The 72,089-nt window shown below is 36.8% G+C and overlaps 2 protein-coding genes across 9 annotated transcripts in view; both read left to right on the top strand.

Annotated features, from left to right (window-relative positions):
• Nucleotides 1-952, top strand: part of LOC117232419 (glucose dehydrogenase [FAD, quinone]-like) — a 9,791-nt gene extending 8,839 nt beyond the window's left edge. For all 8 annotated transcript variants that reach the window (XM_033491772.1, XM_033491770.1, XM_033491771.1 and 5 more), the window contains one exon: nucleotides 1-952. This exon is cut by the window's left edge and continues 1,100 nt beyond it. In XM_033491772.1, the coding sequence (XP_033347663.1) occupies nucleotides 1-396 (396 nt within the window). In that variant the 3' untranslated portion in view covers nucleotides 397-952.
• A 47,627-nt stretch (nucleotides 953-48,579) lies between these two features.
• On the top strand, nucleotides 48,580-49,763 carry LOC117232427. Its single transcript, XM_033491781.1, has 2 exons — nucleotides 48,580-49,327; nucleotides 49,703-49,763. The coding sequence occupies exon 1, from the start codon at nucleotides 48,726-48,728 to the stop codon at nucleotides 49,203-49,205; it is 480 nt and encodes a 159-aa protein (XP_033347672.1). The 5' UTR covers nucleotides 48,580-48,725; the 3' UTR covers nucleotides 49,206-49,327; nucleotides 49,703-49,763.
• Nucleotides 49,764-72,089: the final 22,326 nt, after the last annotated feature.

The raw sequence follows: 72,089 nt of genomic DNA, 5'->3' as shown, positions 1-72,089 counted from the left end.
CCGGAAGATATGGCGACGCTGATCGAAGCACTCAAATTTGTGTTTGAAATGAGTAAAACTAGCGCGTTTCGACGTTATGGTAGCAAAATGAATCCTAAACCATTCCCTGCTTGCAAAAATATTTCCATGTATACCGACCCATACTGGGAATGCATGATTAGAGAGTACTCCATGACTATATATCATCCCACGGGTACCTGTAAAATGGGGCCCAATTGGGACCCAGAAGCTGTGGTGGATCCTCGGCTCCGAGTTTACGGAGTTGCTCGACTCCGAGTCATAGATGGCTCGATTATGCCAAATATAGTTAGTGGTAATACCAATGCGCCGATTATAATGATCGCAGAGAAAGGTTCAGATATGATAAAAGAGGAATGGCTGGAGAATGAGGTCTGATATCAATAGCTCTTTTCGTAAATTAATTTAAAGCGAGTGCTGGTAGTTCATTAAATACTAGAATCTTACAATCTTCAACACAACATAAGTTCTCGCTACTAATTTCTATTACGTAATACAATGCTTAACATACAAACCATAGGTGCAGTCTTTGAATCAGTGCAGATCTGTTGAAAAAAGTTAACCGCAACATTGATCTTGAGCGCGATTTCCAAGGAAAAATATTCTTACTGCATCTTGTAGTATTTATTACGAGGAATAAGCTTGGAAGGAAATATGGATCGCGAATGAACTCATGGTTTTTAACACTTAGCCAACCGCGCGCGCCACAACGAACTATACGTTTCCAACGCGCAATTTTCTAAGTATCGAGGATTAATATTTACTACTTAAAACACAAAGAAGTCTGAAAATTATTTATACAATTATCTTTATAAAATATAAGTCAATTATATTTTGCGGTAATGATTTTATTAAACGACTTCACATATTGTTTGTACAAAACATGAAATTAAAAGTATATATTAAAAGTATAAAAAAATATAGGTACAATTAAAAATTTATAATGCATTTTAATATTTTTTTACAGTGTGGTATCTATCTATAATAGATCTCTATCTCTTATCTATAATAAGTTATTATCTTATACTTATTATAAATATTTAGCCATGTCACTGCGCCACGCCAGAAAAAATTACTGAAAATTCTCAATGCGGGAATTGATTGTAAATATTAATAAATAAAAGAAAAAAAATAGTGTGATATCGTTCGATTATAACTTCATTTAGTCATAACTAATAATGTAACTTTTGAATTAATTTTAAAACCACTAAATTGATGTATTTTATTATATACTGTACTTATAAAAGCAGAAAAAGTGGCGCAATTGATTGGGAACAATTCCAGGTAAACAATAACTGAAAATAACAAAAAAAAAGAAAAGGCGTTGATAAAGTCAACAAGGGAGATCTCCCTATTCGGTCGGTTAAGTGTTAAGTATTTTTTTTGTACTCGTCCATGATCAAATATGGTCATGTTCGCCTTCTCAGGCACCCCCTTTTCCGGAAGAGCCACGGACGCGTCGCTGCGCCCGATGTCTTATGGGAATTTGCCATCCCTTTGCCCGTCAGCATTTTCACTTGTACTTTCACTATGTAGTTTGTACTTCGTACAAGTTCATCGTCAACCTACACGATTATTTCACGATACTACACTAATGACACAGTGACGTAATATCTTACGCTGCTAATGGCGTATCGTCATCAAGCATACAATTTCCATTACTAGAACTACTGTATAAATAAAACATCTTCTTGAGTGACAATTATACTAATGTAAGTGTAAAGACGATTAGAATGGAATTGAACTCTGCAGCTGTGCAACGGTATAAGAGATAAAGGAATTACGTTTCTAATGACATCGCATGTCAATATTGACTTCTTAGAAAACTTCTTTTCCACTCTTCGAATGCACAATATAATTACGTGTACTAATTATACGAAGAACGGAAAAGAAGTTTCCTAAGCAATCAATATTCACACGCGATATCATTAGAAACGTAATTCCTTCTTCTTTTAAATCGTTGCACAGCTGTAGAGTTAATTCCCATTCTATTATACTTATCTATAATAAGTATTAACTTATTATAAATAATTAGCCATGTTACTGCGCCACGCCAGAAAAATTACTGAAAATTCTCAACGCGAGAATTAATTGTAAATTTTAATAAACATAAAGAAAAAAAAAATTCCATTCTAATCGTTTTTTCGAATCATCCGCCGTGTTAGGATAAAATCGTGAAAGCGTACGCTTATTTGCGTTGGCATCACGGGCGCATCTACTGTTTTTAATTTATCAAATAAATCATTGAAAGTTTCAAAGAAAGTAACCGTGTGTTCAACTGTCGGTGAACAATGCAGACGACACTCTCTTACCTAAACCGTACTAGTGTTTGACAGTATGTGTCTTTCTGATGATTTATAAGCTGCTCGTGTATTTCTATTTTTTTCTAAATTTCACAGTGGGATCATATTTGACCAAGAAACCCAGGATCCATTAGTTAAGAAATAATTTTTTAATAAATTATTCCGCATACTCCTAAATAAATGTAAAAAATTGAAAAGAAAGTGAGGTGAATATGCCATAGTGCTGCTGCTGGTGTAGATGTCGCTGTACTGCTTTTTATTTCTTTTTTGCGTCCGAAGACTTGCACGGATTGAATTGGTCCCTTTTTTGTTTCTTCTGCATTTTGCAAAGCACGTGGTGGAAAGAGAAAATCGGACTACGGGTGCCGGGATTTGAATCTGGGTCCTGAACGTTCGCAACCAAAGGCGCTAACCACTTCGCTGCCGTCGTCCAGTCTTAGTTGCTGTCGAGTGCCGCTATGAAAGTATACTTTCCGGGGCTATTTCTTGTAAAAGAAAGTTTTTGAATAAAAGTTCGACATCAGCTATGCTTTGATTACTAATTCGATTACTGATCGTTAAGAAATCATTTTTTAATAAATTATTCCGTATATTCTTAAATAAATGTACAAAATTGAAAAGAAAGTATACTTCCCGGCCATTCCTTGTAAAAGAAAGTTTTTGAATAAAAGTTTGATATCAGCTATGCTCTGATTATTAATTTGATTCCTGATCGGAAACAATCACTTTTGAAACCAGTTTCATTCGATGCACCTAAAATTTTATCTAAAATTGTGGATAAATCGTTCCTTTTTATGCTAGATTTCGAAACAAAACAAGCCAATTTTCAATTAGTGAATAGCTGAAAAACAAGAACTTGACAACCCACAGCTGTGCTATGGCCCAAAACATCTAAATCTTAAAAATCTTTAATAATCTGTCTGGATAGGTGAAAATCTAAATATTTCTTGGTAGCCATTTCATCAAACGAAGGAACTCAATTTACAATCTATCGTATCTATACGATATTGATTCATATAATTTTTATCGCGTTAAATATATTTTGACAAATTCCAGGCCAAATATCTATTTAGCAAAACCCATATAAAAATAAGACTAAAAAGAAAACATCTGACTGACCTCACTAAAGAAATAAAATAGACAAAGTCGAAGATGGTATCCCGCTGGGGGTAATAAAGTTAGAAAAATTTACCAAATGTCCAGCTGGACAGATTGTAAAGTACAAATTAAATAAAAAAAACAACACGCATTGTATTGTAGGAAGTTGGCGAACTGTAATATATTGCCATACACAACTTACGTTCGTTCTATGTGAAAGTGTTTTTGGAAGTTTTACATAGCAACATCAGTATGAAAATTAAAGCAAAATCAGATACTCTTTTTGCGATTGCTTTCTTCGAACACGTATTATCGTATTATCGTATTATCGTATTACACGTATTATGCTCATAATTACAATCGAAGAATATTAGATGTATTCTTCTCCTGCTTTCATTGTTCTTTAATTTCCATTGACCCACTATCCTGCACATCGTGTTCTTTCGTTATCGAACTGCTTTGAACGTTACAATTTTCGTCGGTCATATCTGTACCTTGGCGTAGAAACATTTTCGGTACAGCATTTTTTCGCAATATACACGACGGATGAAAACTACTTTTTAAAAAATACCGACTAGATACGTATTCTTTTTTTTTCTTTTTTCAATTATGTGGTATTCATTTTCAACCTCCAGTTATCTAAAGCACAGTTAACCAGCAACGTTATGCATCTATCACTTATTATTTACAGGGAAACGGTGAAAATTGGTGGTGTTATTCGTATACACACACTTTTTATAATGACTTTTACGCGAAAACTTGTGACATCCCATTTTAAATGATTAAACAAAACTATATATAATTATGCATTACACGTTTCGCACAATACAGAATAACGAAATTGCATATGCGCAATATAAACATTTACATATAGCGTCGTCCCGTAGTTCGCGTAAAAACTAACAATATTCTCTCATTCGCTACTGTCATTGAGTCTGAATGGTTGATGTTAAATATATTAGGTTGTCCCAAAAGTTATTTTATTTAATTATGTATGATCCGTTTTGTTCCAAATCCGTTTTATAAGGAAATATCCTTATAAAACGAAAGAAACTTTTGGAACAACCTAAAAAATCGATCATTGACTTAATTATAATTCCTACCATACCAACAACGCTGGTATCTTATTCTATACTGAATCGATAATGTCGCTTCCGATACTAAAATGGTATGGGAGACTAAGTAGCTGTTGAACCGTGGGGCACCTTTCTCGCAGTGCATGTACGGTTTATTCTATTCTTAATCAATAATACGATATTTTGACCTATACCTCAGTTGTAATTTCATATTATAATTTAATTCTAATTCCGACCATTACGAACGCTGTAATCTTATTCTATGCTCAATCGATAACGTTTGGAATGACACTGCAATGGTAAGGGACTCTATATCCCCGTTATCCTAGAACATAAAAAGACATTGGATAATAAGTTTATCCTGTTCCTTGCCTGTGGTGATACAATAGATTTATCCTGTACATAACCAAGAAGTATATATAACTTATACCAAAGAGTATATGAGAATGCTCACGCCTGTATATTGCATTGGTCTCCCTAAAAGTGCTGCCTCTAGCGGCCAACTGTTGCTCTGGTTCAACTCTAGTATATACAAGTTATTTTCTGTATTTTTGCATTTTCTGTTATATTCTAAATCTTTTTTATTTAGTTTCAACGCAAGTGATTTGGGTATGTAGTGTGTATAGTGTGTATAGTGCGTGTTGTATTTATCGTGATTATTGTGTACTTTGAGAAAAAACAGAGGCTATATTGAACACTTACTGTAATATAAAACGATTGCTATTTTCGTTACGATTTTTCTGTTAACAGTCTGGACATTCGCGGACGAGACAGTCGCAGTGAGTGTATGAAATTTGTATAAACATTGTTTATATGTGCTATTATTTATTGATTATTTATGGAGGCAAAGGATTACAAGAAACATTAACCTTTTCACTTGGAAATTCTATGAAGTGGTTTTCGATATACTGTTATGGATTTTATCTAGTAGGCAGGTATAATGTTTAATCTGCGAATTTTCTTACAAAACGTCGTACGGGATGACTTACGTCTTCAAATGTCATAATCTCTCTGTCTCTACGACTTTTACGAGGTAAGCTGCTGCCCATGTACCGTTCGATTTCAGGATCCCTGAGCATACCGCTGCTTAGGCGGACCTACCTTCGTTCGTGTAAGGAGATTTGCTCGCGTACAGTGGTATTTTGGCTAAATTGAATTGTAAATAACTAAAAAACAAAGCCGAAAACGCAATATTTTGTTCTTTTTTTTTTTTTTTTTTTATTTGTTGAAATTACAATCAATTCTCGCGTTGAGAATTTTCAGTAATTTTTCTGGCGTGGCGCAGTGACATGGCTGTTTATTTACAATAAGTTAATACTTATTATAGATAGGTATAATTTATAAGTATTATAAGTAAGTGCATATGCTTAATTTGGATAATTAAATGAATCTAACGTTTAGGTCTAGCGGGTAGTGCCTCTTCAGCCTGCGAATCTGGTCCGTCGTATCGAGTAGTCCAGTGATTAGGGGGTTTCGGTGTTTGTTGATTCTTTTGCTATATCTGTCGCTATATTTTGCTATTTCCTCTTTGACGGCGGGTATCTTGAGGTCGCGGTGTATTGTTTCATTGGTTACATACCAAGGTGCGTCAATTAGGGATCTTAGCGTTTTCGATTGAAAGCGTTGGAGTATTTCAATGTTGGAGTTACTTGCTGTTCCCCATAGTTGGATTCCGTAGGTCCAGACAGGTTTTATTACGGTCTTGTAGAGGGCAATTTTATTCTGTATGTTTAGTTTGGAGCGTCGGCCCGTGAGCCAATAGAGTTTTTTTAGTTTGTCCTTTAGTTGCTTCGTTTTATCTGAGATGTGTGTCTTCCACGTTAGTCTCCTGTCCAGGGTCATGCCCAGGTATCGGACTGTGTCCCTGCTAGGAACTGTTGCATTGTTGATGGTGACCTGGGGGCAGGTTTGTTTTCGGAGCGTGAAGGTTACGTGTGAGGATTTCTTTTCGTTGACTTTGAAGCCCCATTTGCGAAACCACTTTTCCATGGAGTCGAGACTTCGCTGGAGAGTGGATGAGGCTATTACCGGGTCTGCGTGGGTAGCTAACAGCGCTGTGTCGTCTGCAAATGTCGCTATTGTTATATCGTTTGATATAGGTAGGTCGGCAGTGTAGATGGAGTACAGTAGGGGTCCGAGGACACTACCTTGGGGTATGCCGGTTTCTATTGGGAATGTTGCGGAAGTGGCGTCTAGGCATTTAATCATGAATTGTCTATTGGTTAGGTAAGATTTTAGGATGGAGTAGTAGGGGTGGCGTAGGATCTTTTTAAGCTTATATAGTAGCCCTTCATGCCATACTTTGTCGAATGCCTGTTGGATGTCTAGGAAAACCGCTGAGCAATATTTTTTCTTTTCGAGTGTTTGGCTGATCGTATGAGTTAAGCGGTGGATTTGCTCTACTGTAGAATGATGTTTTCGGAAGCCGAATTGGTAATCTGGGAGTGTTTTCAAGTTCTCTAGGATTGGAAGGAGTCGGTTCGTGAGCATCTTCTCGAATAGTTTGGACAGGGTAGGTAAAAGACTGATTGGGCGATAGGAGCAGGTTTCGTATATCGGTTTACCGGGTTTAGGGATGAGGGTTATCAATGAGATTTTCCAGGTCTTAGGATAGTGTTCCAGGCGAAGGATAGCATTAAAAATCGATGTGATGAGTGCTATCCCTTTTGTGGGAAGTTCCTTGATTGCTTTATTGCCTATTAGGTCGTGTCCTGCTGCTTTCTTGGGGTTTAGGCGACTGATTGTTTCTATAGTCTCTGCAGAGGAGAAGGGTTCGATAGGAGGGGACATTTGGAAGGGGGTGTGCAGGTATTCAGTAACGTCCGCGGCGGCATTGGGGGGAATGGGGTTTGAATACTTTTGACAAGTGCTTAGCAAACAGGTCGGCTTTTTCTATAGGGCTTCGCGCCCATCCACCTTGCGGGCGGCGGATAGGTGGGATTATTTGTGGGGGGGGGGGCGTGTGAGTTTCCTGGAGGCCTTCCATAGTGAGTAGTTGGCGTCGGCTGTGGGGGATAAGCTGGCGAGGTATTTATGGAAACAGTCGTTTTTATAGTTTCTTAAGGTTCTGGATAGCTTTCTAGTTGCGCTGTTAAGTTTGCGTTTGTCCTCCGGTGATCTATGAGTCTGCCATACTCTTCTTAGTCTACGTTTTTTTGCTATTTTTTTTTAGTATGTATTGGGGATATTCTTGTTTGCTGTTAGATGGCTTTGTCGGTGTGGAGAGGCGGATTGCGTTTATTATGCTCGTGTTTAAGTATTCCGTGGCTGCTTCGATATCTTCCTTTGTTTTTAGTGGGGTGAAGGCTGAGGTTGAGTGTGTAAAGACTTCTCTGAAGAGCTGCCAGTTGGTGTGTTGGTTGTGAATGGAGCCATTAGGTGTATTCTCGATGATTGTTGAACTGACTGTTGCTATCACGGGAGAATGATCAGAGGAGAGATCAGCCGAGGAGTTGATCTGGACGTGTCTTGATGGGATATTTTTAGTTATGAAGAAGTCGAGAAGGTCGGGTATTTTGTTGGTGTCAGTGGGCCAGTATGTGGGTTCGTATGTGGCGAGGTAGTTGAGGTTGTTGTTTATTATGCTGTTTAAGAGGTTTTTGCCTCTTGCTGTAACCAGTCTGCTGCCCCATTGGATGTGCTTGGCGTTATAGTCTCCTCCAACTATGAATCTGCTGCCCAGGGTGTCCAGGAAGTTATCAAAGTCTTCTTTGGCGATGGAGTGTCTGGGAGGGCAGTATACTGCTGAGGTGGTGATTGAGCCATGACAGTCTTCTATTGCTACGTTTGTTGCTTGGTGGTAGTCTTTCTGGAATGATGGAAGTTCGTAGTGCTTAATACTTGCTTTGATTATTATTCCGGTGCCACCGTGGGCCTTTCCGCTGGGGTGTTGAGTATGGTAGAATTTGTAACCATTTATTTTCAGGTAGCTCTTGTCGGTGAAGTGGGTTTCCGATACGAGCATTACGTCGATTTGCTGGTGTTTTAAGAAGAGTTCTAGTTCAAGTTTGTGTTGCGCTAGACCGTTGGCGTTCCAGAGTGCTATGCGCCTTGGTTTTATTTTGAGTCGGGGCGTGCTAATTTTTCCACGATGAGTGTTAGTAGCGATAGCAAGTGATTTATTTGCTCCGATTGTTTCTCTATTAGCTTTTCAAGCCTTGAGGAGTTGTCTGTGTTTGGTGGGTTGGGGTCACTGTTTTGGGGAAGGTTCCTTTGGCTGTTCGGGTTATTTTGGATGCCTTGTACTGCTTGGGCATAGGAGGTTGAGGTGGAGATGAATTTGGTAGGACTGTGCGTTTGGTTGGTTGAGGGGGTTGGGGTAGTCGTGAATTTCGGCGGGCTGGGTGTTTGGTTGGATACCTCTTTTGCTCTGAGCTGAGGGTACCTGTTCGTGTGTAGTGTTTTATATGCTGGGCAGCCTTTGTAGTTGGCAGGGTGGTCCCCTTGGCAGTGGATGCATTTCGCTGGGGTTTCCGGTGATTTGGCGCACTGGTCAGTGGAGTGAGAGCCTGCGCATTTAACGCAGCGGAAAGTATGGTTGCAGTATTTCTGCGTATGACCGTACCTTTGGCACCTTTTGCACTGCACTATTTCTTTTTTCACGAGCGGTGGTTCGATCTTTACTATCGCGTTCATTAGGCGACTGATGTTATATATTTCCTTATTGTTCGGTTTTTGTTTAATGTCTAGGAAGAATAAGGATAACGGGTCTTTCGAGACTCTAGGCCTTATATTACTTACGTTGACGACTTCGTGGCCGAGTTTTGAGAGTTCGTATTTTAGTTCGTCTATGTCTGCTGAGTGGTGTATGTTTCGTAGGACCACCCGGAAAGGCCTTTCCTGTTTAAGTTGGTAGGTGTGGAAGTTGGCGTTCAGGGTCCTGAGTGTCTTGGTGAGTTTTCTGTAAGCTTCTGGGTTCGTCGGTAGTATTTTCACCTTGTTGTTGCTTATCTTAAGCTTATATTCCTCCTTGCTGGTATCTCTCTCTAGGGACTTGGTCATTGTCTGTATGTCAATGACGTCGTCCACAAAAATTGGTGGGGGAGGGGGGATTCTCTGTGAGTGTTGGTTGGTTGGTGAGTGGCGGTTCTACGATTTCCATGGCGTCGTTTGAGGATTCCAATACGGCGAACCTGTTGTGTGTGTTTATTTGCGTTGCTGGTTCTATTTTCCTCTTCTTTGTAGTGTTAGCGTCGTTAGTGCGGAGAGTTCTGCTACACTTCTGCCACGGGGGGGGTAGCTCGGGGTAGCTGCGAGTCTGCTCCGGAGAGCCTGGTCGCGGTTGCTGGGCCATCATCGAGCTAGTTAATTCGGAATGAACAACTAGTCGTGAGGCTGTGAGGCTAGTATTCGTGTTGGGGTTAGGTGCGTGGGATTTTCTTCTCCCTAGGGGGTAAGGGGCACTTAGCTGTGTTCTCTTTCGACGGTTGGGCGACACGTGTTGTTTTCGAACTACGCTGGGCACTAGAGACACGTCTGCACGCTTCGGCACTCCACAGCGAACTTGGCCAGAGAGTTAGTCGAAAAGCAGAGAGTGTGAGTCGAAAAGCAGAGAGTGTGAGTCGAGGAGCCGAGTGCGAGTTGAGCGGAGACAGAGGTTGCGAGTGGCGTTGCCGAGAGAGTGTGGATTGTGCTGTTTTCTGTACGTTTGGCTGTGAATAGTTTAGGTTGAACAACAATCGTCTTCTTCTGTCTGATTAACATCTCTATTGTCCACTCTTTGTAAACACATTATATCACGATATTACACTTATATATTAAACAACCAATAGAAAAGATGGAAAAGTATTCAACTGAATATAGTATCACTTGCATATACAGGGTGATGCGATAATCGTAGTACAACCGAACAGAGGATGATCCTGTATGAAAAAACAAGTCGGAAATATAGAACACGATTTTTTCATATGATGTTCCGTTTCTGACAAATTCCAGTTTGAAAATTTGTCAAGTATACTTTCACTTGACTAAGTATCGATTTAACAGTCAGCAGGAGGTTATTGTATACATGCGAGAACAAGTTAAAAACGTAAAATAAAATTTTTCCGTTGTAAACTTCATTTTTAAGACAATAATGTTTAAACATGTTTAATTGACATCGAAATAGTGCAATGTGTTCGTGTGTGCGTACGATGCACTTCAAATTTATCTTCCTCGAAAATGAGGCATCTTTCTACAAATTTTATTCTAGATCTTTTACTTATCTTTAAACGTAGTTTAAACCCCTGCCGATTGTTTATTTTTGTCTAGTCCGAAATTAACTAAATTTGGAATATTTAAATATACGTGTCAAGTTTTCAAAGTCGATTTTCTTGAGAACGAAGCCGCAGATGAAAAAATGTTATACTAAATTCTTTTCTTATTTTTTAATATCAATTATAATTTCTAATTATCAATTCTGGGAGATATTTTGCTGTATCTTAATTGATTTTCTTGTTTCCTATGCTTCAACATATTGTGAGAGAAACTAGCAATTATTATACCACGAAAATTTCACACAGTAAGTGCTCACGATCGATTGCACGGAAAAATAGAACAGTAAGCGAAATGTATCGATTTTTTGCTCTATCGATGTTGATGTCAAGAGTAAAGAAATCGTCAATATATGAATATTGGTCAACCAACGAATTAATACGAACAGAAAGTTTTCCAAGAATTATGAAAAAGAGACAGATATATATTTATCTTACAAATGCTACACTTTCACGATAACAACGAGACAACAAATCAAGATGCGCTAATAAAGATACGGAGCATCATCATTTTACCCGTATCAGCATTTATGCATCGACGAAAGTTTGCTGCTTTTCAAAGGACGATGTTTTTTCAAGCAGTTTATTCCTTGAAAGCGAAGTAATTTTGGGATTAAGTCGTTTGTTATCTGTGACTGTCGTATTGTCTATTGTGGAGCACCTACGGATATAACTAGCAATAATCATTTAGCAGATATTGGCAAATCAGGGAATATTGTCATAACGTTGATGGAACCGTATCTGAATAAAGGTCATGTTTCATAAAATAAGACAAATGCATTTGGAACAGCAAGGAAAACCAGACATGGAGTGCCTAATATATCTGATAAATTGTGCAAAGGCGAAGTTGCGTTTCGGTCTACGGATAAACTGTTAGCACTAAAATGATTGGATAAAAGAGAAGTGCTAATGTTATCAAGCTATCATTCTGCCGAGTATGTAGAAACAAAGAAAAGTGACGTTAAAACGGGAGCACCAATACTGAAACCAAGTGTCATAGAAGACTGTAATCGCATTATGGGAGCAGCCGATAAAACTGATATGATTCCACTAACCCTAATACTGTTCGGAAAACTCTGAAATGCTATAAGAAATTCTTTCGATTTACAGTACTTACATACTCTACAAAATTAGGTCCAAAAAAAATATAACATTTGCAAAGTTCCGTTTATGCCTGATTCGAGAAATTCTACTAAAATATCCAAATGAAAATACATGTAGCAATAAGTCTGGAGGCCAAACTGCATCCAAAAATAATCTCTTACGACTGGTTTCAAGACACTTTCCATCAAAATACACCAATGCAGCAGAACTGTCGGCGGAAAAATATGGTTTGCAGCAAACACAAAATACAAGCCGAAACACGATTCCAATGTAAAGACAGTAACATTGGATTATGCATTCAACCCTGCTTTGAATTTGTGGCGGATCGGTATCAACAGGACGCCGACAGGTCGAGGCATCAACGCGGCGCAACACCTCCCGGGCGATCCGCTGGTACCAACCGCCAACACTAGAGGGCTACGACGACAACGAGTTTGTCTAACTCGCTAGCGGTCGAATATACGAGCGATTGATACAAATACCGCACCTAGCGAGACTCCCTCTAAGGCAGGGACTACCGGGCATAGCCTTACTGACGAGTCCACCGGTAGTCCCGGGACGAAACGCACGACTCTCTTTTCATCCGCCACAAATTATATCATATGAGAAGATATTATTAAGATTATTAAGGGTTATTAAAATTGTTATAATTATTAATATTATTGTTCGGTTGGCGTGCCCGCCAGCCGCCTCAAGGAAAAGCCCAGCAAAAGCCGGCTCCGCGCTTCGTGCTACGACTCGGGTGTCACACACTCAACAAGATCACGCGCTCAGAAGGAGTAATAGGATAAGCTGAACATCCTGCATGCCACAGCTATCTAAACAATAGCCAAATATTAACGGAATAGCCGCCTCTGATATACACCAGACGACAAACCCCTCCAGAGGGACTAAAACCTCAGTATAAACCCTTTAAATTGAAGCATTAGATTCAACTAGGATCAAACATACTATAAACTCTTATAATCCGAGTTATAGTACCACGCCAAAATAATTTACTTATAATTCTCTAAGAGAATTGATTGTAAATAGTCTACCAAATATATAAAAAAAAAATATGGCGTTCAATACCTTTTTCCGTTGTAACACTTTGAACCGTTACTCTGTTGGATTTTCATAATAAATTCTATTACTATATACAAAGTTTAATTTCTTCACCTTATTTGTGAAACGTTCGAAATGCAACGCGAGGAGATTGTCACGTAAAATTGATACTTGGGTTGTAAGAGAAAAGAAAGCTGAGTTGTAACCCAACTATTAATTTTCTTTTAACGAACTTTATTATAATTTTGGCACTTACAATAATAGAATAACGCTGAACCGTAAAAAGGGTGTTGTACGAGAACAGCAACTAGAACAAGAACTATCCGAACTGGGTGAAGTCTCGGTTTATATACTTTTCGGTCTGAGGATGTTGAGGGGCTCGGTGGGGGGTTGATGTCTTATCTCTGATGTAGGTTGAGAAGTGATTGATGTCACAATATCACCGGCGATTTATCATTTGCGTGATTTCTTGTGTCTGGTACGTGACACGGGCATCGTGCCATCCGTGCGACCGATTTCCCACTGTCACGTCGGCTGCCCACAGGGCAATTTTGAACGAAAGGGTTAAAGCTGTGAAGTCCAAAAATATACGTTAAAAATGAAAATTAGCGAACGAAATAGAAAAAAAGCTCACGATGTTTGTATGGGTTGGTCTGAGTCTGGTTGTTGCATGAGATTTTCAATTGGAAAAAAAAGTACAAAAGTAAATTAGAAAAGTATTACGTTGTAATTGCATTTTAGATGAGCATAGTCCAAGATATCATGTATATAAGTATATCGTGAACTGTTGCTATTGCCTTGGAGTCTAGAATCGATCCTGTAAGCAGTTCCCCCACTTCACACCCTGTATACTCACCATACAGTGTCCATTTTTATTGTAAAAATATTTAATTATTTTTACTACTGAATACAGCGAAAAATTTCATTAATTTGTTGCTGCAATTGATATACATATATCTTTCCTTCACGAAGAAGTATGTGTGCCAGCGAGATTGCTTGCCTTGTACGACCTCACTACGTCACGCTTGCATTTAATTTGCAAGGACCTGCGGTATAGTATAAATGACACACGGTTGGTATTTATCATAATACAAACTATTGATAAATGCTTACGTTACATGCCCAGCGAGGTTACATCAGGTGACAGGAAATAAGATAAGATCTGTAATGTCGGAGTTTGTAGTGCACTTGATTCGCAGTGAAAGGAAAAGTGCAGCTTCTGGAAAAATCGAAGAAGCTAGAAAATAAAGTTCAAAATTCTGTAGCAATGTTATCAGGATTTCAGAACGATTAGAAGTGTACGTTGTAACATGCATAGCTGTGTTGTAACCTACACCCTACATCGATGTTACGTATAGTATCCACCAAAAAATATAGGTTTAAACACTGGTTAATATTGATCACCTTATTTCGTTGTTTAATTATTTTTATTAAATCAAGCTATGATAGCTTCTTCTTGCGCCTTATTAACGCTATTTTATTGAAACTATGTAATATACTTTTTATATCTCTGAATTGTACTATTATTAATAATTTCTTTTTATTTTATCTAAACAATGCAATAAATTATACAGACACAATACATCAATTGTAATAAATAATATGAAAATATTGTGATATAAGAAAATAATAACATACTAGAGTAAATATTATACAAATAAACATTTTTAAAACATTTTTTATTAATATAGAGATGTCAATAAGAACATTGAGATATATCTTAACAAGTCTCTAATATTTATTGATGTCTCTATTAACTCCCTTTTCTTTGACTTTGACGTTTTAAAGTCCTTCTATGTATGTATGGCAGAAAATATTAACCTAAGAAAGATGAATTATTTTTTGCGAATGATAATGATACATAATTCAATACGTATTTGTTAATTTAGTTATAATATTTTATTTAAAATTATTAATATATCATACTTCAATCATTTCACAATTTTGTGTTATTTCACACAATGAATGTTATTTCACATTTGTTTATAGCAATTATGTTTTCGAGGAAATTATGTTACACCTAAGTATTATAGTAATTTTTTACACTAATGTTTGCGATTATACAAGCCATTTTTAATTATACTATACCATTTTTTATTAAGTAATTTCATTATTATGAAATACTGATTAAAAGACTACCTCTTTCTTATACAACCTTTTTACCAGAAATTATTTCATTAAGCGTTTATTTTAGGCCAATATCAAACTGATGAAGCTGAAGCACAAGAGAATATATAACAATTATAAATTGTAACACATATTAAAGGTATAAACTATAACGTATAATAAAATTAAGGGTGATATGTGGATATACCAACATATAATAATTTTGCTGATTTTTTAATATATTGTTGGACGAATCCCGAACAACTTCTTTCTTTCATATAATTCATGAACTTCCGAGATATTAGCAAAAAACCGTTAATACCACTGTTACGCCATGCGGCTTACCATAGGTCATATTCTTAACTGTCGATCGCGGCACTATAATGTCGCAGACGGATCGTCGCGGCTGTCCGGCAAACAAACATTGTAGTGGCAAGTGCATGGTTCATTAAGCAGGGCGACCTCCAGAAACGTCGACTCGTGGCCGTTATTTTACCTCGCGTAAAAGAATGTGGCGTGATCCGAACGTAGTGGGGGTCGCCTTCCAGAAAAAACGAAAAAAATCGAAAGGCGTTCAGAACTTTTCGAGAAGTCGAACCGTCAACACATCTCATATATCGCGCATTACTTATCAAGCAAACGCAGTTACATTTTTTTTTTGTTGTTGTTCTCTTTATATCTTCCTAGTTGATAAGTTGTTAAAATAAACGTTAATTTATTGGTGTTAATTCTGTGGAATTTCATTGAACTACCCTTATTATCATAATCGAAATAAGGGAATCGATGAGTTCGTGGCGTCGATTATTTAATCGTAACGGGAACTTACAACTCTCGTTGACGTGCTATCTCGCGATCGCGTCTCTCCGCGAATGGTCGAAACAACCACTATGGAGTGTGTCCGCGGCATCATGCGTGCAATATTAGTTACTGGGCGCCTTACGAGTACGGAGCAGCCGGATGCAAAACTTAACTCTTACTTTTTGTTTATAATATAACATGGGGTGTCCATTAACGATTGCTGAAGGATCGATGGCAGTTTAACGTAGTAGCCGAAAAATCGACAGTGTCCAGGTTTGCGTCACCAAGTCGTACGTTTCGTAGGGTAAGCAAACATTGTATCACTTACAAAGCAACTGCATTTCTTTTTCATCCCCTTGTGTTTCCAGACTGAAACGTTAGATATATAAGCCGCTTAATACAAAAGTAGTGTAAGTCAAAAAAGTTAATTACTTGATAATGGGGGATAAAGTAAAGATCTTATAAGGGATCGAGTGAACGATTGCCACTTATTCCGCTATTCACCAGGAAACTAATAAAGATATACTTACAGAGCTTCTGCACAAAACAGAATGAAGGTTACACTTTTGGTTACAATAAATGGTTCATGTAAACACATTGCAGCACGAGGATATAATACAATCATGCCCGTATGATTCTAACGCGTATGCTGTTATGGACACACAATTGTAGATAGAATTCACTGTGGTGGTATCGTCAGTCGTGGCAAATATCTTGAAAACTAGGACCACGCAAGGATTATATGTATGGCAAAGTTATTCTAAAAAATATTCAGAATCGTGGCTCTGACAGCGTATCAAGAAATTAAATTAGGCAAAATTAATCCTTTTCCAAAATAGTTGTAGACGAATTTTAATAAAAATCAATGACCACCATTCATTTGCTAGAGTTTAAATATCTTTTATTCGCACATTTGTATGTATTAATTTCATTTATTATCACAAAATATGTTTCTCTTTAAGTTGAGGTAACACGCTTTGTGTTGACGAGCTCGATAATGAGATAGTAGATGATTTATTTTGTTGTAGGCTCGTGATAATTATTTTTTCAAAATCCGACTTTTGTCGAAAAACTCAAACACGCCAGTGTCAGGAAAGCAGGTAGGTTAGGAGGTTTCGTTACAAGTAATACCGAAGGATACGTATTTTGATGAGTGTAGGTTTTCCGCACGGGAAAGCAACATCTTTCGGTCGAAAAGTTAACATCTCGGAAAGTAGAGAACAGAGTTCTATGTTCTTATGCTTTTCCTAACTTACAGTAACCTAGCGATGTAGAGAGCAAAGCTGCTTGCAAACGAGAAAATTCCTGCTATCGGAGCGGTGAATTTCCCTCACGATTAGGAGGCCATGTTCACAAGAGGAACCTTGCCTGTGGCATATTTTCTACGTAATGAGATTTTCTTTTAGTTTGATCCAGAAATTAATACTATGATTTAGCGTCTTTCAACTTGTTCTACATCTAATTGAAAATTCATACAAATGTGAATTGAAATATTCCTCTTTGCTTGAAATCATTTCTTCTTCTTATCAATCTCTACCTTTTCATTGAAGAACATATTAAAAAGTTATGCCACTGATTCGACATAAAGGAAATCTCTGCAATCTTCTTTCAATACACTATACATAACTAGAACCAAAGACAAATACATATATATATGTCGAAGATGAAAAGACATCGGAGCTTCCCTTTGGAACTTCGGGAAAATCCCTTAACACTGTAATCTAGATTCTATCATAGGCGTAATTAAACAATTGTCATTCGATCCGATTGTATTTGTTCGAGATTGTGATAATGAGCTTGGGCTCAAAGCGACAACCAGTCGCCGAACGTAGCCGCGGTCACGGGATGAACGCTTTGTCTAACAAAGGTATGGAGTAATTCTATAGCTCTCTTAAGAGAAATATTTGTAACGGCACGCAACAGTAAACATTCCTACGGTTTCTGTCCCGTGGCTCGCCACACGCAGGCCTTATTCTTCGGGTATCATGGTTACTAGATGCCGACACATCTCCACAGTACATGTTCAGCTAGCCTGAGGGCCGTTATAAATATTAAGATTTAGTTATCTAAAATCCTGTGAAGAGACAGTCTTTGTCCCAACTACGGGAAGGTAGGGGGATCTATTTTTTCAACGAACGACGCTTCCCGCTAACAACCTTCCCTCAAGGGCGGCTAGCACCCTTTTCTAACCACCAACATGGAAATTGACCAATTAACAGCAACGTCAGATTCCCTTACTTTCCGTTCGAAGACTTTTCTCGACGAATCCGATGATCTCGTGTCCTTAGACACACCCCATCATAGTTTTCCTCTGCAGCATCATCGCGACGAAAAGTCATTTTCTCGTGAGGTCGTATTAGCGAGTTACTTAGCGTCTTTACGCTCGGTGGATATTCCACGTTTTAACAAAGAGTTAGTTTAGTTATACTTCCACCGTAGCCAATCAAGTCGGGTACGACTTGGGCTTTGGAAGAAGGCGCATTCTGTTATCCCGTTGACCGCGGATTCGTTATTGAACCTAGTGTAATATCGAAAAATAAGGATAGAAATTTTTTTTTTCGATTACTTACAATTTATTAATATTAAATTGAATATACAAATATAAATTGGACAGAGAACGATATTTAACGGAAACTAAATGCAATACTCGTATCTATATCAAATAACTTTACAGTTATTTGATCACTCTCGTCACAACGAATCTAACACACACACTCTCTCTCTCTCTAACAACTCTATCAATTCTCACGACTCTACTCTTCGACGACTCGAAACCTCTAACGACTCTACTCTTCAACGACTCGAAAACTCTAACGACTCTACTCTTCAACGACTCAATTAGCTCTAACGACTCTACTCTTCAACGACTCAATTCGTTCTAACGACTCTACTCTTCAACGACTCAATTCGCTCTGACTCTCGCAACACAATCCTGCCCGGTCGTGCTCGTTCTTGCTCTCGTCCTCTCACGCACATACACACTTTTCGGCTCACATACTCTGGCCTCTCGATTGCCATTCCTTGAAATATGAAACCGTACCTCTGTTTTGACGCTGCTTATCCTTTCTCGCGTCGCTGTTACTAGGCGCTCTTGGATGTAAACAAACCACGAAAGACGACGTACACGGTTTTTTTCTATTTTCAACCGACCTCTAATTCAAATCTATTCTACGATATTACACTAGGATCATTATCATTAGCTTCTCGAGTATCTAATTACCACGGTTACTTGTCAAATTCGGTAATAATCGTATTTGCACTAGTCAATGTCTTCCCTATTGCATAACGACAATGTGTAATCCAAACGAAGGTTCGTTTCACGACCCTAACCCTAATTCTAATGTAAACCTGACATATATATGTATATAGGTACTTGTGTCCATAGCTATAGGAATTAAGCTTTTGTCATCATCTTTTTTTTATCACTCCTTTTAAAATTATGGTACATGAGAACATGATACGTGCACAATTTCAGAGTGATTGGGCAAAGGAAACTCACGTTAATTTCGGGCTTATTCGTGCAAAATCGTCAAAAGTAAATAATGAGGTCTTTGAGTCACAGTATGTGATTATGAGAATCAGGGACTGTTATATTATATTTATATATTATTATTAATATTCTAGAAAAATATCGTTTATCATTGTTTAGCGAAATGCATAGCTATTTACATAGTAATAAATAGAATGTAAAGATTTGATTTATAAATAAAGTAGGATAGAAAGATCCGAAAAATGGGAATAATTCTTAATATATGAGTGAGCAATATTTTTCTATGAAATCAGATTTGGTTGCACTAGGATAGCCTTGCTCATACTCTTCTAATAAAATGTTGCTTCCACTTCAATTAGTTATTAATAAATGATTGTAATCGGTCGTTAACTTTATACTTCGTTCTACAGTATCATTCATTACTTGCAAATTAGTTATTATTTGTAATTCTGCTATTTATGATGTTTCATTTGCCCAGACCAACGGATCTTTTTTTTTTTAGAAAAATCGCAGATATACCACATTTATCGAATAATATTGTGTTTTGTCCAAAATTAATGTAATTTTAATCCAATTACGGCACGGTTTCTCTTTGTCCACCGTTCTGAAATTATACGGATATCACTTTCTCACCAAGTGTCATAATTTTAGAAGCTACGAGAAAAAAAAAATTAAAAGTCAAAAAGTACGAACCACCTTAACGTATACTATATACGCTACTATGTTAGACTACTTTACTTACACTATGTTAACAATGGAATTAGAACGCGAATTTACGTACGAATGAAATAAAATGAGATAATGTCAAGTGACTGTTCCATGTTTATTATTAAGCAGTATTTAATTACCATTTGATATAACACAAATGGCAGCAATCTGTTTGGAGAAACTTTCAAATCGGAAGAGTAAACTGCATTTGGAACATTGGCAAACGCTTTTCATTACTTCAGACCGGCCAAACATTTTTCTTGGAGATCCCCTCACACCTTTTATCCTTCTCCATTTACATTATTTCGTCGAGTAACTTTCTCGTGGGAAAACGTACCCTCGTTCCCTGTGTTCATACTCTCCCCTAATCTTTGTAAAAGTATCGACTCTTTCTCCACGCTTCGATCGCATAGATATTTCTAGAAATTAATCGTTGCATTTCATTTTATGGGACATGTTTATTTTCTTTTATATTATATCCATAGGAAAAATTTTTACGGTGAAACAAGGAAATTACACATTCTGTCAAACTAAATTTTAAGTTTTTTAAATATTTCTAAATTTATTGTATCATTTTATATATTGTACATTTTTATCAGTATCTTCGATTTATGAAATATTTCAAATTTCTTGAAATCAAATAATTGAAAATAAATACGTAATAGATGTATGTGAAAAATAAAGAAGCTTTGAAATAAATGTTACAAATACAATTTTTTGTTTTAATATTTATATTGCATTTACGAGTGACTCTGCGAATTGATAGTGTGGATATCGTGTGCGTGTGGATAACACTCAATGGTGTTTCCACTCTTATCTTTCATTGCAGTAACTCGTACGACTTCGTTTTTCAGTCTTTTGGCTCTTGAAGTTTGTGTTAAGTTTTTAGCCAGTTCGTTAGGATGTATGTTTGTTATTGTGTGTTGTTAGAAATTTTTAAATCTGTTCTTTTACGTATTTTATTCCTAGATCTTTACGGAGAATTTGTCCGCTGACATACCATAAGGTGGCTATTATTGTACTTTAAAGCTTTGTTTTTAAAATCTTTGTATAAGATCCAGATTATTTTTTCTTAACACAGTCCAATTAGATACCATACATTCATATTGGGATGATCGTAACTTTATATAGGAGCCATTTGTTTTGTAACGAGAGAGGAGGAGATTTGTATCCTAAAATCCAACACAGTGTTTTCATTTTCGTCTTTTTTTTTATTTGTTGATATTTACAATCAATTCTCGCATTGAGAATTTTCAGTAATTTTTTCTGGCGTGATGCAGTGACACGGCTAAATATTTATAATAAGTTAATACTTATTATAGATAAGTGTAATTTTTAAGTAAATGTTGTAAATAAGTAAATATTACTTAATTTAAATAACTAATTAAATCTAGCGTTTAGGTCTAGCGGGTAGTGTCTCTTCAGCCTACGGATCTGGTCCGATGTATCGAGTAATCCAGTTATTAGGGGGTTTCGATGTTTATTGACTTTTTTGCTATATCTGTCGCTATATTTTGCTATTTCCTCTTTGACTGTTGGTATCTTGTGGTCGCGATGTATTAGTTCGTTGGTGACATACCAGGGTGCATTTATAATGGATCTTAGCGTTTTCGATTAGAAGCGTTGAAGTATTTCAATGTTAGAATTACTTGCTATTCCCCATAGTTGGATTCCGTAGGTCTAGACAGGTTTTATTACGATCTTATAGAGGGTAATTTTATTCTGTATGCTTAAGTTTGTAGCGTCGGCCAGTGAGCCAATAGAATTTTTTGAGTTTGTCCTTGAGTTGCTTCGTTTTGTCTGTGATGTGATTTTTCTTTTATATTCAACACTTTTATATTCAACAATATGTCAATGGTACTTGCATTTGGTATTGTAATTATTTTGTCGATTCACAATTAGTTTAAATTCCTGTTCTCTTTCTACGTCTTGTCATTTTACGCGAAAGCCGAGGAACTAAAAGGAATTTACCACATATGAATTGTGATTGTATAATGTCTAGTTACAGTTTTAATTCTGCTATATTGTTTTAATTATTTTCGATCCAATTTCTATTTTTTTTTTTTTTTTGTCAACACTAAAAGGTATCTGGAGTTTGAACAAAATATGATTGTAGGATTTTTCGTTTCAATTTTGCATTAAACATCTTAAAATATCAGAAGTCTATTTTATTTGCTAAAACGAGAACAAGATTAATATATAAAAATGCGAAAATCATAGCAAGTTTAAATGTTTCTAATTACGTCCAGTTATTTGAAAACGATTTATGGATATTAATACTCTTTACTCTTAAATTAATATCTTTTTTGAACACCATCATCTGAATGTCTTTTTCAATATCACTTTACATTTACGGAAATAAATATTTGCAATGTACGTACATGCTATAAATTTACTTTTTATCTTATTGTTTGTAGAGCTCAACTTCTCTGTAATTTATGAATTGCATACAAATTACAATCGTCTTGCAGAGCCATAACAATTGCAAGGATCATGTAATAAGTTCTTCCCTGTTTAACCCATTTATTGCAAACTTTTTGAACCGATATTTAGTTTTATATGTGTGTGATTTCGATTAAATATTTCGGATTTCATTAAAAGTCTGGAAATTTTGTAGAAATAAATATGATTTATGTTAAATATAGTTATAAAATGTTAAGATATAGAAGTAAATCTGAAACAAAGAACGTACGTAATGAGAATGCAATCAGCAACAAACGTGTTAATGCGGGAAGTTTTGTTCAAAGCGAGTTCGTGTCGTTATTTGGAAAAGGATGCCAGTACCAGTGCGCAGTGAAAGTTTATCGCGGTGGCGCGGCGTCGATGAATGTTTCTGTGTTAGTGCAGTATCGATGTGGGCTAAGGGTGCTCCACTCGTTACATGTCTTCCTGTTTATAACGACGTATGCGGAGACCGATGAAAATGCTTTTGACCCAACGGGCTAGCATAATTGATACCGTGAAAGACAAGAATATCGAAGGACAATTCGGTAGAAAGGTAAAGAGAAATCGACGTTGGAAATCGACGGACTCGCTCGCTCAATCATTCGACGACCCCTTTAAATCGTTTCTGAATACGAAACGGTTTTTCATCGATAAGATATCATTCTTCTCTAGGAAATTCTTGCATCTTACAGAATCTTAAATCCGGATCGGCTGTCGACGCTGCTATTCGAAGATATCGGAAAATACGCCTGTTCGGCTTAACTAGAAGCTAGAAAAACTTCCGATTTGCCCGAAAATCCGGGACTACCGTATCAGGCGGTCAGGAGAGGATTCACAGTGTCTCTTTAACGATCGGACTCCTTCTGATTCCCTCGGGATCCTCTGTGGAGGTGGGATATTCTCGTCGAGCAAGGTGACGCGGAATTGCGCGCCCATTTCACAGGATAACAACATTGACGGAGGTTTCCACTAAATAACTCTCTTTGTTGATTTGTGTTGCGTAATCGTGTCCTTTCGTTAAAAATCGATTAGTTGGCAGAATCGAAAGGATATATAAGAAATTATAAAGTAAAATTCATCATATGTTTAGCGATCATTAATTGTTACGCTACCAAATATCAGTTTATCAAATCTTTTATCGTTATAATATTAATTTATTGAATAACGTCTGACAGTTTTAATAGCTGTTGTAAATATCGATAGTAATAACAGGTTTGCTACATAATTTATCTTTGGATCTTTCGGAAAAGAATGAAGTCGTTATATTAATAATTAATTTCCACGGAATCTACATGCTTTCCCCAATCGTTGTTTTATACGTTTTACTGCGTTTAGTATTTTCTGAAGAAGCAATGGGTGTGCAGCTGAACGTTCTTCTTTCAAATACTTTAGATGTGTAAATTTTTGTTTCTAGTGGTTAAAAATAATGTGAATTAATAATAGTGTATGTATCTATTTACTAGATAATTATCTGGCATTTTAAGGAATAAGTTTAGAGTAATTACCTTACAGTTGTCGAGACAACTTTTACAATAATTACTTGAATTTTAAAAAATAAGATGATGAATATACAAAGTGTAAACACTTTGTATATTACGACGATTAAGGTTATCAAAAATATCTCTTTATCTTTAGGACATCATATGGTGCAAATTATTTTTTTGCTACTAATAGGGAGGGAGATTTTAAGGTCAATTTCATCTTTTTGCATACAACCATATATTCTTTAATACATTAATAATTTTAATACGTTAATACATTAAATTTCACAAATTAAAGTTAAAATATCTATATAAACTAATAATAGTCTCCTGACTTGAATAGATTAATACTTTTTTTATAGGAAATGCCAAGATGCATGCGGAAATATATGGTTCGATTTAAGAAAGTGAAGTTGGCTTTTAAATCTCTCCCACTGCTGGATCTGCAGAAAAGTCACTTACACTATATGATGTTCCCTTTAAGTCAAACAACTTTTGTTAAAACGTATTTTTTTTTTATAGCTTTAATGCCCCGTCAGTAACTAAATATGTTCTTTATCTATTAATTGTATTCGTTTACCGTATTTTTCAAATCCTATTTAAGGTTTTATGACAAAGAAGTTGAGATGGATAAGTCGTGATAGGTGCGGAAGAAACACTTGAATGTATTTAACAATATATATTTATTAATATATACTCTATATGTACACTTTGCGTAGAACTCGCGATTACTATTAGCGGTTCGCGATTACAAATTCGAATGATGATTGCTTAAGATGTCAAGAAATTTGAATAAATTATTACTGCTAACTACCAATTATCGACTCGGACTGAGGTCTAACGACTGACTTTCCGTCACGATGATGCTGCAGAGGAAAACTATGATGGGGTGTGTCTAAGGACACGAGATCATCGGATTCGTCGAGAAAAACCTTCGTCCTTAAAGTGAGGGAAATTGACGTTGCTGTTAATTGGTCAATTTCCATGTTGGTGGTTGAAGAAGGATGCCCTTGAGAGAAAGTTGCTAGCGGGAAACATCGTACGTGAGAAAAGCAGATTTTCCGTATCTTCCCGTAGTAGGTGATCGATTTAGGGACTGTTAAGGCAAAGACTATTTGTTCGTTAGAAGAAGCTTAGCTAAATAAATCCTAAGATTTATAGCGGGTTCTTAGGCTAGCTGAAAATATACTGTGAGGATGTATCGACATCTGACAATCATCTTGTTCGCGGAATAATATTTTGATCACTTGATCTTTCGTATTGAAATAAAAGTTTTTGCTTTTACAAACACTGCTATTGTGAATGAAATACGCGGGCATATCAGTTTTCGTTAAAACTTATCCTCAAATACCGGGTATAGTTTGAATAAAATTTGTGTATATTCTGATCTTTCACACGTAGCCATCACTACTTCGTCATCTCATCGTTGTCGATTTCCCCAGGTATTTGCCAGAACAGTCAAAGATTCGCACACTTTCGTAATTCAGGTACACGTTTCAAAGAGATAGAGTAGGTTCCCTAGAGAACGTCTTTGAGAAGAGGATAGGAATAAGCGGTGAACTTATCAGGAATCCAGAAGGACGAGCCGCAATATAACAATCGAAATCTCCTGTGCCTTGATGTCATTTGTTTGTCAGTTGGTGAGTCTTAAAGTAAGAAACATGAAAAGAAGATCGTCAGCTGATGCTAGTAAGTTTTTAGCGTAAAATGTTCATAACTCGAAAGATGTGCCTGAATCATTTTTATACATGAACTTGCCTCACCGACTCTGCAGATATCCACGTATTTTGTGACATCCTGTGGATATGGTCATCGATTTCTTAAAAATTCATTATGTTTATTAGTAGTTTTAAGAAACAAAATTGTGACAAAGTTAAGGTTTCTATTACTGTTAAAGTAATACTACAATATACAGGGTGGTTGGTAACTGGTGGTACAAGCGGAAAGGGGGTGATTCTACGCGAAAAAAGAAGTCGAAAATATAGAATAAAAATTTTTCGTTTGAGGCTTTGTTTTCGAGAAAATCGACTTTGAATTTTCGCTCGGTACGAGTGCGGTACGTTATAACGGATCTCACTGTAGATCGTTGTCTCGATGGAAAAATTAAAAAAAAAAATTAAAATAAAAATTTTTATTCTATATTTTCGACTTCTTTTTTCGCGTAGAATCACTCCCTTTCCGCTTGTACCACCAGTTACCAACCACCCTGTATATAGAATAAGCAAATACTGTTTACTAATATCTTCCACAGGTTTCAACAACATATTCTGAACGTTTTGCTTACGACGAAATAACAGATGCGAATGGTTTGTTGAAATAAACGAAGCCTTGTTATAATATGTCGCTATCAACTGTTATCAAGGCGCCACGGTGGTCACCCGTAACCACCAATATGATAGACGATCCATTGGGGAAGGATGTTGTCTTACATCATCAATTTATTATTTGCTTTGAATAATAAAAATACTCCCCTGGCATCCTGAGCGAAACATCTGATTCGGCGTGGTAGTCAAAGTGTTAATGTATTAAAAAATGTATATAGCTCAATGTGTATGAACGGAAATAAATTGAATTTTGTTTATAGAAATCTTCTTGAGTTCGGGTAAAACTTTTTCAGACTCAAACCATCGATAAGATTTTTTAGAAGAATTACAGTTGTAGCGGCACGTGAGTCATTGGACGATTCGAATCGGGAATGACTCATATTGTTGTGCCTTAGAACCTTATTGTTAACACTGTTTCGATCTGATAGATTCAAGAAATAACGAACTCCAGATCAAAACATCATCACCGTTATTTGTAATTGCCAACCGGGATTACATTCGAACTTTTTGTAATAATAACTGTGGTTATAAATAGATAAACGTGCTCTCTAATATCAATATCCTCATCGAGTATCATCGAGTATCTTTTTAGCGAATCATCACGATAGTTTTCATAGCGATCAGCATAGCGAATTATTACAACGAGTTCCACGATAGAATCGAGTGAGAGACCATCGCGACCGACGATTTAAAATACATTGACCATTACATTTTACCACTCGTCTCTTTAATACACTAACACGTTTAATACCACCTCAGTTTTCTTTCCTTCTTTGAGAGTATATGTATAAAATTCTATATTATTATCTGTTAAAATTTTTTAATAATGTAAAAATCATTCGAATCTTTAGTGTAGACGCGACAGATATTTTTTGCGATCGCTTTAAAACAGTAAAGTTAAAAAAATTTAATTTACCGAACGTCCAGCTGGACAAATTGTAAAGTACAAATTAAATAATAATAATGAAAAAAGAAAGAACTTTAAAGCGGAAGTCTTGAACATTTTTTTTTATTTATTTATTAAAATTACAATCAATTCTCGCGTTGAGAATTTTCAGTAATTTTTCTGGCGTGGCGCAGTGACATGGCTGATTATTTATAATAAGTTAATACTTATTATAGATAAGTATAATTTATATGTAAGTATTATAAATTAGTAAGTATTACTTAATTTAGATAACTAATTGAATCTAGCGTTTAGGTCTAGCGGGTAGTGTCTCTTCAGCCTGCGAATCTGGTCCGTCGTATCAAGTAGTCCAGTGATTAGGGGGTCTTGAACATGAAGTGAGAATATTTTAAATATTAGATTGTTGGTGTCTATGAAAACTTTGATAGGCAGAATTTTGTTATTTAGATCTCTCGTTGTCGGTGTGTCAGGGATTCACTTTAATCTTTACGAAAGCCTTCAAAATAGGTTTTGTATCGTTAGTAGAGGGGCGTTTCGGGTTTATCGGAGACGGATGATAGTTGTTTGTTGTCCTCTTGGAACTGGATTTAACTAGTTTCGATTCAACGTTGTTTCTTGCGACGCAGTGTTGCAAACGATATTTCAGTTGAAATTAAACGTAGTGCAAAAATGAGAATTTTCTTTTAATTTCGGGTTTGAGGTGAATGAATTATCGTGGTTCTGATTTTCGTCTATACTATAAGGACCATTCTTGATCGTGAGCATCTGTTTCTTGTAGGTTGGATTGATCTCTCGTAATAGAATCTTTTGAATGTTGAAATTTATCGATAGATTTCATTTGGCTATCCAGAGCGTCGAATCTTTCTCTTTTAGATTGACATTCACCCATTCCGTAACGACTATGTAATCAATGAGATCCTTGCGTTGAAAACTTTTAGAGGCTTCAGCTTGTCCATATTTCATTCCTATTCCTTTCGAATTAATTTTTCTTTTTGGTTTTATATTATTTCGTTTAGAGGTGCTCGGAAGCCGTTGACATATGGGTTTCACCTGATTAGTTTGGCCAGGATCACAATTTTTTGGAGAACCAATTGCAGCAGTAATTACTGCATAATTTAAGATACATAGATGAAAGATTACCGTTATCGGAGTAATCTTGGGTATTTATCGGAGATAAATTTGTCTGCGCAACAAGCGCATTCTTATTTGAAGATAAATCTTCGCTTAAAGGAAAACGCTTTAACTTTCAGTTTTCACTTGTACTATCTATTTTCACAAGGAAAAAGAAATTAGGATCATAATATAAACATGACGACAAGAAGAGAGTTAAAAAGAAAGAATAACACTTGTACTAAGAACTAAATACAAAAATCAGCCCAACAAAGTAACGTAATCGAAAAATACTACGCAGCGATAACGTAAATATATCGGCACGTAAACACGTGTCAAACGAAACTGAACGTGGTTACTTTTCTAATATTCGATGATGTTCCGCCAATTTATTGATTTTTATTTGATTCATAATATTATAGTATAGTACAGTAATTTCGATATTCTCCGATATTAAATGTCAAACTCGATATGCCGATGACATTGGCACTATCCAATGTATTTGTCAGACTTTGTACATTACAGTGGTTCTAACAAGAACTGTTTATGTGTGTACAAAGGTGTGTACTAAATATTATTCCGAAAATGGGTAGTCGCATGTTCTTTTATCTTATGTTTATCATTGAAAAGGTGCGTCTTTCCATCCTTCTTAGCAATTAATGTCTTGATAATGGTCCGCGCAAAAATGCAAGAAAGTATTTAGTATTTCGAAAATGTTATTGTTTATTTGACCAGTCACGGAGAGACGCGATCGCGAGGAAGCGCGTCAACGGGAGTCGTAAATTCCCGTTACGAGTAGACAATCGGCGCCACGAACAGATCGATCCCCCATTTCGGTTAGGATAATAGAGGTTGTTTAATTAATAACACTTGATTAACAGTTCAGCGATATATATTTCCAACAACTTTGTAGAGAAAAGATGTTACGCTGGTGCGTAAGGTATAAGTTAAGTAGTGAATGACCAAAGGATGGAAACCCGGTAAAGAGACGTTGACTATTTTAAGGTCGATGAACCAGTGAAGTCCGGTGACGATGCTGTTGCAAAGGAAAACTCATGCTCTTACATGCTTTTACCTGTTGGAGCAATAACCATAAGGAACCTTTTGACTCGAAGATGCCTTATGCCAATTGACAGCCTTAACGATAAATCGAAAGCCTCGTTTTATGGCAGTTCCTTAGGATTATTGCGGCCCGCTTAATTCCATGTGCACAGCTGGTAGCCGCCTCGAACGTAAAGAATCACCAGACGTAACAGTTATGATGTCGGTTGCAGAAACATGGAATAACGAAATATAGTTACCATGTAAAAATATAACCGTGACCTTCATAGGGCTTTTTAAGGTCAGTACAAAGTAAAATCAATATCAGAGTGATACGGCGCTCCCAAAATCGTATAACATTTGTTTCAAACATTTTTTCGTGTCATCTATAATTTTCGAGACTCTATTAATTTCATGTTCCTAGATGAAACGAACATATTGTATACTATGTGCTAAGAATTTTATCGAAATCGATTGATACGGAAACAAGCGATAGGTGCCGAAAGATGTAAGCGTCTTTAAATTTGTTACGGATATAAGCCAAAAGCTATAAGCGAAAAACTGCGATTTTTACCATTTTTAATCGTTTATAGCTCATAGCAACGTTAATAGATTTCGATGAAATTTCTATCTGGATGTATATCTAACATAAATCTACGAAATGTACTTTTTAATTTTTCATCACATGATCAGATAAAAAAATTGTAGAAACTGATCCTTCACTATTTTCTTTACTATTACACCAATTGCAATTTTTCCAATATTACACGGCATCTAATAATCATGTATTTTCGACCACTCGTGGGGAGTCGTAAATTCCCGTTACGATGATAATAATCGACGCCACGAATAGATCGATCCCCTGATTTCCGTTGAGATAATAGGGGTGGTTAAGGTGGTATAACGCTGCGATTCACAGGGTTATAAAATTTATATTTCCAACAACTTTGTAAAGAAGATAGTTACACTGAGGCGTATATATAGGTTAAGTAAGTAATTGATTTAAGGATAGAAACCCGGTAATGACATGTTGACTATTCTAACGATCAATAATAAATGAAGTTCGTTCTTATGTGATTACGGAAGAAATCTCGGAGTGGGTGTGTCTTTTGAACTAGGGACGTGGATTCGTTGTTCACACTTTTCGTTAGGACAGTGAGGGTAACGATTTGTGTGCATGGAAAAAACCGGCTTTTCTATTAGGCGCCCATCCGCTTTCTCCGTAATTTATAAGAACGTGCAATGAACCTAAGGTCTGTTTTACATACCAGTTATAAACCGCAAATACTTACAGAATTAAAGGTTCGTGCAAACTAATAAGATTCGGTTTATGGTGGGGCCTTAGGTTTATTGAGTGTCTGTCGAATGGGGCTTCGGCCTTGACGGTCAGACACTGAAGGACGTCGCACGGATCATTTCACACGACGTAACAAACATAAATAAACTGTAAATGCTTATATACATTCAGATTTTTATGAATAGAACTAAAGAAATGGAATATATGGAGATTTGTTCTTTACGCTCTAAATATTATAATAGATGTACATATATTTAAATTTTCTATAAATGAACAAACATTCGCAATCTAGAATCTAAACTATAGAAATAACTTTGATCACTTTCCGAGTATGCGAGACCAGATATTCTCCCACTGTAATGCATTAAAGGAACCAGAAGAATGTTATATGGATAATGGAAGGTTAGAAAAGGAGACTGTAGATATAAGTAACACTCGAGTGAAATCATAAACCAGTTTATACAGAGATATGCATTGAATTCAGATTCATGAAGTTACATCCGTATATTTGGTACACCCTATACAGGAAATATAATTTAACGTTGTTTTAATATTATACATTATATAGTTTCACAAATATTTTATTTACGTTTCTTGTTTCTTATGCTTCTTTATACTTTAAATTTACCAACTATTTCAAACAGTTTCTTCGGCTGTTTTTACTTTCTTTATCATCATTGTGCATTTTATTGCTTTTGGTCTAGTGCCAATTCCCTTTTTATTACTCAATTTTATCATCCAATTCTACTTCCTCGTATTTTTATTTGATCCTTGATGTGTTTTTATATCTTTGTATATACATGTTTAAAACATTCAAAGCTTGCTCTTAGATATTGTCAATTATATAAAAAGCTTATATTCTATTGTATTATGGAACAATGGTAAGTATTCTATCATTGAGTCTTTTTGAATTTTCTGAATATTTTTTATACCTAATTCCTTTCTTCTATCTTTCATACAAATTTCCGTAGAATTTCTGTAATATAATTTTTATATTATTCATAGTATTGAGCTGAATTCGAAGAAATTTATTTTTTGCAGATTGACTCATTGGCAGACGTTCCAACTTAAGCAAGCAGAGCAAAATTACGCTCTATAAGACCATAATAAAACCTGTCTGGACATACGGAATCCAACTACGGGGAACAGCAAGTAATTCCAACATTAAAATACTTCAACGCTTCCAATCGAAAACGCTAAGATCCATTATAAATGCACCCTGGTATGTCACCAACGAACTAATACTTCGCGACCTCAAAATACCCACAGTCAAAGAGGAAATAATGTAGTAATAGATAGTAAATGTAGTAATAGATATATCATAAGAGTTAGTAACCGTCGAAACCCCCTAGTTACTCAATTACTTAAAACGTCGGATCAGATCCGCAGGCTAAGAAAACACTATCCTTTAGAACTAAGCACTGGATTCAGCTAGAAATAAACTTTTTATAAATAATTAGTCATGTCATTGCGCCACGTCAGAGAAACTTACTCAATGCGAGAATTGATTGTAAAGTACTTGTCAATAAAAAAAAAATGTTTCTCAACTCAAAATTCTATTACAAACTAAGACCATACGAGAAATATATGAAATGTCCATTTTTATTGAATTCCTTTTATGTCGCTTGATGGCTAATAGGAAGTAGTATGTATATTTTAATATGAAATATAAATTTTTGGAGAACAAATGATACATTTGCAATGTTTTGTAAGAAAGCTATATTAATTATTATTAGTTCAGTTGTTATATTAGTTTAGTTTTACAATTATTACTATTATTAATTACTTTTAGTGCAATTATTATTAACATATTTTTAATGTTCCAAAAACCAAGGACTCTCTTTGCAGGTTGGACGTGTATCATATAAGAAAAGTCGTATAGAAAAGGTCGTGATTGATTTGTAACAAAACGTAAAACCCGTGCTAAACTATAAACTATAAGCTTGTGCAAACAGTGAAAAAAGCAATTTAACATACAGAAATACATTTGATAACAACATTTTATTCAATAAATACACGAGAGAAATGGTAGCGTGTTCAGGCAAATAAGAAAGATATTTTTTTTCAAAAGTTGAAATTTTATTCATCGTCACTCCTTATTATGTTTTGTATCTTATACAGATTTAAGAAATTTAAGAGAATATAATCTCAATTGTCTTCAAAGCAAATTCGCTTTGCTTGTTCAAGTACAAAACGTTCAAACTGATGCTTATTAAACATATACTCCTATTCTAATTCTAAAACACCTGTTTGTCTATATCACAGAGATAACAAAATATGATTTGTATCTTGGTGAAAGCGTCTGTCGATCTCCTGGATTTGAAGAGAAAAATGAGTAAAACGTATTAAGAAAATCGTGCAAATATAAACGTGTTAAAAAAGTCGCGTATCTGTAACCAAAACGTGCTAAATAAACCATGTAAAAGGTAATAAACACGTGGCAAGAAAACTGTGTAGAAGTAAATAAACTGCGTAAAGAAAATCGTGTAAAAGTGTATCGTATAAAAAATGTGCCGTATAATAAGAGACCCAGGTGCATATGAAATATAAAAATTGCTCTTTCATCAGAAATGGAACATGTGGCGGATCATATTTTTCATTTGTGGCTTTCATATTACAAGTATCCGAATCTACATTGCCGTCAGTGTATTTTCATCGATGTCTTTACCAGTCCCTTAATTCTTATTTCTTTCCGGTCATTGTCCCTTGCTTTTGTCTATTGTGTAAGCCGCTCTCCCGTTCCCTGTGGGTATCGTCGATGCTTCGGAGCTGGAAGTTTCGACGGTGCAATCGACACGCTTGGACGAAGTTACGAGGACATAACGTTACGTATAGAACATAAACGTAAAGCGAGCAACGTAGCACGTAAGTCGTAAAAGCTTGGCAGTTGGTAGAACGCCATCCAATACGAATACAATCGCGCCGGGGCTGCAGCTAGCTGAGTTCTTCTCTCGATGCGCATATGTGTCGGCGTGTCTGTGAACGTGCATAAAGTTTCCCCGAAGTAGAACTGTGAGCTGCTGGTATTAGGATGTATCGTGAGTAACGATATTCGAGTTTTACGCTCGAAGCGGTAGAAGTTAAAGGGCGTTTCATACGAAAGGACTGGGCTTCATCGGAAAAGCCGCGTTGCGATCACCGCAGAAAACGGTAAAACGGAAACGAGAGTTCGTAAGTCGAGAATCGGATAGGGAATTGCGATCATTTGGAATTTTTCTTTTGGGAGATTTTCCGGAATATCAAAGACACCACTCCCAGTGCACTTTGAAACCGCGAGTACGAGGTGGGCTTTACTTTTTTATCAAATGCGTTGGTGTAATGCGCGACATTGAAAATTTCCAATCAAAATTTTCATCCACTAACTGTAGTGTTATGGCACTTATGAGATTCAAGACAATGTATAACTGTTAAAATATGAACTACAATTTGCAAGCGACCATGGGCGAATTCCTTACGAAAAATACAATCTGTTCAAAAATTCATAGGTTTTTGAACAGCGAAGTGCAAAGGGTCAAGTTCTAACAGCGAAGCAAACATAATCGAGAAGCGAGAAAGTCAGTGGTAATCGAGGATTGTTGATTATTGATTGTTAAATAAATTATGTTGTTGAGTATTTCTTGTGCATCTTATGCCAAACAGCACCTCAATACGAAAATATAAAATATATAACGATCTTCTATTTGCTGCTTCGTTTTCGAGAAAATTAAGATTGAACATTTTTCATATACGCGGCCACTTACAACGTTCGTGACATGACCGATCTTTACTATACGTTAGTATTATATTTTGACAATATTACGAAGAATATTAATTAATACTACATTTTAGCGGAACTAAGACTTACAGTTGTGGCGAAATTACTGAAGTTATAACAATGAATTTTTATTTATTTATGTATTTTACACTTTTTAAGAAGATCAATACAGAAAGAAACAAGTGAATATAATACATACAGAACGTGAACACAGAGCTAAGAAAAATCACGTAACAAAGACTATGTACGGCTTAAAAAAGAAGGAAAGGAACGGCAAAAAAAGAGCTTAAATACTCCCCCTAAAATCATCCAAGTCAGTCATGAACAGTCACGCCTAGAGCTCGGAAGTGTATTGTAAACCAGAAAAAAATAAAGTTTCTTTTTTTTTTCTTAAATTTCTTTTTATTTTACGTGACATTTTTAGCGATCCGTGCCAGGATCCATTCGCTTCAGTGTAAACGAAATCAAGATTTCGGCGTACGCGCATCATTGAAGATCGAAGGATCAGCGGACCACTGCGAATCTTTGCTACTACGAAGCCCTGCAGCAACTTTCAACGTTTCACTACGGTGAAACTAGACGAGAGGACTACGGTCAGCGCAGAACAAGCCTACGAATAAGATTCGAAATCTAGAACCAACCAGAGAGGAAACATCCCAGAAACTCCTCAACGGCCATAGCTACTACGGTAAGCTGGAAATCTGGATTCATTTTTACGTTACCATGTGAGAAAACCAAGTTTCTCAAGCGTTTCGATTTCAAATAGCAACGATAGTTCAGACTCAATAAGCTCGATTAGAAACATGTCCACATCACGAAAAGACAAAATCGAAACTATTGATATCGCTTCTACAACCGGAGCTATGGATAAGTCGATTCGTGCTATATTCGAGCAAATCGAACTTCTTGCGCAACGTATAGAAGAAACGCAACGAATAGCCGATAGTGAAAACAAAAAACGTGCAGCAGAGATAGAACTATTAAGAAAACATATCACTAAAATAAATTTAGGACATGACGCTACTGCTGAATTAGGCTCCCTTATTACCATGGACGAATCTAATACCAGCAATGTTCAGAGAAAGCGGCCACCTGTAAAACCTAACGAAACGGACGATATGGGCAGTGAAGAAGAAGCAGTAAGTTGTGACAATCCCATGTGTTACGCCGGGCGACTCTCTGCCTGGCCCAGGTCACACACCGCGGGCCAGACGGACACCAGATGTCCGCTCTTCCGTACGGCGTACCCTCAATAGCCTTAAGCACCCGTCATAAACCCGAGTCACTTGCCTGCTAAGGTCCTTCAAACCAAACAAACATCTGTTTCCGAAGAATTTCTAAAGACTATTGTCTACCACGGCGGGACAAGGGAAAGTTAGTTTTTCTCACATACGCTGCAACTTTCCTCCCACTAACCACTTTCTCTCGAGGGCGGTTAAGACCCTTCGTTTAACCAATTAACAACGAAGCCTATTTCCCTCACTCTCTTAACTAACATCGGCACCAACTAATCCGATGGTCCCGTGCGCTAGACACACCCATCCTTAGCTTTCCTCCGACACAGCATCGTCACTCAACTTCACTTCTTCTACATCGTTGGAAAAGTCAACTACTAAGTCTACCGCTAATGCCCATCGGGCAGTCTAAGCATAACGCGAGAGTCGGTCTCGGTATTGTCGAGCCTACATTTCCTCTCCTAAATATCTTATAGTGCTACTAATACATTGAATCCAATTACAAGAGCCCTGCCCTAACGTACATATCTATCTTATCTTCGTGCGACAAGTTGTTAACTATTTATTTCTCTACGTCAGTGTAATCTAAGTGTTGGAAATATATAATTTATACTTCTGTGAATCACAGTGTTATATAAACTCAATCACCCCTATTATCTCAACGAAAATCAGGGATTCGATCAATTCGTGGTGTCGATTGTTATAATCGTAACGGGGATTTACGACCCCCGTTGACGTCTCTCCTCGCGATTACGTCTCCCCGCGATTGATCGAAAAAACACCATGTACAATGCAAAAACCTGCCTAGACTTTATCCCTATACTCAATGGACAAGATGATATAGGAGTAGAAGAGTTTATTAAGCGGGTAAGAGAAGCTCAAGCCGAATGTCGAGAAAAACGCACGTTATTACGACTAATTCTAACGCAAAGAATCATCGGAGAAGCGGAACGCGGTATCCGCCACACTGAAATCGAGAATTACAAGGACCTGTTTGAAAGCCTCAGAAAATTTGTATACGTGAGTATTACATCTAATGGAGCTCGTGATAAGTTGCAACGTATGCGACAAAACGTTAACGAATCGGTACACAGTTACGTGAAGAAGTTCCGACACAACCTCAACGAACTGATATACGCGCTTCAACACGAAATTAGCGATCCAGTACGTCGAGCAGTTGCCATAGATCTTGAAAATGAACGAGCGACCAAAGTTTTTGTCCTAAATTTAAAACCCGAAATAGAAATACGCACATCGGCTACAAGACCAAAGAATCCCCAAGAAGCATAAGATGCAGCTTTCGAGGCGGAGTTAGTCATAGGGGAAATCGAACGCAACAAAACCATAGCAAGAGGAAGAATAATGAATCGACCAATTGCGAGAACCAACACCCGATTCCAAGGAACACCTAAACCAATGCCAAGAAACTTCCAGCAAGCTGAACGAACGCCACTTACCCAAAGAACTCAACTGAAATGTTTCAAATGCAACCAAATCGGACATGTCTCCAGTCAATGTAGCAATTTTCAAACACCCAACCAACATCCGAGACCACCACAATCTCGAGACACACAACATAGGAACAGAAACTTACGACGAAACGACGGAAGACCAAGAAAAATTCCAAGAATTAACACCACAACAGGCAAACTACTCACAATATCTTTGTCAACCCAAACCGCAGAGCGAGTATTTCTGGTCGACACAGGAGCAGGGATAAACTTGGTGAAACGTAACAAAACTGTCAACGCGATACAAGGAGGACCGAAACAAAAATTTTCTATGGGACGAGACAAATACGAAACTAACGAATACGTAACGAAACGAATTTTTTAACAAAATCACACTTTTCACATAGTACCGAAAAATTTCCCTATTATCGAAGACGGAATCATTGGGCTACCATGTTTAGAGAAGTATAAATATTCAATATCCAATGACAAAATCCGATTAAACGACAAAACCATTTTATTTCAGAAACCAATACATTTGACTCCTGGAGAAAACAAAGTTCAAACAATCTATTTGGAAGGCAAACCAACTAAGGTATGTTTTATCAACACTGGTGAGCAAAACATTGAAGTTTCTAACAATATTCAAAATTCTCATGATGCCTTCCAACGTATCAAAACTAAAAAGCCTAGTGAGAACAGATCACATTGAAAAACCAATCCGTGAATCCATCGAAAAGATTATTCTCCATTATAGTGATATCTTTAATTTAGAAACCGACCTTTTGCCCTGTACTAATTTAACTCAGCACACAATTTCGTTAACCAAAGACAAAATTATTAACACACGATCGTATAGACCACCGGAATGTCACCGTGACGAGATTTCGCGACAAATAGGAGACATGTTGAAGAAGAATATGATAGAAGAATCCGAGTCCCCTTATAACTCACCGGTATGGATAGTTCCGAAAAAATTAGACGCCTCAGGAAAACAGAAATGGAGGATAGTTATCGATTTCAGGAAACTAAATGAACTCACAGAACAAGACGCTTGCCCTTTACCTGATTGATGAGACGACATTTTGACACAACTAGGAAACGCACAATTCTTTTCGGCACTTGATTTATCCTCAGGATTCCACCAAATTCCAAAGAACGAGAAATCTAAAAAATATACCGCTTTTTCGACACCGCAAGGGCATTTTCAGTTCAATCGAATGCCATTCGGACTTAAAAACGCACCCGCTACCTTTCAAAGATTAATGGACAGAGCCTTAACTGGACTTGTAGAAAAATACTGCTTTGTTTATTTGGACGACATAGTGATATTCGGAAAAACGATTCAAGAACATAACGAAAACCTCGCGATAGTATTCCAGAGACTCAGAGAATTAAAACTTAAGTTGCAACCGGACAAATGTGAATTCGTAAAACCCGAACTAGAATACCTAGGCCATGCAGTTTCAGCCGAAGGAGTTAAACCAAACCCCAAGAAATTAAACACTGTAAAAAACTTTCGATTACCCCGCAATGCCACGGACGTGAAATCATTCTTAGGTTTAGCAGGTTATTACTGCAAATTCATTCGCAACCCCTCCGAAGTCGCGAAAAGCCTTACAGACTTAACAAAAAAGGACACACCATTCCATTGGACTGACAAACACCAGACTAGCTTTCATACTTTAAAAGACAAACTCTGTAATTTCCCAATATTAGCTTACCCAGACTTTAACAAAACCTTTATCTTAACCAGCGACGCAAGTAACGAAGGACTAGGAGCAATACTGTCACAGGACGGTCATCCTTTTTGTTACATTTCAAGAACTCTAAATCCACCCGAACGAAACTATACCGCGACAGAAAAAGAACTTTTAGCCATCGTATGGGCCGTGAAAAGACTTAGACAATACTTGTTAGGGCGACGCTTCATTATTCGAACCGACCACCAAGCTCTTAAGTGGCTACACAATTGCAAAAACCCTTCTAGCAAACTGATTCGTTGGAGACTTAAACTCGAAGAATATGACTATGAAATCGAATATACAAAGGGTAAAGATAACACAGCTGCAGACGTTTTATCTAGAGTTCACGCGGTTACTCGCGACGAAGTAGTTAACCTCAACCTAGTAATTGATCACACTAATTGATTCAACGCATGGAAAGACAACAACGAGAATTCGAAACTCTTAGAAATTAAACCGAATGACCAAACATTTTACCAATTAACTCGAAACGATTTAGGAGAATACGACGAGACACTTTGGGTCAGAAGACTTTACAAAATTCTTAAAGATACAACAAAAATCGGCATAGGAAATAATGACTTCGTTGAATTCGCAGATTAAACTCATGCTAATATATTTTGCTAATACTCGAGAAAACGCAGATTAAACTCATGCTAATATATTTTAACGACACCTACAAGAAAATTACTTATGCCCCTAATCCTAATAATTAACGAGCTCATTGAACACTATATTTACATATATTCGGCACCAAAGAAGATCCTAACAGACCAGGGACAAAATTTTGTTAGCAATTTAATGACGAAATTTGAAGAAGCCTTTAAAATTAAACACATCAAAACAACTTCATTTCTCCCACAGAGTAACGGATCCCTCGAAAGAACGCATGCCTCAGTTAAAGACTTAATTCGTACTGCATTGCACGACAATGACAAAGAATGGGACGTAGTACTTAATTTCATTTGTTTAGGGTACAACACCGCGAAACATGAAGGAACAGGGTTCTCTCCCTTTGAATTGACCTTTGGGCGAAAAGCTAACTTACCTTCCGCAATATCCAAATTTCCCACACTTACCTATGATGATATGTACTCACTTTGGCAAAAACAGTTGAATAAATATTGGGAAACAGCTCTCAAAACACTCATTCAGAATAAGCAACGATACAAGTGGGACCAAGAGAGAAAGATTGTTAAAACTCAGACCGTTTAGGAAAGGAGACTTTGTTCTAATTCATAACGATCATAAAAGAGATAAGTTGGACATTGAATGGTTAGGACCCTACAAAATCAACGATGTGAATACTCCTTATTACATTATTTCTATCGAGAATGCTAAGAAAAAGATACATGGTAACCGATTGAAAACGTACTTTTTTTAGGATAATGCTGACCCTAGCACTAGTAATAATACTTTTAGTTAGTTGCTTTAAATTCACGTTGATAGAAAAGAGAAAACAGAACGTACGACTTCTTTTTTTTATTTACTACGGGTTTCTATCAATTTCTAAGTGCATATTTCAACTCTTATAAATTTGTTTATAATTTTGTAATGATCACAGTTTCTCTAGTACTTTTGTAGATTGAGTTTATTATTCTATCTAAAATATATCAATTCAGTAATGAATTGAAAAGACACCTTCCAACGAGTATAGAACCAGGCATTATGTACACTTAAGCCCTAAAAGGAACGTAAGCGTGAAATATCACCGTTCACCTCCTGTATATTTCCTGTAAAATTGGTTACTTGTATGCATATAAGTAGCTGTGTTATGTATTTTCTAGTTTTTTTTTATTTAGTTGTTTACATTCACAATTTGTCCGATTTGGTAGAATTTTTTGGCTGCATTTTCTAGTTGTATATACCAGAGAGAACGGAATTTATATGTGTACGTATGCGTGTATGTGCGCAAGGAATTTTTTCAAGAAAATAAAAATTTTTTTTCTCATAAAGGATCAAGACAAAGAAGAAAAGTGCACTTTTAACCAATTAGCGTCCATAAAACAATCTTCAAGAAAAGCGAAGAAAATAAAATTTAGTGAAGTAAAAAATAAAAAAAAATGTAATATTATTGTGCCCTTGAATATGAATGTCGCTTGGGTTACAATATTCAGTATTGCTGCGAAAATAATTTACACCTTAGACAGTTTGACGTTAAAACCGTATTCTTATATGGAAATCCGAAAGAAGACATCTATATGAAACAACCGGAGGTTTGATGATAGTACGAATCGCGTTTGTAAGTTGATAAAAAGCCTATATAGTTTAAAGCAGTCTCCGAGATGTAGGACGGAGCGTTTGAAAAAATCCATTTCAAATTTAAGATTTTATCAGAGTAGCACAGATCCTTGTTTTTATATCTGTACAGAAAATAACAAATTAATCTTCCTGATTATATACGTAGATGATGAAATGGTAGCAGTAACAGTATTTGAATTTCTAATCGATAAACTTTTCAATGATTTGAATAGAGGGTTCAAAATTACAAGTACAAAAGAAGTAAAGAGTTTTCTTAGAGTTAAAATTAGTAGATTAGAAGAAGGTGCGATATTCATTCATCAAAGCAGGTATATTGAAAGTATACTAGAGAAATTTAATATGAATGACACAAGCAGTGTTTGCAAATACTCGGAAGAAGGCGTACGTAACCGCGATCGCGGACGTCTAACGAAAGCGTGTGTTACGCTGACAAGCAGTAATAGGGTAGACGAAACATCCTGCATGCCACAGCTATCGAAACAATAACCAGACAATAACGGAATAGCCGCCTCTGGTATACACCCGACGATAGCCTCTCCGGAGGGACTAAAACCTCAGTATAAAAGCCCTCCCATATTAGCGCTCAACACCTCCTTCCGTTGTAACACTTTGAACCGTCACTCTGTTGGATTCGCTTAATAAATTCTATTACCATATACAAAGTTCAATTTCTTCACTTTATTCGTGAAACGTTCGAACTGCGACGCGAGGAGATTACCGGTGATCTATCATTTTCGTAATTTCTTGTGTCTCCTACGTGACACGTGCGTAGTGGGCTTATCGAGAGGTGTCTAAAAGATGAGTTGTGATTAAGAGTCGTGATTGAGAAGTCGAAATCTAGAGTCGTAAGCGAGAATAGTATGCGAAGAGTCGAGAATAAATTTTCGTTGAGCGAGTCGAGTTGAAGAGTCGAGAATAAATTTTCGTTGAGCGAGTTAATAAACACACTGTTAAACAAAACGTCGAGTATTTCTTTGGCATTCCACACGTTCTACCACCTCACCTCAAAGGAGCCACAAACATACTATTTGTCTATTGCATACAAAGGCAGGTAATCACGAAACCTTCAGCGATGCTGACTATGCGGACGATAAAGAGACAAGAAAATCGACGTCAAGCGTTGTATGTAACTATGCGAATGCGGTCATGGCAGAGTACATGGCTGAGTAAGCGACAGCAATGTGTAATGCCGAATATATCAGTGTCGAAGAAATCACGTAACTGAAGAAAATATTTCATGAATGGAAGATAGAGAATACCAAGTATATATTATATGTAGACAATACTAGCGCTTTGAAATTAATTAAGAATCCGGAATTTCATCAAAGGAGTAAACATATCGACGTAAAATATCATTTTTTGCGAGATCTGTACAATAAAAGCGAAATTGATATAACTTATGTAAAAAGCGAAGAGCAACTAGCAGATATATTTACGATGGCATTACCGAAACTCCATGTTGGCTTTTTTCTATTTTCTTTCCATTTTTTTTATTCTTTTTAATGATCTATGATCGTATACACCAAGGAAGAAATATATATTTGGAGTATTACACAACCGTTGTCATACATTATACATGTGAAGATAATGTAATATCGTGGCAATTAAAGATATAAATTTTTCCCCGATTATTTACAATTTATTAATATCGAATTAAATATACAAATATAAATTGAACAGAGAACGATGTTTGTTTCACTGAAACTAAATGCGATACTCGTATCTATATCAAATAACTTTACAGTTATTTGGGCAACTCTCGTCACAACAAATCTAACTCTCTCTCTCCCCCCCCCTCTCTCTCTCTCTCTAGCAACTCTGACAACTCGATCAATTCTCTCAACTCTTCTCTTCGGTGTTAGGTTCGATAACGAATCCACGGTCAACGGGATGATAGATATACTTGCTCACAAAATCTAACTCAAACATGTAATACTCACTGATCGTAAGGCGCTACTCCCTTCGTCGATGAGATTTCCAGAAAGAATGAATCTTCGTCCCAATGATGCCACAGACGAAAACTATGATGGGGTGCGTCCAAAGACACGCGATCATCGGATTCGTCGAGTATAGCCCTCGTTCCGAAAGTAAGGGAAATTGACGTCGCTGTCGATTGGTCGATTTGGGGCAAAAGCTGCCTGTCCGTTTGAAAATCCTAATTACCAAAAACCCCAGGTTTTATAGTGGGTGCTCAGGCTAACTGAACTTGTGCCTTGTGCAAGTGCCTCGACATCTAGTATTCACTGTCCGAAGGAACCGTTGGAATGTTTTATTGTCACGTACCTCCATTGGTATTTCTTTTAATGAGGGTCATACTATAACTCCGCACCTTTGTTAGGCGAAGCGCCCGTCCCGTTGACCGCGGCTACGTTCGGCGACTGATGGTCGCCTTGAGCCCGAATTTATTATCACAAATCGCAAACAAGTACAATTGGGCAGAATGACGGCAAATTGTTTAATTACGACTGTAAACTTTAATTACGATTTTACGAATTTTCCCGAAGTTCCAGAGAGAAGGCTCCGGTGTCCTTTATATATATATAAAATCAAATAATATGTATTTGAATAATATCCATAACACATACTTGCATAATAAATAAAAATCTAAAATAAGTTTAGAATAAGAAACTTTTTTAATGCTAAATCTCAGTTTTATGAACATAAGATTAGCTTCCTCAATATTTGAATGGTAACTGTTCGAGACAATTGGAAATGTAAGGGTTTATGACACTGCTGAATGGTGTCTAAGATGGGTGTAGGGCTGAAAATTCTTGAAGGCTCAAAAGTGTCGTAAACCACTCGGTAAATGAAGCAAATCTTTATCCTTCCCGCTCCCCCCATTTTAAGCGATCGGGCAAATGGGGGAAATTAGTCGTCAATAACTATTATTTTCCATCTTACGAGACCCAATGGTTATGGAGTGGGGGAGTGAAGAAAGTCTTAAACGTCTAGAAACGGCTCACAACCGAAGTTTGTTGATAACTCCGGTTGAGTGACAGTTCTAGTATGCTAAGAAGAAGCAGAGCCAGCTAGACACCACGTGCGAGAAGTCGAGAGTCAGAATAGAAGGAAGCACATCCTGGACCCGGAGATCAGTTGACAGAGTGATATCTATCGGTAATCAGTGTACTGGAAACTCAAGACGAGGCTCATCGTAGTAGCTAGGTGTGGAACCTGCAGTCGTTAACAAGCAAACATCTTCGTGAACTTGGATTGCAGTGAGTCGAGTTTTGTATATTGCTTGTTTTGCGTTGAACGATGGATCCAGAAAGGGAGGAAGCTTTCAATACGCTGACAAATCAACACAGTGTGTCTAGAGCATGCCTCTTGAGATTTAAATATTTCTGGAGGCCATTAATGATTGGACAACTAGGTGCGCACGGCAGATTGACCGCTTTCTGTATATTCAGAAACAAATTCATTCCTTCCTCGTCGAGGGAAGTGAGGAGGAGAAAAATCACATTTTATTAACGGAAAATGTTGTAGCGTTTTATTGTGAATTGATTCAAGAGGCTCGCAGTTATATAGATCATTATATGTTTCGAAAGGCCACTCGCGCTTAACAGCGCGAATCAGGCAATTAGAAATGAGTGCGTCTCCTGCTGTGTCCGCAGCCGCGGCTACTATAAATTTATGGTCCATTCTACTGTCTTTCACGTATCACTTGTTTGTACTTCCGCAATAACTTCGAATCGCTGATCAATCGAAACAAATGCTTGAGCATCATCGAACGATTTCACTATTTATATTTAAAGTCTGTAGTAAAGTAAGTCTGTAGTAAGTAAAGTCTGTAGTAAGTAAGAGAATCTGCTGGCACGCTTGAAGCGTTGGCAATGTCCGACGACAACTATAATGCCGCATGGAAACTTTAGTAGATTTGGAGGCGTTTCTTGAACGAACATACTAACAATAAGTGCGACCCTCAGAAAAACAATCGCGTCTTGTATTGTTAGCTAGCGCTGAGAGGCTCAAACGTCCATTGCGCACAGCCGACGATAAATTAGAGAATTCATACAGGGCACGGCGTTAAGACGTGTATAATTGTATAATCAAATTCTTATAACATATAACATAGTCATTGTAACATATTTTATGGAGGGATGATCCTTTGCAGTCGGTCGATGTTTATGAGTCCACAGACGCATTCTTAAAATCTTTTTAGTGGTTCATTGCACGCAGAGAAATTTAGAAATTATTCTATATAAATTAGAGAAATTTATTCCAACAACGGTGGAAATTTCGTGGATGCCATTCGCATCTCTACTCCAGAGTATTTTTGCCTCGGCACTATAGTGATGGTGAAGGAGGATTGCCTTCCTCCTTTACGTTGGAGGTTCGACCGTATCACCGAGATTGCATCAAGACAAGGATGGCGTTACCAAAATCATCTCAATAAGGACAGTTAATGAGGTTGTCAAATGGCCGATGGCGAATATCTGCATCTTACCAATGAACAACGAAGATCTAATACCGCGGGCCGGATTCAGAGAAACTAAATAATATCCAATCCTATGTATTTAAACACATACACGGGTATACACGTAGAGTAATTTATTATATAACCATTGTAATTAATTACATTGCCAATTCATACAATTGAACATAATCTTTAACCATTGTATATCCGTGGCCACTGTGTTCGCGTAGTTCAATAGAATCTATAGTTATGGTATAGTCATGGTAAAATTGCATTGCTTAGCTGCGATGTGTTATGGTGCAAGGATCATGATCCGATTACAATAGGACGAAATTTTTGTCTCACTCGGAAGGTTGTGACAATCAGGAAACATCTTGACAATTTCTTTAAATAAATATTAAATTAATCAATTTTTACACGATAGACGTATATCTGCTTTTTACTTTGTACGCTACACGTTGTTTTGATAAGAATAAATTGCGGATTCCTACTTGATGCGCGTCCATCAAATTTTGTGCTTTCCACGGGGTACATTAACCCCGAAACTGTCCATACGACCATCGTCGTGAAGAGGTTGTAGAGCTGCGGTGGTTGGAGAAACCCTTAAAAGGTCAAAAGTTCGTTCTCTTTGCGTGCACGTTGCGTGACATCCTCGAGGGTCGCCAGTGCTCCTGTCGCCTGGCAACGCTGCTTATTCGACCAATGGGCGAAGCATAGAGAACGAGAAAGAAAAGGGATAGGAAGTGGGTGGAAAAGAGAGGGGAAAATAGGAAGGAGGGCCCCTTCCTTTCCTTTTTCTTCCTCCGCCCTCTTTTCCCGCTGCTGGCTTTATTTCTACGCACTACTTGACTCATCGCCAAGCGCTAGGCGCCACTTTAAGTGGACCGAGCAATCGTCGAGTTTCCCTTCTTCCTTTGAAGGGTGCCAGCCTTGTATCCAAAAAACCACCCTTCTGTCTTTGAAACTGCCGTACTTGCTCCGTGCAAGACCCCTCTTTCCTCCTTTGCATTTGCTGCATCTTTTAGAAGATTCAGGAGCGCTCGAAAGAGAGAACTTTAATATTTGCTTTCGTTTCGAGATCGTTTGTGCACGTCCTTGGCTTTTTGCGCTCGATTTTATCCGAGTACCGACGTCGTTGGAAATCTCAAAAGTTCAACGAAATATTGATTTTAAAACGTTGGCAAAACTTTTCTTCGAAGATACAAACCTAGGGAACCAAGCGAATAAGAATCGAAAAATACCTTCTAGTTTGTACGCGTTTCCTCGCCAGCTTCGATTATCGCCACGTAATTATCGCGCTCTGATTACACTCGCTCGTCCATTAATTGTACGCAAATTATGCAGCATGCTTGAACCTAAATTTATGACTCGAAATTGCACGTACGCGACAGCCGATAATGATGATGAAAGATAATTCGAAGGTACAGAGTATCCAATAATTTCGCTCGGAAACGTAATTGTGGCTGGTGATTTCTAAAATAGAAACGACAAGGGAGTGCTCTTAAAATTCTACGAGCAATTAGAATTCCAAGAACAATGTAGTAAATATAGAATTTGTGGCGGCACTCGACAACAAAATATCCGCCACTCGACACTAACTAATAGCAAAATACTGACATTCGCGGACGACACAGCTGTACTAGTCAGGCACACTAATCCTGTAACAGCAGTTACATTACTACAAGAACATATCACAAAAATAGAAAAGTTTTTTTTTTTTTTTAAATAAGAATCAAACGTACGATTTCACGACATTATTTTTTATTTAGTTGTTTACATTTACAATTTGTCCGATTTGGACATTTGGTAGAATTTTTTGGCTGAAAAATAGAAAAGTGGCTACAAGTTAAACAAATTAAAGCAAACCCCAATAAATGTAACCATATTACATTCACACATTCTGAACGGCACTCACATAATACAAACAAGGCAAGTCAACCTAGGACTCCACATAGATACACAACTCACATGGAAACAGCATATCAAATCAATAATAGACAAAATACAGATAGCAAGGAGACAAATGCATTGGCTAACGATCATAAAATCAATCTTGACGGACGGAATATCACTATGGGGAACAGCAGCAATGAGTCATATAAGCAAAATAGAGACAATGCAAGCTAAAATTCTTAGCACAATAGTAAACGCCACATGGTACGTTAGAAACGAGGATATTCGGAAAGACCTGGGAATACCAACGGTCAAGGAGGAGATTAGCAGATGTGCAAGAAGGTACAGAGAAAGAATAGCAACGTACCCGAATCGGCTGGCAGTGGAAACGATCAACACATCAAGCATAGAAAGAAGACTAAAAAGGAAACACCCAACAGATCTCATAAAGGATATAACCTAACAAACACGAAGATAGTACCCCGCTGGGGGTAGCCACCCACATGATAATCAAACAGCCAAAAAATTCTACCAAATGTCCAAATCAGACAAATTGTGAATGTAAACAACTAAATGAAAAAAAAAGATCTCGACACTAACTTCTACCGGGCGTTACGAACGTTCGGGATCCGGGTTCGAATCCCGGCGCCCGTAGTCCGACTTTTCTTCCATGGCACATAAATGAGAAGAAAGCAGCAGTATCTCATAGCGACGTCTACATCTTCAGCCAGCAGCTACAAGTATCACGGACAACAACTACATCTCAAATTGATTATAATTTATCTCGTATCATTTCTAGATCTTAGAGAAGACGTTGAGGATAAATAATGTAATTGAAGTTGAAGTTAATGGTAACGTAAGACAAGAATGACTACGGTATAACTGCGGTAGCGATTGTTTTTTAAATGGAACTCATATTCAAATGGAGCAAGGAAAAATAGGAAATAAAAGTTAAGCTTAAGAGGGGGGGGGTTAAGTTTAAAAATTTTTTTGCATTTTTTTATTTTTTAATTGAGTGCATAACATCTTAAGAATATTGTGTCAAAATTTCAAGTCGATTGGAGCAAAATTGACGAATTTACAAGTATTTTTATACATGTCGGATTTTATTACCTACCCGACCCGAGCGTGCTATTGCTACCTGGCAGACGTTTTACCTAATCGTAAGACGTAATACCTAATCTTACCCCCAGATCTATTTATAGTACTTAACGACTCCTTATACCTGTACTGTATATTTTGTCAATGTAGAGTATAAAATTTAGTGTAGGAGTAAATATTCTATCGAGCAGACGTACACGTGCGTTCCTATTTTCGCATCATTTTGGCTCCATTTTCATTAAGTTTTGTGTTAAATTATTTCTAAAATGCCTAAACAAGTTACAAGATCTGATAGACAATCAACTGGTTCGAGATTATATCGACCTAGAAAAATTGTACCTCCGCATAAACGTAAATACGAAGGCACTTCAACAAGTAGCGCGTCAGCTAAAAAAATAAAAGTGACCGTTGAAGATCAAGTTACGAAGGACTTTTCAACAATTGCTACGCTAGTGAAGCGTGTGAAATGTGATGGAAAAGTAAATTTTCATTCGACTAAGAAAGAAGGCCTTGGATTTAACATCAAAGTGTCGTGCGAATGTCGTAAACAGATTACAAATGTTCCGTCTAGTGTAAAAATAAACTCTGGTACTTTCGATGTTAATTATCGGTTTGTTTTTGCGATGAGGATATTAGATCTTGGATTAGTTGGCTGTGAAAAGTTCTGCGGCTTGATGGATTTGTCTAGTAAGTTTTATCAAAACCGACGTACAATGATTACGCGAAAGAAATGTGCTCGAATGTAAGAGAAATAGCGAATCGATTTTTTTAATCTGCTATAAAAGAAGAAAAAGTAGCAACAACCGAAGAGCTATCATGGATGATAGCAACATCCTTTATGGACCTGGCATTGATGATTCAGTGTGAGGTAAGCCGATAAAATTCCCTTATGAACGTTTTATACCAGATTTTTTAGTGTTCAAAACTTTAAAGCGTTTTCCCCACAACTCACGTTTTCAAAGTCGGTGTCCCCAATTACTTCAAAACCACTGCACCGATCCTTTTGAAATTTTGAACACTATTTTTGTACATAATTTACGAGGTAACGCTGTAGAATTTTTTCAAATTTGTTAATTATTTTTATTGTACAATAACAAATTAGCCGCAAATTTTCGTAAAGTCGGCTAATTTATCCCTTCAAAGTGTTCCAAAAAAGTGAAAAATTGAAATTTCGAAAAACCCTTCCAGCGTTACCTGTGGAAAACTGTTACCTAACGAATGAACTTTGATTTTTTGATTTCAGATGATCCAGCACCAAGTTCTGAAGGGCACCGCAATATACTTTTTTCCGAGACACATCCGAATAATTGCTGCCATTGCCGTATTTTTTAATATTTCTCCGTGAAAATTGTATACAATATTCTTCGAATGTCATACTTTAATGTACTATTGGTTTTAAAAAAGAGATTTTTAACTGTGTCGTCACAAAAAATTCACAAAAACATGCCTTTTTTTGTACGAATTAACCTTACCCCTTAATGATTCTATGACAACCAAAAATACAAAATTATCAAAATACAAATAGTTAGGCAATAAAAATATCCACATTAGATAACGTAAAAGATTATGAGTTGCAGTAGGAAACATGAATTATCCCATTTTCAGTATTGCGTCATATGCGCAGCAAACGGAGATTAATGTTTCGACAATACCAGAAGTGAATATTTTTTACTCTGTTTCAATAGTTTACAATGTTCATCTCGAAGAAGAATTAAGGTAATATGAAGCAATTACTGTTTTTGTTTTTTATCATTTTTCTGTCACTTAATTAGCATGTAAATTTCTTATTATGAACAATACTTTTTATGAACAATAATTTGTTTATCTTGAGTGAATTTGCTCACTGTGATCGTAATTCTTGATTTTAATTGAATTATTTCTTATAAGATACTTTTATGTTTCTTGTAATGTTGTAATCTTGTAATGATGTTCTTGTAATTGATAATGTTAATTTAAAATTACTTTACGTTTTCCTCATATTTTCACTTCTTTATCCTATATCAGTATTTTGAAGAGTAAGCTATTAATTTCTCTCTAGATTTCAAAATCGTATTATACTCTCCACCAATCAGAAGCGATCACGAAAAATCACAAATCAATACAAAAAATTACGGTAAGTGGCAACGAACGTGATCGAATCACTCGTGATTCAAAAGTAGCAGTTCGTTTCTACGAATAAAGTCAATGAATAAATATCAATGAGTGTTACTTCTTGAAGCTGTTGTTTACAACAACGCTATATTAGTTCCATCTACTGTAAATATTGTTTTTGTTAAATCCAAGCTGCCAACATATCGCACGCAACTCTGCATTAGATAGGTTCGTGTTCTGTAGCGTCAAAGCCGCGATGCGCACGGTATTCCCTGAATTCAATAAAACGGAGGAAGGTAGAATGTAGCCTCGTAAACGGGTAATCTGCTATTCAGGTCATAACCTAGCACACGTCAAGCCAGGACGGTCATTTTCCCGGCAACTATTCCGGATTCTCTCCTCCTACCTTGGGACTCTACGAGATACGATGCAGAGGACGAAAAGGACAAACTTGGGGAAAATGGTGTAGGGATGCGCACGACATTTATAACTCTCGGATCGAATGGTTATTTCCGAAGGTTATCTTGGATATGATATTTTCAATGACAACAACTGGAATCAACCATTCTTTGTTATAATACGAGCAACTTCTCAGTTTCTTACGAGTCGGAAATTATTAATAAGGCTAGAATTGGAAACGGTGAACATAATAACTAGACTCGGATAGTTATCCAAATTGATATTTTGATGAACACGATTGAAGGAATAAAATCTAAGCATAGACTTTTTCTCTTACTTAATATGTGTATTATAATAGATACTATAGATTGAATATTTTATATATTTCGCAGCATTATACACGTGTATTGTGTATATTTTTGAAACATCCGCAGTTTGATAATTTAAAGAATTTTGAAACTTAGTTTCACAGACTGTTTCGTTAATTAGTATACGTTTTTAGAAATACTAATCTTTTATGCATAAGCGATGACTCCGAAAAATAAAATTATTTATATTTATTTATTATATATTATTATTTATATTATATTATTATTTTTAGTTATATCAACATATTTCCAAATCTACCAGATTAAACGCAGAATTTATAATATCTGATTTAATACTTTTCATATTAAATATAGAAAAGATAATTGTATGAAATTTCTCCTCGATTTCAAGAGAATTTTCGAAAGCTAGTTAACTTAATTTAATTGTAATCGACTTGTTATTTTTATCTAGGAATTCAAAATAAGGCGAAAGAACATTTAATTAGCGAATTCATTTATAAACTCTGATATTGATAATATAGAACTTTCAATGTATTTACTAAATTTACCATTATTATTTCTACCAATAGAAGGTAGAATTAAATCGAGCATTTCTTTATAGATAAAGATTCAAAGGATTTGTGTTTAATGGTCAAAGTAAACAACAGAATATTATAGAGATAGTTTATGGTAGTGCAGTGTTTACATTGAACGCAAGCACATACTATGTATGCAACGGACGAGTCTTTACAAATTATCACTATTGGTTGCCCTAAATTCATATGCTTTGCTTTTTCTTTTCCATTTATTTTTACTTTTTACATATATATTATCGTAGACATTGAAACAGTAGTTTATAAATAGAGTTTAATATATAATTTTTACATAGGTTTCACATTGTACGATTCTATTGCAGTATGTACGATCGTAAATTACTTCTTAGTCCACTTAGATTCACGACTCACATGGAAACAGCATATTAAAGCAACAATAGACAAAATACAGATGGCAAGGGGACAAATGTACTGGCTAACAAGTCGAAAATCCAAACTAAGCATAGAAAACAAACTAAAAATATATAAAATGGTCATAAAACCAATCTGGACGTACGGAATAGCACTATGGGGAACAGCAGCAATAAGCCATATAACCAAAATAGAGGCAACGCAATCGAAAATACTCAGAACAATAGTAAACGCGCCATGGTACGTTGGGAACGAGGACATTCGGGAAGACCTGGGAATACCAACGATCAAGGAGATTAGCAGATGTGCAAGAAGGTACAGAGAAAGAATAGCAACGTACCCGAAACGGTCGACACATCAAGTATAGAAAGAAGATTAAAAAGGAAACACCCAATAGATCTCACAAAGGACATAACCTAACAAACACGTATTATCTGAGAAGATTAAAGAAATAAATCAATCAAATTCGAAGATGGTATCCCACTGGGGGTAGCCATCCACATGTTATATTACTATACCACTAAGCTATAATATTTTACCAAATGTCCTACTGGACAAATTGTAAAATGTAAATAAATAAATTAAAAAAAAAACTTCTTAGTTACTAAATACAGAAGCGAAAATAATCAGCAACGATTCTCCAAATATGCTATATATTTCTTCATTTAACTTACCTATCGATTATCACAATATCATAGTACATTTCTGAAAATAAAATCAGACCACTTCATTGTCATACTTGTTCCGTAACCTTGACAAACAGTTCAATTTTATGGGATGGAATTGCGAAATGGCCATCAGGTTTTTTAAACTTTTGGAAATAAGCACGCTACGTGGTTTTACATTGCATTGTTATGCGACTTTGTATGGGTTTTGAATGTATCTTCCAATAATAATTTTAATATTTGTAACTCGAATTACTTAATACTTAACCTCTTAGGTACGATGCACCACTATGACCTCTGCGGATGTCATCTTATATTACGACGCGCCATTATAGTGGCTTACTCTACTACTCATTTGCTCACCGTTTGAACTAAATGATCTTTGTCATTTGTCACTTTTTTTATGATATACAGACAGAATATATAGTCTTTGTTTTTGATACGCCGGTGCCAGGTATCAATTGTTGCTTTCCTTTAATATAAATACGCCATTATTATATGCTCTTTTTAACACGCTTTTTAAAACGAAGAGCAATTTGAAAAACACTATCATGCTATGAGTGTGAAAATTGTGACGTGGGTCTTTATGTGTCGTACCGTGCTTTAAAATATATCACATTCAATTGTATTATTAATTATTAAAGTAAATTATTAAAGTTAAATTACATGCATCATATCTTTAAGAAAAATTATAATTTAATTATCAAAAACTTCCTTCCAATGTGTTTGCGTAGAGAACAGGAATGCAGTGTTGTATCGTTTACGTGTAATTCGCGTTAAACTCTGCCGTACAGAGAAACGGCCCCGCGCAAAATTTAACCGTACCTGAGAGGTTAAACATCGGACATACATATCTGGATTTTAGAGGCTGAGTATTAGTCACATTTCTCAAACTTTAAAGAGTAAATCAAAGCTGCAATTACCTTGTAATAGTATATGCACTTAACAATTAGCCAACTGCGCGCGCCACAGCGAACTATACGTTTCGCGCGTTTTTTCAAGTATTGTTACGTCGCGTAACACTCTACCTAGCCGAGGCCACACACCGCAGGCAATATGGCAACCAGATGTCTTCGGATACTCCCAGCGTATCCTCCATAGATTCAAGGACCTTCCATAAATTTCATAGATTTCCTAGAAAAGGTCCTTCAAACGAAACAAACATCTGGTTCGGAGGAATTTCTAGAGACTATTGTCTACCACGGCGAAAAAGGGAAAGTTAGTTTTTGTCACGTACGCTGCAACTTTCCTCCCACTAACCACTTTCTCTCGAGAGCGGTTAAGACCCTTCGTGTGACCAATTAACAACGAAGCCTATTCCCTCACTCTCCTAACTAAAATCGTCACCAACAAATCCGATGGTCCCGTGCGCTAGACACACCCATCCTTAGCTTTCCTCCGAGACATCATCGTCTCCCAAGACAGTACTGATTTTACATCCTTCGAACGGTCAACATCCTTCAACCGGGTATACACACCCGTAGATCAGTCAGTCACTCATCTCGTACATACACACCAGCGTAACTGTCTTCGTTGTTGGAATAAACGGTGAAATATAACTTACTCTGCTGTGTCATATTCATTTAACCACCTCTGTTATCCTAACCGAAACAGGGGAACGACTACTTCGCGGCGTCGATTCACCGAATCGTAGCGAGAATTTACGCCTCTCGCTGACGCGTTTTCCTCGCGACCGCGTCTCTCCGCGAACGGTCGTAACAAGTATCGAGGACTAATATTCACTACTTAAAACACAAAGAAGTCTAAAAATTATTTAAGTGGTCAATTATATTTTGCGGTAATGATTTTATTAAACAATTTCACATATTGTTCATACAAATTAAAAGTATATATTAAAAGTATAAAAATATGTAGGTAAAATTACAAACATTAAAAATGACTAAAGATAAATAACACGACTTGAACGTGAAATTAAAAGTTCATAATGCATTTTAATATTTTTTTACAATGTGGTATCGTTCGATTATAACTTTGTTTAGTCATAACTGATAGTGTAACTGTTGAATTAATTTTAGCACCACTAGATTGTTATTTTATTATATACTGTACTTTATAAAAGCAGAAAAAGTAGCGCAATTAATTGGGAACAATTCCAGGTAAACAATAACTGATAATAACAACAAAAAAAAGAAAGCGCATTGCAAAAGTAAAAAGGTAATAAGATGTATTTTACAGAGAAGAGATCTCCCTATTCGGTTGACTAAGTGTTCATATGATTTTTACACTTTTATATTAAAAACTAAACTACTTAGAATGGCAAAATTTTTACATTTTTTGATAATTAATAAACTTTGGCTTTGAAGTCTATGTATTTTCGACCTATGTCTATGTACTTTCACGGGGAGACGCAATCGCGAAGAAACACGTCAACGAGAATCGTAAATTCCCGTTACGATTATAATAATCGACACCACGAGTTGATCGATTCCCTGATTTCCGTTAATATAATGGTCTCGTCCAATATGAATCTATTGCCCAGGGTGTCAGAGTATAATGGGACAGCAGACTGGTTACAGTAAGAGGCAAAAACCTCTTAAAGAGCATAATAACCAACAACCTTAACTACCTCACCACATACGAACCCACATACTGGCCCACCGTCACTAACAAAATACCCGACCTTCTCGACTTCTTCATAACTAAAAATATCCCATCAAGACACGTCCAGATCAACTCCTCGGCTGATCTCTCCTCTGATCATTCCCCCGTGATAGCAACAGTCAGTTCAACAATTATCGAGAATACACCTAATGGTTCCATTCACAACCAACACACCAACTGGCAGCTCTTTAGAGAAGTCTTTACTCACTCAACTTCAGCCTTAACTTCACTAAAAACTAAGGAAGAAATAGAAGCAGCCACGGAATACTTAAACACGAGCATAATAAACGCCGTCCGCCTCTCCACACCGACAAAGACGTCCATCAGCAAACAAGAATATCCCCAATACATATAAAAAAAAATAGCAGAAAAACGTAGACTAAGAAGAGTATGGCAGACCCATAGAACACCGGATGACAAACGCAAACTAAACAACGCAACTGGAAAGCTATCCAAAACTACAAAAAATTACAAAAACGACTGTTTCCAAAAATATCTCGCCAGTTTATCCCCCACAGCCGACTCCAACTACTCACTATGGAATGCCTCCAGGAAACTCATACACCCCCCACAAATAATCCCTCCAATCCGCCGTCCGCAAGGTGGACGGGCGCATAGCCCTATAGAAAAAGCCGACCTGTTTGCTAAATACTTGTCTAAAGTATTCAAACCCCATTCCTCCAAAGCTGCTGTGGACGTTACTGAATACTTGCATACCCCCTTTCAAATGTCCCCTCCTATTGAACCCTTCACTTCTGCAGAGACTATAGAATCAATCAGTCGCTGCAGAAAGCAGCAGGATACGATCTAATAGGCAATAAAGCAATCAAGGAACTTTCCAAAAAAGGGATTGCACTCATCACATCGATTTTTAATGCTATCCTTCGCCTTGAACACTATCCTAAGGCCTGGAAAATCTCACTGATTACCCTCATCTCTAAACCCGGTAAACCGATATATGAAACCAACTCCTATCGCCCAATCAGTCTTTTACCTACCCTGTCCAAACTATTCGAGAAGATGCTCACGAACCGACTCCTTCCAATCCTAGAGAACTTGAAAACACTCCCAGATCACCAATTCGGCTTCCGAAAACAACATTCAACAGTAGCGCAAATCCATCGCATAACCCATACGATCAGTCAAACCCTTGAAAAGAAAAAATATTGCACAGCGGTTTTGCTAGACATCCAACAGGCATTCGACAAAGTATGGCATGGAGGGCTACTTTACAAGCTTAAAAAGATCTTACCTCACCTCTACTACTCCATCCTAAAATCCTACCTAACCAATAGACAATTCATGGTTAAATGCCTAGACGCCACTTCCGCAACATTCCCAATAGAATCCGGCATACCCCAAAGTAATGTCCTCGGACCCCTACTTTACTCCATCTACACTGCCGACTTACCTATACCAAACGAGATGACAATAGCAACATTTGCTGACGACACAGCGCTATTAGCTACCCACGCAGACCCGTTAATTGCCTCATCCACTCTCCAGAGATGTCTCGACTCCATGGAAAAGTGGTTTCATAAATGGGGCTTCAAAATTAACGAAAAAAAATCCTCACATGTAACCTTCACGCTCCGAAAACAAACCTGCCCCCAGGCCACCATCAACAACACAATAATTCCTAGCAAGGGCTCAGTCAAATACCTGGGCATGACCCTGGACATGAGACTAAGATGGAAAAAACACATCTCAGATAATACGAAGCAAAGGACAAACTAAAAAAATTCTATTGGCTCACGGGCCGACGCTCCAAACTAAATATACAGAATAAAATTACCCTCTACAAGACCGTAATAAAACCTGTCTGGACCTACGGAATCCAACTATGAGGAACAGCAAGTAACTACAGCATTGAAATACTCTAACGCTTCCAATCGAAAACGCTAAGATCCCTAATTGATGCACCTTGGTATGTAACCAATGAAACAATGCACCGCGACCTCAAGATACCCACAGTCAAAGAGGAAATAGCAAAATATAGCGACAGATTTAGCAAAAGAGTCGACAAACACCGAAACCCCTAATCACTGGGCTACTTGATACGACGGACCAGATTCGCAGGTTGAAGAGGCACTACCCGCTAGACCTAAATGCTAGATTCAATTAGTTAACTAAATTAAGTAATATTCACTTATTTATAACACTTACTTATAAATTATACTTATCTATAATAAGTATTAATTTATTATAAATAATCAGCCATGTCACTGCGCCACGCCAGAAAAATTACTGAAAATTCTCAACGCGAGCAATGATTGTAATTTTAATAAATAAATAAAAAAAGAAAAAAAAAGAGTCTAGATGGTGTGTATATATAACATATTCCTGTAACTCAGATTGCTAAAAAAAATTTTTTTTTTATTTAATTTGCACTTTACAATTTGTCCAGCTGGACATTCGGTAAATTTCTAAAAAAAAAAAAAAAAAAAGAAATGGAGGAAATTTTAGATTAATCGTTTAACGCATATGCAAACAAAAATCACATCAGCGCATACGTGAGGCCTGATAGGTTATTATTATTATCTCTTTCTCCTCAGTTTAGTGATTATTTCATTAGTTTTCATGAAGAAGTAAATAGGATCAATTTTCAGAGTTTGGAAGATATAGAATATGATTGTCACGATTCAAAGATATATTTTTTCTATTAATATTAAACCGCTTAAAAGGCATTTTAGTGAAAGGTATAGTTCAAAAGGATATACATTTTATAACGTAAAACTCTACAGCATAAATCTCACGGGTCCAACATGTGTTCTCTAGGATGTATTAATATAACGTGACATATGTTTTTTATTTCTGAATTTCATCTCATTTTGGCTTCAATCAATCCAAATTTGGAATAATGTTAAAATAAATAATATTAAAATTGGTTTAAGATTTGTGTCGTTAACTACCAGACTATGAGAAATCAAACATTGGTCCCTTCAGTAAGCTAAGTTGTAATAATGCACGTCAATTTCACAGTCTTGTAAATTTGACAACTGATAAATAATTTTATCTTGTTTTAAAACAACTATCGCTAATTTATATAATATCGAATGGTTAACATAATATTTCTTCACTACTCTCCCATTACTTGTGTTATAAATGAAAATATTGATATAGTAAATGTAAAATTCGCGCTTAACTTAGTTTGTGTTTATTTTGAATTTTTGTTTAAATAATTTATATTATGTTCGTAGCACAAGTAACATTTCAAAGATGTTCGATAAATAAATTGATAGTATAGTATTACAGAGCTCATAAAATTATAAAATATTTAACATTCGAAAAGACATTGCATTATAAACATATTATATAATAAAATATAAAACATTATAAAAATAAAAAATATAGCTTTATGATGCTTTATGATAGGAACTTGTTGAGTTATAATGTGGTTCAAGATAACATTATATTTGTTACATATTTGTACGAATATATGCAAGTTGTTACTTTTTATACAATGTTTATCTTGCACGACGATCAACTAATTATGTATTATCAAATGATCGTATTATCAAATCATTATCCCACTGGGGATAGTCATACGGGTGCTACTATTAAAAAGTCAAAAGAATTTAACGAATAGTTAATTAAAAAAAAAAATTTTGCACGACTTCCAGAAGACCTCGTTTCGCTTTCCACAAACATCGTTCAGATGATTGTAATTTCTGGCATAGACGCGCACTGGAGAAAAGTATTTTAACTGCCCATAAAAGTGAAGTTGCGAAGATAATATAAATTCCGGCAAAAAGTAAATTTCCTATAACAAGTGTGGCGGATCGGTATCAATAGGACGCAGACAGGTCGAGGTATCAACGCAGCGCAACACTTCCCGGGCGATCCGCTGGTACCAACCGCCAACACTAGAGGGCTACGACGACAACGAGTCTGTCTAACTCGCTAGCGGTCGAATATACGAGCGACTGATACAAATACCTCACCTAGCGAGACTCCCTCTACGTCTAAGGCAGGGACTACCGGGCATAGCCTTACTGACGAGTCCACCGGTAGTCTCAACAAACATCCAATATGATATTTTAGTGACTTTTTAAATGATTCTAGTAAGATATGTTGCTGAATTTATTAAACATTAATAATAGAGCAAGGATATACCTACATAAAGTTTGCATATTAAGTATCATAGTTTTATAGCATGTACAATATGTCGGATAAGTATCAATGTAACCAACAATGTGTTCTGTTAGAATAATGAAAAATTACATGAAAAGTCTTATGTGTTAAGGAATGTGAAGAATAGAATTAAAGACTATTTTAACAGTCATCGTTTGAATACTTGCTGATAGATCGAGATAATTTAAATTTCAAGATATAATAACTTTTAAACTAATAATTTTAAGGCATCGCATTAATACAATTCAAAAGTACAGAATTTAAGAATATTCCAATAATTGTGCCATTTTCTATTTCCTTTCTCAACGAGAGAATTGATTGTAATTTTAATAAATAAATAAAAAAGAAAAATTTTCTATTTCCAGATCTGTGTTCCGCGTGAAATCCTATACGCGCATATGTCAAAATCTAAGTATAGAAATAAAAGATTAAGCGAATAATTTATTAATAGATTAAAATTATTCAGAAATATAAAAAAATCATTTTGTGACCGTAAGAAAATAAAGAGCAATTCACATTCTCTCTTTCTTCTTCTCTTGCTTTCTTTGAAAAATCGATAGGTGCTGCCTATTCAGTTGCTTTGAAGTAGGAGATGCAAACCAATGTCGTTAATCTCAGATGAATCATTATTCCATGCTTGAATGATAGAACGGTCCACATAAGCACTTTGTGCACATATATGCATCACTGTACGTTCATACGCGTGCCTATATATATATATATGTCGGAGATGAAGGGACACCGGAGCCTCCCCCCTGGAATCTCGGGAAAATCTGTACAATTGTAATTAAAGTTTACAGTAGTAATTAAACAAGTTGCCGTCATTCTACCCAATCATACTTGTTTGCGATTTGCGATAATAAACTTGGGCTCAAGGCGACCATCCGTCGCCGAACGTAGCCGCGGTCAACGGGACCGGCGCTCCGTCTAACAAAGGTGCGGAGTGATGTTATGACCCTCATTACAGGAAATACCCATAAAGGTATCTGACAGTAAAACATGCCAACGGTTCCTTCGGACAATGAATACCTGATGTTGAGGCACGTACACAGCACAAGTCCAGTTAGCCTGAGGACCCGCTATAAAACCTGGATCTTTTCGGCAATTAAGATCTTTGCAAACGGACAGGCAGCTTTTGTCCCAAATCGACCAATCGACAGCGACGTCGATCCGAGGATCTCGTGTACTTAGACACCCCACCAGAGTTTGCCTCGGTGGCGTCGTTGGGACGAAGATTCATTCTTTATTGAGACCTCATCGAAGAAAGGAGTAGCGCCTTACGATCACGTACACGTTTGAGTTAGAGCAAGTCTATCTATCTTCCCGTTGACCGTGGATTCGTTATCGAGCCTAAGACCAATGTCACGAGTCTCGCGAGTGCTCATCCACCACTGTTGATACCGTCGCGTCGGTAGTGTTCATTCTCGTGTGAGTAGACCGTACCCGTGTGACACCGCAACGATGGCCAATTCCAAGAAAGATCTACCAAACACACCAATCACAACCCTCCTTGTGACCCTTTTTCGACATCAGAAGTGGGATCAGGACAGCTCGTAACAGTGGTGGAACGGCTCGCAGCCATCGTGAGCCAGTTGATTCAGTGGAGGGAGCAAAGACCGAGTACGTAACCTACAAATGTCGCGTTACCACGTTTTAACCCCAAAGTCGCGGGCGCCGATCCAGCCGCGTGGTGCGCAGCTACCGATCTGCTGAGTCAGGACCACCCGTTACAAGACAGTGCGTTGTTTTCTGCTCTAAATCTTGCCCTAAGGGGTCCGGCGGCGCACTGGTTTTCACAAATAGTGCGCAGCGGACAGCTTACCTGGCCAACGTTTAAGGAACAATTCCTTGCACGTTTCGGTGGGAAGGAGACAACCGCCGCGGCGTTATTCAGGATATCCGGAGAACGACGGGCGGAAACCGAATCCCGAGGAACTCATGCTAGTCGCGTCCGTTCCATGCTGCAGATGACGTTGGGAGACCTAACGACGCCCGAATTACTCAATGCCTTCGCCCTTTATATGTTGTCCTCCCAAGATCAATATTTTCGACGACTAACACTCGCGAATAATATCAAGACGGAGGACCAATTTCATAACGAAATGAAATTCCTTTCCAACGATGGTCAGCCAACACCTTCGCCAGGAAACCTACCAACGGGCCTCGAAGGTAAAAGAAAAAGGCCATCGGAGCACCGGAGCAAGTGTTACCGTTGTGGCATCGTTCGACATAAAGCAATTGAGTGCCGCAAGAGGACCAGATTGGAGCCAGGGAAGAACACACGAAAACCAAGAGAAACCCGAGAAGCCACACCATCGACGGTATCCTGTTACAAGTGCAACGAAGAGGGGCACATCGCCCCTAACTGCCCATTGTCGCGGCAGGAAGGCCTTGTTTCCAAGAAGGAACGACGGATTGATGTCTGCCTGGTGGAAGTTCCAACCGGCGAATTAAGCTACCTGGATGAGTCGTTCCCGTTCTGTTTCGATTCCGGAGCCGAATGCTCGTTAATAGTCCGCCGTCGCGAAATTCGCTGGCAAAAGAACGACTGACGTAGTAGTAATGCGAGGAATAGGAAATACGTGCGTTAAAAGTACCTCCCAGATTTTGTCCACTGTATGTATCAATGGTTTTACATTGGAGATAACTTTCCACGTTCTTGCTAATAGCTACTTAAAATACGATATCATGATAGGACGTGAAATTTTAAGCCAAGGGTTCGACGTAAATATTACACGGAATAGCGTCGATATTTGTAGGACTACATATTCGTCTATGAAACGGAAGTGGGTTCGCGAGGTGCATTGATCCGATGCAGAGTTTATGTGTGCAGTGCAGCAACGTGGATTGGTTGGACCGGCGAGAGAAGAAGAGATCGACGATATAGACAGGTAGACAGAGAAAGCGAGAGCGAGAGAGAGGGAAAGGGAAAGAAAGAGACTCGCAGAGGGTTGGAATGAGCTGTTTAAAGGATGCCTGCAGGGCCGTAACGAGAGTAGCAGTACACCGGATGATGTTAAGGAGGAAGTAGAAATAGAAAGAATATTCGTTTATTACTCAAATGTAAACAATTTGATTAATTTTATTATCGTTTGCATATTTTCGTATATTTCAAACTTCGCACGTAATTAAATGTATTGCATTTAATTAACTGTAATTTTAGAAACTACGTGCACATGTGTATGTTACGAATTGTGAAACAGCTACATACATACCATATAACATACCATATATACATATATACATACCAACATACATATATACCATATATACATACTATATACATACCATATACATTTTTGCTACATTTTAATGAACTTGAATGCAACTTAATATTTTTGTCACGTCTACAAGGGTCATAAGATCATCGTGATATAATTGTTAATTAATTGCGTTAATAACCTAGTTGCTGAGTTGTTGTTTGGCTACTTGATTAAATACTTTCATTATATAGAATGATAGTTTATACTGTTTTCTGGTATCTGCGTATACGAATATAGAATATCACCAAGAATCCGAATATTTTAACGCCTTAACGTTTTTATGACAGAACATTTATAAAGTTTCATATTTTAGAAAATGCATAACAAAATGCTTTAACCATTATACCAACATCAATTAACTGAGTTTTCTTCAATTCGCCATCGAGGTAAATAAGAATTTACTTTTTTTTTATCAGAACATTTTTGCTAATAATTCTCTGCTTTCATTGCCAGTTTATGTCGTTGGTATACTAGAAAATCGATACATCCAAAAAATTATATTATAAATATAATTTTATAAATTATATTATAAATATAATTTTATAAATTATATTTATTGTCTAACAAGAAGAATGTCAATCATAAAACAAATCATAATATTAAAGTTATTAACTGAATGATGAAGATAACAAATTTTTTTACCGTTAGATGATATTGCTAAATGAAAAAAGGTCTAACTAATATGCTGATGTACAAATTATCGAAAATATTAAACAGTTTCAGTCGTAATTTTTTGTTACAGAGTATAAGTGCAAACAGAACATGTATCCAAATATTATAATATGTACATTTAAAACTCCATATAATGAACATATTTTCAATAAGAAAAGTACGGTAGATTATTATTCAGATTTTTATTCTTATCTCGAATCTTCTTTTTATCAAGATGTTCCAGAGCAGATTTACTTTTAAGTAAGAGAAACAATATTTTTGTTAAAAGATTTATTGCATAGTCCGTGCTGCAAATATACATATACATATAAATATAAATAAATATGATAGAAGAATGCAAAATGATAGGAATAAAAGAAAAGGCATTAAAAAGAGCAGCAAGGTATGAAGAGAAAGCCCTAGAATCAAGAAAGGAATTAGTAAAGGAGTGTATAAAGGAAAGAGAGAGAGAATGGTGGAATGGTCAGAAAGGGAAAAGAGCAAGAAAGAGAAAGAAGGAACTAGAAAAGGTGAGAAAAGGAGGGGCGCAGATAGAAACAAGAGAGGAGCAAGAAAGGATGACAGCAGACCAAATTATAGAAGAAACAGAGAAACAGAAAAGAGGGAGGAAAGGATAAGGGAATCCAAGTATAATATACACTAGAGAAACATAGCCAAAGAAAAATGACTAAAGTACCTAGAAGGGAGGATGAAATGGAAGGATAGAAGAATACTGGCAAGGTTCAGATGCGGAAACGAGACCAAAGCAAGAGAATACTGGAAAGAAGAAGCGGAAAGAAGATGCAGACTATGCAGAAGGACAGAAGAATACTGGCAGACATGTAATAAAAGAATATAAAATAACGGGAGGACCAAAGGACATAGGAAACACGCTAAATGAGACTGGAGAAGGTTTAGCAAAACTGAAAGCAATAATAGAGAAGAGAAGGGCAAACGACAAGAAGGAGGCACAGTAAGGAGGCTAAAGACCAAAGTTGCAATAGTTTTTAGTCATTAGTTGCTAATTTATAGTTCCTAATTTTTAGTTCTTAGAGGTAGAATAAGTAAGGTAGTGCAATAGAATAGAGTGGAAAAGAGGGGAGGTAGACATATAAGAAGAGATGTTACATATAAGAGATGTAAAACCGAAAGGCATGGACTAAGCAATAATAAATAAATAAAAAAAAATATAAATAAATATACATATGTAATAAAAAGTAATACTTAGGTAAGAAGTGATGAAATACGTTATGTAAGAGGATATTCACGCAGTTTGTGTCGGAAATAATTTTTTTGAAGCTTGAACTTTCTGGTAGGGAGAAAAAATTCTTGATTACGATACTGAATCCCAGTGTGGAAAAAGAGTGAAGTTCGGTCGCCTAGCAACTCCAAAGCCGTATAACTCGTATAGCTTCTCATTCATGCGTATCCACCAAAGTAAATACATATATGTGTTTCATGTACGTACGATAACTAGAGAGCTGTTATGTATCTTTGTACACTTATAGCGTACATGAGTTTTCAACCCCGTAACCCAGTGAACCCTCTTATTCGCGCACTCTTCCACTTACCACTCTTCTGAATTGTTTCTTCCACTAAAAATATTATTGAGAAGTACGATTAGTGTCGATTTTATAGTATAGTTTGCATTCTAATATATGATAAAAAAATAAAAATATACATACAGAGCGTCCCAACTAACCTGAACATTCTACTTTCGTTTACTATAATCAGAATTTAGTTATAGAAACTAATGTATCAATGTTTACAATTTTACTCAATGAGTAATGTTGGCGTAGAACCTGTGAGGAAACGTGTTTACTGATATTAATCGAGCTTCAAGCGGTAGTAAATTTCTGAAAACATAAAGAAGACCCAGATCTCGATTAGTTCATTTTTCCAGATCTTCGCGTTACACTATTTCCACTAACAATGTTAAAATAAATTTCTCTTCAACGATCTTTTAATCGTGGTTATTTCACTAGCTACGTCAATTACCTAGCTTTTATGGATCTCTTATATTCAAGGTCATGTGGAAGTGACAGTATTACAGGTCCTTGAATTCGCCTTGATCTTAGCTATCACATCACAGTGGCAGAAGTATGTAGCCTCGATTAAAAAAACTTCCATGAACTTGAAATCTCGAAAGAGATGGCCTTGTGGAAATTGGCCTCTTGCCTATTATCACGTCTTCCCCTTCGAGTCAGATATTCTTCTCTGATATTTTTTCGTATCATAAAAAATAAGCCAATTATGCACATAGGATGCTCAAGTTAGGCGGAACACCCTGTATATCTCTTTGGCTACGTGGTTTTGACAGCCGCTGTGACAGTCGGAGATCGGTCGCGTGGATGGCGCACGATGCTCAGAGAAAGATACTGTGGCTGAGCGCCTATAGGCGCTGTTCGTGTGAAAGGAATATACAGTAGACTCTCAGTTATCCGAACTAATTGGGGAACGAGATTGTTGGGGTAAAATAATTTACGGATAATAATAGGACGGACGATTACTTGCCAAACGTACATCTTGCTGTGAATATTTGAAAAAGGAAGACAAATATAATAATAGCAATACAAATATAATTCGATGAAAGATTTGTGAGCTGAAAATATTTTTATCTACTAAATCACGCAACTGTTTTAGTGGATTTAATTCGGTAAAGTAACATTCCTTTGGTGCCTCGTACCATCTTGATCCTATTTCTAATAGCTTTAGTCGCTTTAATAGCCTTAAATGCTTAAATGCTTCGAATGTTGAGCAACATCGCCATCGCTATTATATTCGTATCCCGATTCATTATTCGAAGCACACATACCACTAGTATCATGGTCAATTGAAGAAGTTCCATCGCGTTAAAACCATTTTATCACGTCGGCGTTATCGCGATCACCGAATGCTGCTATTGTATTCAGCGTAGAAAGTGTTTCTTCTAGATCTGTCATAATTTCATCTTTCACTTTTTCCATGATGTGCACTGGTTTTTCATGCCTTTTTTTAGTATCACATACTTAACGCCAGCCCAAGCGTATACCACTGTATAACAGCAGTCCTATAAATTTAATCGCTTCCAAAGTTGTATCATCTTTTTGTCAGTTGTATCGTTGATCATCGATACAAATTTTTGTAGAAGATTAAACTTTTTAGATGCGAAACGTGTTTCGACAATAGAATGTTTATATAATAGAGAAAATAGAGAATTTGGATAACAGAGGTTCCGACGATCGAAGATCTACTGTACATTTATTTCTCAACCATTGCTTGATATAAAACATTAAGTTTAGAAATCATAAATTTTACTTGATATAAAACATTAAGTTGATATAAAAATTGTTTGATATAAAACATTAAGTTTACGGTCATAAGGAACGGTCATAAAACAAAACATTTTAACTTTACCGTCAAGCCCCTTAACTGCTATAAAACATCTTTCAAATCGAGACGTTCCTTAGGGTTATTGTTCAATCGGGTAAAAGATGGGAACAACAGGCTTTTCCCATGTTCAACGGTCATTGCCAGCAGGAAGCGACCGTTGATAGAGTAACCAACACCCATCAATAGTTTTCCTCCGTGACAGCGTCGTCACCGAACTTTAGTGGTTTTTCATCCGTTGACCAGGCAACATTGATCAGTTATCAGTTTAACTTGCTGTTTATACCTAATATTATATTATCCTAACTGAAATAGGAGATCGAACGACTCGTGGCGTCGATTATCAAATTATAACAGAAATTTACGATTCTGGTTAGCGCGCTTCTTCGCGATCGCCTCTATCCGCGAACGGTCGAACAGGAATAGTCTCGCGAGAAACGAAATTCCTTCCTAACTCAGCTACGTTCCATGACTTTTACAGTCCACTCGAATTAACATTTTTTTAAAAACAAACTGAGAGTAAAAATTTGTTTGCACGATATGACTGGAAAATTCCAGTGCTCCACAAACAAAATATCGCTTAAATGAAAAAAATACGACGTGTTATACATTTCGCTTTATATCTACAAAACTGTTTGTCGTACGTAAAAGAATTTCAGTAGAAAGCTGTAGCTAATAAAATTATCCGTGAAATGAAACCTGTTACGTCGCGATAAGCGTGACTTCTAGATTGCGAATTAGTAAAAAGTAATCAGTAAAAAGTTGCGAAGAAGGCCATTTTTCTTAAACAGTGTTTTACGAAAATTTTAGTTAAAGTTATCACGCAACATCGAAGTTCCATGATACGTAAGCACTAATCATACTAAAATAACGTACACAATTTCCAATTGATCCGTTTGTTATTTTTTGTACGATTAATTTGTCAACTTACAAAACAGGAAATTTTTATTTGCAATAGAAATACGTGAGCTTAACTCAGTTTATCCTTCGAACTTGTACGCTATCTACGAGACCTACATCTTGATATGCAAATGTAAAAAAGATTTTTTCATGCAAATGCTTGACTAAAATACAGCGATAATCGTTTTATTTCGCATTTTACATCCTACAGTGGAACTTGTTTCTATAGAATTCTGGAATCATTCTAAAAATTACAAGGAAAAAGACGTTTCTCTAGGACCAATTCGCTCTAAGATGGGTTCCTTTTTAAATCGCTATATAATACAGGTAATAAACTGTAAAATGACGCCTCTTTTATTTCTTAATATTTAATAATTCAAGATTGACGATTTTTTGGAAAAAAAACCATCTCGATATTGAGCTTGAAATTGTATTACGTAATCGATAAAACGCATACTTTACTGCATTTTCTTTTGTACTAAAGGATTAAAAGATATACAGAGTGAGTGAGAACATGTGGGAAGAGGATTAAAATAAGCTCGTATAATAGTTATAGCTAATTTTGCGATGCTAAACATTTCTTAGACCAACGATTTCCTGGCAAATGGATAGTTCTCGTTGGCCTTGCTTGCTTGCGAAGCGTCAACTGACAGTGTTGAAACTCTTCGTCAACATGACGATCAAAGTTGCAGACAAATTCGCGTAAGCTGTTGGAACCAGTTCGACAATTTATGATGCGATATTTTCACGCTTTTGTTGAAGCTAGATTTGGTCACTTGGGGCAATTTCTCTGAAGGTAAGTGAGCAACTGTTGCAACATGAAAGTGGAACGAAGGAGGAGGAAGATGCTGAGGAATTTACTGCCGGGATCAATGAGCAGGTGCATCTCACACAACGGACAAAGGATCCAAAATCCTTCTTTGGTATTCTGAGAGGAACGAACCAGACTGGAGGCTTGACCACCAAGCATAAGGTTTCTAACGAAAACAAATTTCTCGAACGAACGATCTTAAAGTGATCCGATGTCTCGCACACTGGGACAAAATTTCAAAGATCCGATATGAAATTCAATGCCTTTAAAAGTGTCGCTTCATTATTGGAATCTAGTAAGATCTAGTATGCGTGAGAAACATAATTTATTGTTTTGTTTGTAACTTTAGCTATGTATGAACGTCGTGTGATGCGCTAATATGAACAATTTGTTGAATATCTTTTTATTTAAATGTTCTAGAAAGCTACAAACCTATTTAAATGATTAGTTGAAACTAGTTGAAATGATTAGTTGAAAGTAATGTAGAAGTTTAATTGTTAATTTAAATTAAATAATTATTAATTTTTATCACTTAAATTTATTATTTTCTAATTACTAATTTAATTTAAATAATTTATTGATTACTGCATTTGCTTAAAGTATAGTTAATAGTACAGTTCATGAAGTTTATAAACTATGATGATTTCTAATAACTTATCCCACAGCATTTCACTCGCTTAATAATGGCACCATGAGTTTTTCACTTATTTATGAATACATTCAAGCATATAAAAATTCCACTATCACATAAAAATTATTTACTATGTCTCATCAGAATTCCTTCTAATTTTTTATTAAATATTTACTCGCATATCGTAGGTAATGTTAATTCTTTAAGCCTTGCGAAACCGAATGTTTTGTAGGGTACGAGAAAAAACTTTCTTTACCAACTATTAATAATAGCAACAGCATTTTTCATACTAAAATTTGATATCAGTTTTATCAAAAACAGATACACTAGGATTTCGTATGACGCAATTAAACAGTTGCTACTGCTCTCGCATAACGTAATTTAGAAAATAACGATTTTTTTTTTATTTATTTGTTGAAATTACAATCAATTCTCGCGTTGAGAATTTTCAGTAATTTTTCTGGCGTGGCGCAGTGACATGGCTGTTTATTTACAATAAGTTAATACTTATTATAGATAGGTATAATTTATAAGTATTATAAGTAAGTGCATATGCTTAATTTGGATAATTAAATGAATCTGACGTTTAGGTCTAGCGGGTAGTGCCTCTTCAGCCTGCGAGTCTGGTCCGTCGTATCGAGTAGTCCAGTGATTAGGGGGTTTCGGTGTTTGTTGATTCTTTTGCTGTATCTGTTGCTATATTTTGCTATTTCCTCTTTGACGGTGGGTATCTTGAGGTCGCGGTGTATTGTTTCATTGGTTACATACCAAGGTGCGTCAATTAGGGATCTTAGCGTTTTCGATTGAAAGCGTTGGAGTATTTCAATGTTGGAGTTACTTGCTGTTCCCCGTAGTTGGATTCCGTAGGTCCAGACAGGTTTTATTACGGTCTTGTAGAGGGTAATTTTATTCTGTATATTTAGTTTGGAGCGTCGGCCCGTGAGCCAATAGAGTTTTTTTAGTTTGTCCTTTAGTTGCTTCCTTTTATCTGAGATGTGTGTCTTCCACGTTAGTCTCCTGTCCAGGGTCATGCCCAGGTATCGGACTGTGTCCCTGCTAGGAACTGTTGCATTGTTGATGGTGACCTGGGGGCAGGTTTGTTTTCGGAGCGTGAAGGTTACATGTGAGGATTTCTTTTCGTTGACTTTGAAGCCCCATTTGTGAAACCACTTTTCCATGGAGTCGAGACTTCGCTGGAGAGTGGATGAGGCTATTACCGGGTCAGCGTGGGAAGCTAATAGCGCTGTGTCGTCTGCAAATGTCGCTATTGTTATATCATTTGATATAGGTAGGTCGGCAGTGTAGATGGAGTACAGTAGGGGTCCGAGGACACTACCTTGGGGTATGCCGGCTTCTATTGGGAATGTTGCGGAAGTGGCGTCTAGGTATTTAACCATGAATTGCCTATTGGTTAGGTAAGATTTTAGGATGGAGTAGTAGGGGTGGGGTAGGATCTTTTTAAGTTTGTATAGTAGCCCTTCATGCCATACTTTATCGAATGCCTGTTGGATGTCTAGGAAGACCGCTGAGCAATATTTTTTCTTTTCGAGTGTTTGGCTGATCGTATGAGTTAGGCGGTGGATTTGCTCTACTGTAGAATGATGTTTTCGGAAGCCGAATTGGTGATCTGGGAGTGTTTTCAAGTTCTCTAGGATTGGAAGGAGTCGGTTCGTGAGCATCTTCTCGAATAGTTTGGACAGGGTAGGTAAAAGACTGATTGGGCGATAGGAGCAGGTTTCGTATATCGGTTTACCGGGTTTAGGGATGAGGGTAATCAATGAGATTTTCCAAGCCTTAGGATAGTGTTCCAGGCGAAGGATAGCATTAAAAATCGATGTGATGAGTGCTATCCCTTTTGTGGGAAGTTCCTTGATTGCTCTATTGCCTATTAGGTCGTGTCCTGCTGCTTTCTTGGGGTTTAGGCGACTGATTGTTTCTATAGTCTCAGCAGAGGAGAAGGGTTCGATAGGAGGGGACATTTGGAAGGGGGTGTGCAGGTATTCAGTAACGTCCGCGGCGGTTTGGGGGGAATGGGGTTTGAATACTTTTGACAAGTGTTTTGCAAACAGGTCGGCTTTTTCTATAGGGCTTCGCGCCCATCCACCTTGCGGACAGCGGATAGGTGGGATTATTTGTGGGGGGCGTGTGAGTTTCCTGGAGGCCTTCCATAGTGAGTAGTTGGCGTCGGCTGTGGGGGATAAGCTGGCGAGGTATTTATGGAAACAGTCGTTTTTATAGTTTCTTAGGGTTCTGGATAGCTTTCTAGTTGCGTTGTTAAGTTTGCGTTTGTCCTCCGGTGTTCTATGGGTCTGCCATACTCTTCTTAGTCTTCGTTTTTCTGCTATTTTTTTTTAGTATGTAATGGGGATATTCTTGTTTGCTGTTAGATGGCTTTGTCGGTGTGGAGAGGCGGATTGCGTTTATTATGCTCTTGTTTAAGTATTCCGTGGCTGCTTCGATATCTTCCTTTATTTTTAGTGGGGTGAAGGCTGAGGTTGAGTGTGTAAAGACTTCTCTGAAGAGCTGCCAGTTGGTGTGTTGGTTGTGAATGGAGCCATTAGGTGTATTCTCGATGATTGTTGAACTGACTGTTGCTATCACGGGAGAATGATCAGAGGAGAGATCAGCCGAGGAGTTGATCTGGACGTGTCTTGATGGGATATTTTTAGTTATGAAGAAGTCGAGAAGGTCGGGTATTTTGTTGGTGTCAGTGGGCCAGTATGTGGGTTCGTATGTGGTGAGGTAGTTGAGGTTGTTGTTTGTTATGCTGTTTAAGAGGTTTTTGCCTCTTGCTGTAACCAGTCTGCTGCCCCATTGGATG

Source organism: Bombus vosnesenskii, unplaced genomic scaffold, assembly GCF_011952255.1.
Source record: "Bombus vosnesenskii isolate JDL3184/JDL3185 unplaced genomic scaffold, Bvos_JDL3184-5_v1.1 scf7180000013288, whole genome shotgun sequence".
NCBI classification, from domain to species: domain Eukaryota; kingdom Metazoa; phylum Arthropoda; class Insecta; order Hymenoptera; family Apidae; genus Bombus; species Bombus vosnesenskii.
The sequence above is the reverse complement of the archived record's forward strand: the minus strand, read 5'-3'. Positions and strand labels throughout refer to the sequence as shown.

Excerpts from the sequence above, each read along its gene's own strand:
- LOC117232427 (XM_033491781.1), top strand. The coding sequence starts at position 48,726 with ATGCCTAAACAAGTTACAAGATCTGATAGACAATCAACTGGTTCGAGA.